Source organism: Coffea eugenioides, chromosome 11 (assembly GCF_003713205.1).
Source record: "Coffea eugenioides isolate CCC68of chromosome 11, Ceug_1.0, whole genome shotgun sequence".
In the NCBI taxonomy this organism is placed as follows: Eukaryota; Viridiplantae; Streptophyta; class Magnoliopsida; order Gentianales; family Rubiaceae; genus Coffea; species Coffea eugenioides.
The window spans coordinates 1,257,735-1,329,823 of record NC_040045.1 but is presented as its reverse complement, the minus strand read 5'-3'; the positions used below and the strand labels follow the sequence as shown (position 1 = coordinate 1,329,823).

Below are 72,089 nucleotides of genomic sequence, written 5' to 3'. Positions count from 1 at the left end.
AAACTGTTGCAATATATAAGAAATATACTTGAATTAAACAACTCTAAATATTATCTCTTTAATAAGAAATAAATATTTAGATATTCATCCGTAATTGCCAAGTCATAAAAACATGTGACGTGGCGTAATTTAATTGGCAGGGATATCCTGGCAATTTTAATTGGCCGCAACACCTCATCTTGACATGTGGAGAGACATAATTGGTTAACGAATAGCCAAACTTTCAAGTGTGCATGACATGTGGCAATATCCGATCAAACCCTTCTTCAAAAAATGTGTAAACTTGAGTATTCGAACGTTCTTCCCCGATGTAGTGAAAACTCAACCTTACTCTGCGAACTATATCAAGTTTTCTTAACTTCAATGCTAATCAAATATGACATTTGGTATCCAAGCACTCTTAATAAATCATAAGGATTGCCATTTGATAAACCTAACGAGATAAATGAAACCATGAAACACATGAAAAATAATTTTATTTATACAAAAATGATAAAAATTCCAGTAACATAAAACAACCATTTACCTTTATTGAAAGAAAATTGATTTTAGAGAAATGAACCTGTAAACTCAACAGTTTATACTTGATTAACTAAAACACTTTGATCTCAAACAAAATGCCACGTTTAACCCTTTGGATATCGTTCCTCCGGAATTCAATGCTAGCAACAAAACCACAACCGTGAAGAGAAATTCAAATGAACTGAGTCACCAGCCATTTCCATGCTAACTTTTCCTCATAAAACCCTACCTTAACGTCCTTTCGGGTTTTCATTAAAACTACCCCCACCTTTTTGTTTTCTTTTTCTTTTGCTTTCATTTTCTGTTGTTTTTCCTTTTTCTTTTCCTTTTCTTCTTTTTTTCTTTTTCTTGTTTTTGAAAAGGCACCCTGTTGGATTTTCACCTAATGAACAAATCTTGCCAACAGCCTTTATCAACTCAGCAATGTGTTTTAAGAAATGATGGCATTAGTGCGACAACCCCTCCCTTACAAAATTAGTGAAGGTGTATTGATATCATTTGCCATGTAATTAGAAAATTTCCTGAAAGAGGTGATGTAAAGAACGGAAGTCAGAACTTCCAATTTTTCGTAATGTGGTCAGGTAATGTGCCAAGAAAAGTTTAAAACTTGAAGGTAGATTTTATAAGTGTTTAAATCACCTGAAATCGCATCTCCATATTAACCCTACTCAGGATTAAATTAAAATTGCCCCAATTTATTTTCAACCGAAGTTATTTTCTTTAATTTTCTTTTCCTTTTGCTCCTCTATCACTTTTCAACTCTTGAGGTTTTTCTTGTCTCGAAGCCCAAAGTCTGCAGTTGGTTTCTTTTGATTTCTGGGGAGTACGATCACTTCCTTGCGGGTTCCTGCTGAGGATTCAAGTCCAGAGGAAGTGAAACAGGTAATATTCAAATTTTTTTTCTCGTCGTTTTAATCTTCAGATGGAACCAAATCCGCTAAGCTGAAATCTGGTCCTTTGATTCATTTGCTGGGTCTCTGCTAAACCAATATGCATCAACCTCGCTTCTGATTGGGTTGAAACTAGATGCTCATGGTTGCTGTTTTCTTGCCGTTTCTCCCTTGTTTGGTAGCTTAGTTGAGTTTTGCCGGCTCATGTTGTCATTTTCTTGCTGTTTTCTTGTCGTTCATTCTGCTGCAACTTTGGTAGCTTAGCTGAGTTTCTTTTGGTCACTCTGTTGATGGTTAGTTCTTGTTAAAATGGCATGCTTAATTTTCTTTCTTGCCCTATGATTGAATGTGCAATAGATCTGAGTAGCTGAAAGTTATGAAAATGGCGGCTGCCAATTTGCAGAAAGAAACCCAGCAAGTGAGGAAGAAAACTATCGAGCCTCATGCATGAAAATTTCAGAAATTACATTTTAACCTCCCAAGTCCAGTTTTGTTCTTCTATGGCCCAGAAAATTGAGAAGCTTAATCAATCTTGCCCCTTGAACATGTTATTTTCTTTGATATGATTTGATACGTGTTTTGGGTAGATCTTTTGTGAATTTTAGTTTAGTTTTTGATGGGTTTCATCTTAGACCTTTAATTTTAATTTATTTCATTTTAGACCCTTAAAACTTCTTTAATCCTTTCGATTGGGTCCCTGTTTGTCTTAATTTGTTGAATATGGGTTGTTTCTTTTATTTAAATGCTTTGATTGATTCATTTCGTGTTTATTTCCATTTCATGAGATTATTTGTTAATTAAAGTGATGCCTTGACTCTTTTATTATTTTGGAGGGTAAGTAAGTAATTTCACTCCATTAGGGCCAACTCAAGGGGAGGTACATTCTATCCCTTATTTTTACTTTATTTGACCCTATGTGTCTATGTGATTCATGTGCTTAATTGCATGCCTTTTGAATTTTTTCATTTTATTTACTTATTTATTTATCCACTTTATTTGTTTTAGTTTTGTATAGTTATTTCTAATTTCAATCATTTGAAAGGCACTTGAATGCCAAAGTTGTAATAGCTAGGTTATTATTTTATTTATTTTATTCTGTTTCCCCTCTTAGATTGTAGTAGGCTTCTCCCGAATGTAATAGTTAGGGTTTTATTAGCTTTATTTGCCTTATGTGTGTTTTGCATGTCTATGTGCTATGTGTTACAGCTTTCTTAGGGTCTTGCATCTAGATATCATACTTATATGTTATGTGCTATATGTGATTTATGTGTTTACATGCTCTTATTAGGTCTTACATGATTTATTTGATTGTAACCGATGTGTGACGTCACCACACTAGTCCAATGCTAGTTGTGGTCAATTTCTCGAATCCACACTAGTCTAACGCTAGTTGTGGCCCTTTGTTCCGACTTTTCTCACTAGTCCAATGCTAGTGGGAAATTGTAGACATGGGTTAGTCCAACGCTAGACCCTTAGGAGCCCCTCGAGCGTTAGATCATGATTGTGTGATAAAATCACCCCATCTCATGCATATTTTCACTTTTTTAGGGTTTTTACCATGTTGCATGACACTTTCTTATATATGTACAACCTTTATCCCATATTCCCTTCTACTTATATCCCTTATTCCGTATTTTCCCTTATATATATTCTTCACTCCTTTGTATGGAAACATGACATTAGACTTGCATTTCATATAAGCATTAGAACTAGGTTAATGCATTTGCTTGATTAGATTAGGGAATAACCCCTTAAGTATGGGATATGGACGAGAGCTATGGTTATCGGATCAAGGTGTACTAGGTAGCGTCTCGAAGTTAAGACAAAGGGTTACAACTTTCATGAAGACAACTCAACCCATTTTTCAGTGGATCTAGGTCAAATTTGCAGATTACAGAACCAGAGCTCTAAAGGCTGGTTTATACCTCTAGTGAAAATTTGGGTGGCATGCCCCTTGTGTTTACCAAATTTTCAGCCATTTATAGCTTCATTATTTTCTTCAAATCAGCACCAATGTCACGCATAGGCAATGTTACCACAATAGCCCTTCAACTAGGTTCAAAATAATCCAATTACAACACAAGTCTTAACAAGGCAACCGGAAATCAAGTTTAAAGGCAAATAGCTAAATGGCAGATTTGACGTCACTTGATGTTTCGGTCACAACTGAAGCTACGTTTCTTGGATAGGTTTACACTTTATATTGTTTCGAAGCTAAGACAGAGAACTACAAATAATATGAAGACATCAATAGCCAATTCGTCCATTTTTAATGTCAAAATGTGACATCTCAGAGGAAAACAGAAACTGTCCGCAACACTGTACATTTGGCAGTCAAAGGTATTTTGGTCTAAAAATACCCTTGAGCTACACACAATCCAAGCCCTCTTGAGCTACACACAATCCAAGCCCTTCCTCAGCTTCATATCAGAAGCCAGATACGCGCAGTACAAAAAAAATGGCAGCTGGCTTTTTCTTCCCATTTCATTCGTTCCTCCAAAGGATTCTCAGTACAAGCGGGATCAAAGGGGCAAGAGTAGGCCACATAAACCCATTTTTGGGGTTTTAGATCTGAGCCTTCCATCGTAGGTTTAGGTTTTGGGTTCCTTTAAATGCTTAAAAACGCAGCTAGCAAAAAAAGAGATTGGGGGTGACGGCGGAGAGGGGAGAAATAGAAAAAAGGCTTTCGGCCAAGAGAGAAAGGGGAGAGGGGGCAACAACCGAGAGTGAAAGGAGAGAATCGGGGTGAAGGGTTTTAGGAGAGAGCTACGGAGAACAAAAATGAAGGGAACAAGCTAGGGGTGTGACGGCGAGGTTGCTAGGAAAAGTAACAAAAAAAAAGGGCTGAGGGAATAAGGTGGAAATGAAAGAGACGGCAAGAAATAGGGAGGCTGGCAACGGCTGGGAGGTTGAAAAGAATAGAAAAACATCGGCTAGGCTTTGATAGAGAAAAAACGAGGAGCGGAGCAAGAAAACCAGGAAAAGCGACGGAGAAGAAGAAAGACTGAGAGGGTGAACGGAAGAGCAGGAGGTGAAGACGAGATCTGATGCTGTTTCCTCGGCAAACCAAGAAGCTATTGAGGCTGCTAACTCTCATAAGAAGCTGTCGTCATTCCACCATGCCATCTTCAGTCACGAATCTTCATCGAAAGGGAGAGCAGGAACTGTAAGGCTTCCATTTTCTTTTTCTGTTAAGTTTTCTCTGATGATTGAGTTTTCATGCTGGGAAGTGTTTTCCGTCTCTTGGTGAAGAAGCTTGCTGTAGTTTCCTTACGCTTTCCTTTGCATTCTACAGTCTAAAGTAGCCTCTTTTGCTAGTTATTTTCTTCCATGCTATCTGATGGTTATTTGTTGATGGGTTTTGATCCTAGAACCTGTTTTCTTTCCCTAAAAGAGAGAAACTTGCTTGATGATGGGTGTTTATGCGTGGATTGGACCTGGGATGGAAGTTTGGTTAGAGCACCCGTTTGGTGGGATAGAAGTTTTGCAGTTTATGTGAGTTTGTTTTGATGGGTTTTATTTGAATTTTGGTATGATAGCTCTCTGTATGGGATGAGCTGCGAGTTTGCAGTAGAATGTGCGAAATTGCAGAAAAACTCTTGCTACATCACTTTTCCTTTTCTTTTGCTGTCGATCAACTCCAATCCTTGGCTTGAATTCTGCAACAAAATCTCATGTTTTAGTTTATGATTGATAGCTAAAGTCCTGGTATTTGGTGAATTCGTTGGCATAATGAAATGGCTGGAAAGTTGGTGCTCGTTCGATAACTATGGGTCATGCTCAGAATCCATACAAAATTTTGCTGGTTTGCATTTCCGTTGGCTGATGCGTTCCCCCATTGTTCCTTTGATTGCCTGCCTTCTACTTGCGGCTTTAAGTTTTTTAGGTTTGTCCCTCGTATCCTGTTATGTTTGAGTCAAGTAAAGCTGTAATGTCTTTGATTTGTGGTTTGGATTCGTTTACCTACCTCATTGGAATGATTTGTTTGTGTATAAATCACCTTACTCATAATAAAATGAATAGCACTAATCTTGTTTGCTTGAGTCAGAAATTGAGAAAGTTGTAGCAGTTTTTGTTCTTCAAATGTTAGCATGTTTCCGAGATCATCTTATTGCATTTTGTGTCCTGAAGCCTGTTAGATTTTTCTCTATCTTTGTTGTAAATTTCTGCACTTTGTGTTTGAATGGGTGAAGATGCATTTGAGTCTTTGGCATGAACGTTTGTCTCGGCCGAATGAGTAAAAGTTGCAGAAGAATAGCTCCAGTTTGCAGAATGTTTCTTCGTAGTATTTGCATGGAACTTGCATTAATTTCTTCTAAGAATTGCTTTGTTAAGGGGTGTTTGTACATGTGTTAATTTAGTTCAAAGTTTTGTTTACCCAAGGGTGTATGGATAAAGCTTGCGGATGAATCTCTTTAGCTACTGAAGGACTTTCGGTTGCAGAAGCTTGTTTCATGGCACTTGCATGGAACTTGCATGCAAAATGATTGTCAAAAATTGCACTTTAATCCCCTAAGCTTACCTTTATCTTACTATGGCTCAAATATGTTCTAATATCTTGCAATTAGGTTCTAAAGTAATTGCAATTTCAATCATTATTTGACCCTTTCGTTGCTCTTGGACCCTTGAAGTTCCTAAAAATGTTTCACTTAGGCTTGAGTGATTGGTTAATATTTGCAATTGGGTCCTTGGTAGTTTTTCTATTTTAGAAATTTGATCAATAATTTACTTTTCTTGGAAATTATGCATTATTTGATTTCATTTAAGTTGCAATTATGAGGGATTTGGTGATTTTGTTTATACTTTACTATTTAATTGGTGCCTTGACCCTTTTATTGTTTTGAAGCTATTTTTCCTTCATCTGATCACCATTGCAAGGGAGGTACACTCTATCCCTTATTTTCATTTTATTTGACTCTATGTGTCTATGTGATTTATGTGCTTAATTGCATGCCTTTTGAATGTTTTCATTTTATTTATTTATTTATTTACCCACTTTATTTGTTTTAGTTTTGTATAGTTATTTTCAATTTCGATCATTTGAAAGGCACTTGAATGCCAAAGTTGTAATAGCTAGGTTATTATTTTATTTATTTTATTCCGTTTCCCCTCTTAGATTGTAGTAGGCTTCCCCCGAATGTAATAGTTAGGGCTTTATTTGCTTTATTTGCCTTATGTATGTTTTGCATGTCTATGTGCTATGTGTTACCGCTTTCTTAGGTCTTGCATCTAGATATCATGCTTATGTGTTATGTGCTATATGTGATTTATGTGTTTACATGCTTTTATTAGGTCTTACATGATTTATTTGATTGTAACAAATGCATGTCGTCACCACACTAGTCCAACGCTAGTTGTGGCCCCCTTTTCCCGAATCCACTCTAGTCCAATGCTAGTTGTGGCTCTTGGTTCCGATTTTCCACTAGTCCAACGCTAGTGAGAATTTGTAGTGACATGGGCTAGTCCAACGCTAGACCCTTAGGAGCCCTTCGAGCGTTAGATCATGATTGTGTGACAAAACCACTTTATTTCATGCATATTTTTCACTTTCTAGGGTCTTCTATCATCTCTTGCATGCTCCCTTATATGTATAGCCCTTATCCCATATTTTCCCTTATATGTATATTCCTTACCCCTATGTATGAAATATGACATTAGACTTGCATTTCATTTAAGAGATAGAAACTAGGTTAAATCATTTGCATGCTAGATTAGGAAAACCCCTTAGATATGGGATATGGATGAGTTTGGCTTCCTAGCCTTAGCACGCTCGTATTCCTTATTTAAAGGGAAAATTGAGTCACGAACATTAGTCCCCCGTACCCGACATGATGCACTCCTTTAAGACATGTATATTTCTATAATTATTTTTTATTTCTTTGAGTCTCATATTTTCTGCATTATTCGTGACCTCTCCAAAGAATCCGCATTGGGCATCACAATTAATGTGATTGGCATCAATTGAGCTTTGAAGAGAAATTTTGACCCCCCATACCCTCCTAGGTCTAGGGTTGCATTCATATAGCACGTCCAAATGTGATAAATCTTTTGGTTAAAATAAGAAAATCCTTGACTAAATCACGCAACTAGCCTTGGCTAGGTCGAAAGGGTGCCTCGGATTTTTATCCTTGCCTTCCCTTTCTTCAAATGTGACTCCCGAACCTTTTCTTTGATTTACGTAGATTTGGAGTCGTTTAAAAAGGATTTTTCCATTTTTTCTTTAAAATTTCATTTTAGGTGACTTGGTACACCTTAACTCTATACCAAGTGGCGACTTCCGATTTTTATTTCAAAACCCTTTTTAAACTCATTTTGGGTCAAAATCGTCGCATTTCAAAGTCCCATTTAGGCCCATTTCATTTTCTTTACTAAGTCAAAAAATTCATTTTTCAAATCAAATTGAAATTCACTTTTTTAAACCATTTATCAATTTATCTATTTATTTTTCTTATAAAAAATGGGGCGCGACAGCTGGCGACTCCACTGGGGATTTAGAGAGTCCGAGCAAATTTGATTTAGTCAATCTTTTTCTTCTTTTAACCTTTCCATATATCGCATTTGGATGTTTAGGGTTGCATTTTTCCTTTTTTTAGGGTTTTTGCATTTCGCACGTATCAACTCACTCCCTCACACATTTGCGTACGATTGATTTGATGGATGGATGGTTTATTTCTGTGATTCCGCGCTTTGCATTGCATTTGGGTGGGGGGTATTACCCTAGAGCCTCACGTTGGTTCTCGATCCCTCCCCTCCAAACGAGCACTAGCATACGTGCATACGCTTTAATTTTTTACCCCTCATTTATTTTTCTTTTAGTGGCTTGTCACGCCACTCCACCCTATTAGGATTTTAGGCGACTCACTTGGACTTGTGATCGCGACACGATGTGTGCGTAGCATGATCCGAGGGGTCACTCAATCTTCCATTTTAAGCTTTGGGTTCATAGCCTTTAGCTTTTAGTTGAAGGTTGAGGATTTTCGATAGATTCACTCATGACATGTAGCCGTGACACGATGTGTGCGTAGCAATGTCTGGGGAATCGCTCGAGCCACCGACAAAGAACCTTGGGATTGATGACCCTTGGTTTCCAAGTCTGAAGGCTCGGGGACCTAAAACCTATCGAGTCTAGATGCATTAGTGAGCCCCAGCCTCATGCATCCATGATAGTTTACCTAGGGTAGAGTCTGCCTTACCCTATTAGGGACACTATTCACGAGGGGAGGGATCCAACCCCTCTATTCCTCTTATTGCTTTATCTCTTTGTATTGCTTTGCTACAATGTGTTATGTGTATTTATTGAACTAACTTTTCTTGGTTTTTGTCTCTATTGCATTCATCAGCTCTAGAAAATAAGAGTCCTGGCGTGGTACTCTCTAGGAGCCTACCTTATTTGATGTGACACGTTTAAATTCCATGCTTCGCGTTTGCAACATGAATACATTTCATTTTAGGCTCACCCCGGCATACAAAAAGGGGTTCCCTTTAGGTCACGTTTCATTTGTGTACTGTATATTTAATTGCCTTAATAAATTGGCATCATGCATAAGCCTTAGAGGGAATGCCGCATAGGGGATCCCATGTTAGGAATAAGCCGCCCTGTGTCTCGGATATTTAATCCAAGGAGACTTGCACGTTTATATTTTTGTACCATCCAAAGGGGTAGTGCACAAGGTAAGGTAGGATCCGATCCTTTCCATGACCCTGGGGCAATCTTTGGTACATTAGAATATGAGCATCTAACAATCATTCTTTGACCATTTTTAACAAAATTGGTAAAAATTCCCTTGCATAAAGGACATTAATTTGAAGAAATTCACAAATGATTCCTCATTGTTGAGACGATAAATATAGAGGCCAAATCTTGATTTTAGGAGGCTCATAGACTAATGCATCTCAATAATTTTGAAATCACCAATGGCCGGACAATTCAATCGATTCATTTTGCCAATTCATTCATTTTAAGACAATATAGTCGATTTTGAATAAATCATCAATTTCATTAAATTCATTTGACCAGTTTACCCCTTTTTAGGGTGACCCAGTCAATTTTGAATAAATTTTCAATTTCATTCGATTCATTTGATCCGTTTACTTTTTTTGGGTAATCCGTTCGATTTTGAATAAATTGTCAATTTCATTCAAATCAATTTGACCAATTAGGGTTTCAATGTCAAATTTCAAATTGGGAAACCTAGTCGATTTTGAGAAAACCATCCATTGTATCCAGCCATTTGATCGGTTGGGGTTTTGACCCATATTTCATGAGAAAATTTGTCAACGAATTTCAATCTCTGATAGGAAGTTCGTCAAGGTCAAATCGGTGCGTTTTTGCAAATTCTAGTCTCGATCGAAGTGATCGATCCATTCGGACGTTGTCCTCATTGTGACAAATGTCTCTCGTCACTTCAATTGACCAAATTTTTCAAATTATTTTTTCACTCAAATAAGTTGATCGGATCCATCAGGTATTGTATGGTGCCTACCCTAGAGGATTGCATTTTCATGTTAGGCCTACCCTTGGCATAAAAGGGTTCCCCCATAGGACATGCATACCGATTTTATAGTCTTACTTACTAACTCAGGGTATTTTTCTTTTGTTTTTCTCCCTCCCCTGCATTCATAAAAATGCTTCAATAAGGTAAAGAATATATTTCTATATCTGATAACAATTCTGATCTAATAAAGTGTGAAAATTACAAGTATTATTTGATTCTTGGGCAGACCTTGCAATGAAAAACATGAAGGATCTATTTGGAAGCGTTAGGCTAAAGCCTTTATGAGATTTCATAATTGTTTTCAAAGAAAAATTCTGTATATTTGATTTGTTAATACATTTTTGTCCCAAAAGAAGGGGAGACAAAAAATGTATATATGTGGAGCTCTTTAGAAGTTTTTCTCTTCTCATTTGTATTATAATTGAAGGAGAAAATTTGTTTTAAATTTTTTCAGCAATAAAGTTTTTTGACAATTATTATTTTGTGTATATTCATTTATGCTCATTGGAGATTTCATGATGAATTTGAAGAAATAAGACTAATTTGAGATTGTCTCAACCTCTAGCCTGAAAATTCACAAGTGTCTGCTTTCTAAAATCCTTATGTACACTAGATTGGTGATCCGAGCTATACAATAAGAGTGCTCAGAATTAAAAGAGGTCACTCAAAAGGCCCCATGAGATACCTTTTCTTCTTCACTTAACCCCAAAATAAAATCAGTCACATTGATTGATAAATTGCAAATTGGGGCGATCTTTGCTTGAGAAATATCCACTGTGTCTAATTATATTCAATTCACATCTAAGTGAAAGCAAAATGTGCGTTATTCTTATTTGTTTTGAAAACTTGGAATGATACTTTAAACATTCGTTTCTCTATCTATACAGATTATTATCATTTGCTCTCCCATTTGAGCCTGAAAAGAATAATTTCGTTTCAAATAAGAGTTTTGATGATCACTACCCTATATTGGAAGATTTTCAAATATCAAAAGGGGAATAGATTCTCAATGAGTATTTTGTTACTTTGGTTGTCATGAGGTGTAAGAATGATGTTTTGGCCATCGTTTCTACAATCTAAATACTATTTATCCCTTGCATCCTCCTTTGAACTAAAATAGGTGGTTCTGTTCAAAAGCACTTATGATCGTACCCCACACCAGGGAAGGAGATTGGAGGATTTTTCAAAAGAAGGAAAAAAGAAGAAAAAGGGGGCAAAAATGCTAAAATTCAAGAAGAAGGAGGGAACCGCAAATTGGGGAAATTTGATTCCACTTGGGTTTCAATTTTGGAAAAAAAAAAGGAAGAAAAGAAAAGAAAAAGGACGGGTTTTGTCCGGAGGATCACTTATGTTTCATAGATATGGATGAACAAGAGTCTTCCTCAGTCAATTAATTCAGATACATGCAAGAAATTTCGCATTAAAGAAAGTTTCCTTTCAGAGTTAATGTAAGGAACCGAATAAAAGTCAGGCCCTCTTCTTTTCCAATCAAACATTTTATCCCTAGTTATCCCTTTTGAACCTTCAGAATAAACTATTTCGTTTGGCAACTCCTGAGAATCGCAAACCCACATTGGGGTAAATTGAGTTTTGAAAAAGAAGGGGAAAGAAAAAACCCCAAATTGGGGCAAATTTAATTTTTGAAGGAAGGCCGAAAGAAAAGAAAACGAATGAAAAAGAAAACCTCAGTGAATGAAACAACCGAAGGCCAGAAACGAGAAGAAAGAAAAGAAAAGAAAATGAGGAAAATGAAAGAGAAAAAGCCTCAATTGAGCATAAACTGAGGCAAATTTTGATTTAACCCTAAAATAGGGTTGGCGCAACAATGCGATCTCAGGTTATTTAAACCACTTTTGAAATCTGCCTTCAATCCTTAACCTTTCTAAACACCCCACTAGACCCCATTACAAAAGGCGAAAGTCCTGACTTCTGTTCTTTGCAAAGGCTCTGTCAAGAAAATTTCTGATGTCAGAAAATTTCAACTGTATTTTCGAATTTCTTGGGTGTGAGGTTGACACGGCTCATAATATGAAAACCCGCAAGGTCGGGAAAAGAGAAAAGGCAAAAGCAAAGCAAGAAAAGAAAAATGCAAAAAGATTCAATGCTGAAGTCCCTGTGGAGTGATTATAAAAGTCAAGCAAAGGTCAAGATCTTCAAGTCCAAAATTGGGGCAATTTTAAAAATGCGATTTTCGGTGCAATGTCCTTGAAAGACTTATTCTTTAACTATCGTTTTCAAGCCACATTACAAGCTCATAAAGTCCATCGCTGACTTATCCTTCATGACAACCCAAAGTGAGGATTATGCTCGTAAGAAATCTATCAATCATTTGTGATCATAAGGGTATAACCAGTTTTCACATGTTTAGCAATAGTTTCTATCCATATTGTTGCAAGCCTATAAAGCTTATATGTTGACTACATTTTCTTAAGAAATAAGGGTGATAAACTCTTTGCTTTCACTAAGATGTGGTATTGAAGGGATTATATACAATTTGGGCACAAGAATAAAACAAGTCTCGACCTCTCATTTTCCTTATCCATCTCAAAATCAGAAATAAGATCACTTGATTGGTCCTGAGATACGAGTTAACAAGAAGTGGTGACCCCTTACTCTAAGCATCGATGCTAAGATGAGGAAGAAATCTTCTGTAATTTGGTATTATTTCGAGAAATTCATCATGAAATTGTCTGTTAGGAAACATAGTTTCTTACATGTTCAAATAAATGGAGAGTCTTCCAAACCAATTTTTGCAATCAAATGGGCTCACACTGGGGAAAAATTTTTATTTGTAAGATTTCGCAAAATAAGCCCACACTTGGGCAAATTTTTTATAGTCCATTTGAGGATTTCGTCAAAAAGTCAAGTAAGACTTTCAAATCAATCACACTGCTCTTTCCATGAGTAATAGTTGCAAAATTTTAAAGTGCATGTTGTACTTTGGTAAGCCCCCTGTGCAGGTATCCGTAGCTGAAATCGATGAAGAAGCGTAAGTCAGAGTCTTACGAATCAATGTCTCAAGGAGGAGCAACCATGCCGTAATGCAAATCAATTGATCGGTTGCACAATAATTGGTGGAAACTGGGGCAAATTATTTTTTGAAAAGATTCTCAAAAATCAAACTTGAATTTAATCTCTTGTTCCTTGACAAATTTCAATTTCTTGTTGATGAAATCTCAGCGCCCGCCGCGCACCCTTCCATTCCCCATTCTTGACAACCACATTTAAATTCACTGATTCTACCACCGTTAGCATCGAGTCTATCTCACTAACGTGTGCGTTTTTGTCGAGTCTATCTCACTAACGTGTGCATTTTTATTCTTAGCATCGAATCTATCTCACTAACGTGTGCGTTTTATTCCACCACCGTTAGTATCGAGTCTATCTCACTAACGTGTCTGTTTTATTCCACCACCGTTAGCATCGAGTCTATCTCACTAACGTGTGCGTTTTTATTCAACCACCGTTAGCGTCGAGACTATCTCACTAACGTGTGCATTTTTGTTCAACCACCGTTAGCATCGAGTTTATCTCACTAACGTGTGTGTTTCATTCTACCACCGTTAGCATTGAGTCTATCTCACTAACGTGTGTGTTTTTCTTCTATCACCGTTAGCATTGAGTTTATCTCACTAACGTGTGTGTTTCATTCTACCACCGTTAGCATTGAGTCTATCTCACTAGCGTGTGTGTTTCTTTTCTTCTACCACCGTTAGCATGGAGTTTATCTCACTAACGTGTGTGTTTTATTCTATCTCCGGCAGGCTTGGGTGCTATCCCACTGACCGACCAATTTGTCAAAGACAGGCTCGGGTGTAATCCTACTGACCGATCATCAAGGCAGGCTCGGGTTCAATCCCACTAACCGATCACCATGGCAGGCTCGGGTTTAATTCCACTGACCCGTTATTACGGCAGGCTCGGGTTTAATCCCACTGACCAATTCATCATTGGGACAAATTTTTGGATGATTTTTCAAGTAAACTTTGTACAGTTTCTGCATACATACTAGCATTTCATTTTGCATCGCCACTAGCCGTGGGTCAGTCCCACTAGTGAGCATTTCATTTTACATTGCCACTAGCTGTGGGTCAGTCCCACTAGTGAGCATTTCATTTACATTGCCACTAGCCGTGGGTCAGTCCCACTAGTGAGCATTTTATTGTACACCGCCACTAGCCGTGGGTCAATCCCACTAGTGAGCATTTCATTTACATCGCCACTAGCCGTTGGATTAGTCCCACTAGCGTGCATTTTATTTGCATTGCCGCTAAACATGGGTCAGTCCCAATAGCGTGCGTTTCATTTTCATTGCCGTTAAACATAAGTCAGTCCCACTAGCGTGCATTTCATGTTTCATTGCCACTAAACCTGGGTCAGTCCCACTAGTGAGCATTTTATTTGCATTATCGCTAAACATGGGTCAGTCCCACTAGCGTGCATTTCCTGTTTCATTGCCACTAAACATGGGTTAGTCCCACTAGTGTGCATTTTGTTTTAATTGCCGCTAAACATGGGTCAGTCCCACTAGCGCGCATTTCATTTTCATTGCCGTTAAACATAGGTCAGTCTCACTAACGTGCATTTCATTTACACCGCCACTAGACATTGGGTTAGTCCCACTAGTGAGTATTTCTTTTGCACGGCCACTAAACATGGGTTAGTCCCACTAGTGAGCACATCAAATTTTGTTCGGGTCAGTCCCATGATTTAAATTTTGTTCGGGTCAGTCCCATGATTTTTAAATTTTGTTCGGGTCAGTCCCATGATTTTAAATTTTGTTCGGGTTAGTCCCATGATTTTAAACTCTGTTTGGGTCAGTCCCATGATTTTGAACTCTGTTCGAGTCAGTCCCATGATTTTAAATTTCTCGTTTGGGTCAGTCCCATTTTAAAGTTTTGATAAAGAGGTCAGTCCTCATTTCAAAAGCGTCAGTCATTCAAATGGTTTGCAGTTGAATAATCACAGGTGAGTATTTGGTGTCTACGTCTTTGTCTCGAGTTTCTTCGAAACTCAGACAAAAAGGGGCAAACTGTAGACACCAAATTTTTAGGGTATTTTTGTTTACTTTTATTTTTATTTATTTTTATGTTTTTATGTTTGTTTTTATTTACTTTTAGTCTTTTATTTTTATTTTTTAAATCATTTTAGCATAGAATTTATCGAAAAAAGAAAAATCATTCATAAAAAAAAATATGTTTTATTTCTTTTAGATTTGAGTTTACTGTTATTTACTCAAAAAAAAAGAAAGGAAAATCATCACTCAAAAAGAGAAAAATCTTAGTTTTTTTTAATCTTTTATTCCTTGTTTTGTTCATTTCATTCGATTTTTACTTAAATTGTTATTTTGGTTATTTTTGTTTATTATTAATTAAATAATTCTTTGAAAAAAAAAGGGAGAAAACAAGCTCACGCAGGTGTGAGCTACACACGATCCAAGCCCTTCCTCAGTTTCATATCAGAAACCAGATACGTGCAGTACAAAAAATTTGCAGCTGGCTTTTTCTTCCCATTTGATTCGTTACTCCAAAGGGTTCCCAGTACAAGCGGGATCAAAGGGGCAAGAGCAGGCCACATAAACCCATTTTCTGGGATTTGACATCTCAGCTTTCCATCGTAGGCTTAGGTTTTGGGGTTCCCTTTAAATGCTGGAGCCGCAGCCAAGAAGCGGGGATGGGGGAGAGCGGAGTTAAGGGTAAGGTACAGCGGCTGGGGTTTGCAAATAGGCGGTGACGGCTAGGGTTGAAAAGAAGAGAGAGTTTGAGAGAAAGGGAGAATTTGATAGAAAGGAGGAGCAGCGGACAGCCAGAGGAGATTTCTGGAGACTGGAGAGAAAGAGCGAAAGAGATAGAAAGAGCTGGGGTTTGACGGAGAAAAGGGGAGATAACTGAAAGAAAAGAGGGGAGATTCGGGTCAAGAAAGGAAAAGAAAAGGCGAGGTCGAGGATCCATGGCTGAACAACGGTAGTATTAAGGTTTTCGGGAAAGACGGCTGCAATACCTTTGATTCGGAATCCAAATCTGCTGCTGTCATTCTACTTGAGGGTCAGCCAAGGAGAGTTCTTACTTCATCTTCCAACAATTTCAGACAACGTTTCACGCCTTCTCATGTTGAGTCAACCTTCCAGAGGGTAAATAAGTAAGATCATTTCATTAGGACACCAACTCAAGGGAGGTACACTCTATCCTTTATTTTTACTTTATTTGACCCTATGTGTATTTATGTGATTTATGTGTTTAATTGCATGCCTTTGGAATGTTTTCATTTTATTTATTTATTTATTCGCTTTAGTCGTCTTAATTTCGTATATTTATTTTAGTTCATTTGGATCATTTGAAAGGCACTTGAATGCCAAATTTGTAATAGTTAGGTATTTATTTTAATTATTTTATTTCATTTCCCCCTTTAGATTGTAGTAGGCCCCCCCAAATGTAATAGTTAGGGTTTTTATTTGCTTTATATTTGTCTTGTGTGATTTGCATGCTTACGTACTATGTGTTACCGCTTTCTTAGGATTTGGGCATCTAGATATGCATGCTTATGTGTTATTTGAATTACGTGCTCACATGCCTACTTGCTTTAACTATGTCTATTTGCTTATGTATATTTGGTGGATGCAAATGCACACAACTGTGGCTAGTCCAGTGCTAGTCATGGTCTTCCTTTCGAGCTCTTGCAAGTCCAATGCTTGTGAGAGAGCGTTAGTAAAGGGGTAGTCCAACGCTAAACCCTTAGGAGCCCTTCGAGTGTTAGATCATGATTGTGTGATAAAATCACTTCATCTCATGCATATCTTTATTTTTAGGGTCTCTCTCACCATATTGCATGACACTTTTCTTATATATGTGTACCCCTTCCCCCATATTTTCTCTTATATGTATATTCCTCACCCCTATGTGTGATACATAACATTAAATTTGTATTTCATTTAAGAATTTGAATTAGGATTGTACATTTGCTTGATTAGATTAGGGATAAACCCCTTGGATATGGGATATGGACGAGTTTGGCTTTCTAAACTTAGCACGCTCGTATTCCCTCTATTAAAAGGGGAAATTGAGTCACGAATATTAGTCCCCCGTACCTAACATGATGCATTCCTTTAAGACATGTATATTTCTATAATTATTTTTATCCTTTTCTTTTTCTTAGAATCTCATATTTTTGCATAATTCGTGACCTCTCCAAAGAGTCATTATTGGGCGTCACAATTAATGTGATTGGTACCATTCGAGTTTTGAAGAGAAATTTTGCCCCCCGATGTCCCCCTAGGTCTAGGGTTTGCATTCATATAGCACATCCAAATGTGATAAATTCTTTGGTTAAAAAAAGAAAATCTTTGACTAAATCACGCAACTAGCCGTGGCTAGGTCGAAGGGGTGCCTTGGATTTTTATCCTTGCCTTCCCCTTCGTCAAATGTGACTCCCGAACCTTTTTCGTTGATTTACGTAGACTAGGAGTCGTTTAAAAGGGGTTTCTTTCTACCTTTTCCTTTTAAAAATTCATTTTAGGTGACTTGGTACACTTTAACTCTATACCAAGTGGCGACTCCGATTTTCGTTCAAAAATTCTTTTTAAACTATATTTTGGGTCAAATCGTCGCATTTTCAAGTCCCATTTAGACCCATATTTTTCCATTTTTCTTTTTTCATCAAAATTCACTTTTTAAACCATTTATTTTTCTTATAAAAAATGGGGCGCGACAGCCAATCCAAGGCTTCGCAGCTTGTTCTTGGATCCACCACCGATTCCTTCAAATCTTGATATGGAAGATTTGAAGAACTTTAGAAGATATTTGAAGATTCAAGTCTTGATATATAGGAGACTTGGAGAGCTTGAAGATCCGGACCTTTGTAGTTTAGAGCTTCAATACTTGAGTTTATGAGATGTCTTTTCGTGTCTTTTTCGATTTGGTTGAGAGACCCCTATTTATAGTTGTAGCAAGAGGTAGAGGTTGAAAACATGTATACCACTCTACTTGCCTTGTAAGACATGTAGTCATATTAGGATTGTGCCAACTTAAATATTATCTCTTTATTTTGTATTTATTAATAAAGAGATAATACCAATAAATAGTCCCTTGATTGGCCAAACTTGTGGGGACCTATGACGTGGCGCCGTTTGATTGGACAAACTATTGCAATATATAAGAAATATACTTGAATTAAACAACTCTAAATATTATCTCTTTAATAAGAAATAAATATTTAGATATTCATCCGTAATTGCCAAGTCATAAAAACATGTGACGTGGCGTAATTTAATTGGCAGGGATATCCTGGCAATTTTAATTGGCCGCAACACCTCATCTTGACATGTGGAGAGACATAATTGGTTAACGAATAGCCAAACTTTCAAGTGTGCATGACATGTGGCAATATCCGATTGGTTAAATATAAGCCATAGGAATATTTTATAGACCAATGGTAATTTTAGAATTAATTAAAATTTCATTGTCTACAGATATGCTTCCATGTTGTGGTGAAATGACAGAGACATTGGAACACATGCTGTTCTTTTGCTAGCATGCTGAGTTAATATGGACGGCTGCTCCCATTTGTTGGGATGGTCTTAATAGGTACATGAACAATTTCTAGCATTGGTGGAATAGTTTGGTGAAGGCTAAGGAGAGGAAGGAAGGCAAAAGTCATATTGAACTGACCATTAACATACTATGGCAAATTTGGAAGTCAAGAAATCTGATTCAGTTGAGTAATGATAGGATATGCCTAGGCTTAACTATTGGTAAAAGTTGTACAAGAATGGAAGGAGTACTCTAAGATAAGTAATGAAATGGGAGAGCTTAAAAAGGAGGGAAGGGAAGTAGATATAGAGAGGGGAAATGGTTGCCACCACAACAAGATTTTATTTGCTTAAACACTGATGTAGCCTTGAGGTAAAAGGATGGAAAGATTGATTGGGGAGTGGTGGCTAGATGTAGTAGAGGTAATGTGATTGGAGCCTGGGTAGGAAATGAACAGAGATGTGGTGAGCTTGCAATAGAAGAAGCTAGGGCGATCAGGAAACCTTTGATCATTGCTAAGCAAAACAAGTGAGAGAACATAGTTATACAATCGGATTGCAAGATATTGATTGAGAAGATCAAACTAGAAAGTATGGAGAGTCCATTGGCCAGTGCTGTATTATTTGACATACCAAGGATTAGCAAAGGCTTTTGTAACTGTTTCTTCTCCTTCATCAAAAGGAAGGAAATGTTACAGCGCATTGTTTGGAAAATTTGCCTTAAATTTAGTTGCTGAAATAGCTTGGAGAGTTTCTTTTCCTAGCTGGCTGATTGGTTTAGCCAAAAATGATGTAGAAGTAGTTGCTTCGATGATGTAAGCATTTTCTAGTTTTTAATGAAAGTTCTGTTATCATTTGGAAAAAAAAAGAAACACGAGTAATCAACAAAAAGTGTGGTGAAACATTCTAAATTTCATCAATGAGAGGGAATTCAGAGTTGACTATCAAATGCTAAATAAAGTAGCTTAACTTCGTATTTTAGGGGAGTGGAGGGTTAATTGGTTATAAAGGGTTTTGGCAAATAAAAGGGAATAGGTTAATTATTTATTGATCATCAATAGTGTATTGAAATTTACAACTAATGAGTGAGGGCAAACTAACACTGTTACATTTTTATCCCCACCTATTTTTCCTTTATCCAACTGATACTATTAAATTTCTATTTTAGTCAAGTTACTTTAATGAAAATGTTATAGAACTTGCAGGTGACGAGAGTATGATACTCTATTAGATTTAGAAGACAGAAAGAGAATGTGTAATGGGAGTTGATAAAGAATATAAATGGGTGGTGTTTCTAAGTTCCTTTTTGAGAGTTTTTTGGGAGTTCATGAATAAGACAACCCAATTATTGATGATTTTGTTTTTGCAAGAACTTTCTACCTTTCTCCCTAATATATATATATATATGAAAGTAGCTATTTTAATCAGAGTTGTTTCTCATTTCTGCGTGGCATGCCTAATTGAAGAGAGTTAATGTGTTGTGGGTCACTTAGATTTTACTAATATTTAATCCTATGTGGATTACATTATATGCATAAAAATTCTCTCTAATTTTAAAAGTAGTTTAAAATTAACTAATCTTGTATTAATGATTTCTATTTTCTATCCAATTATTATATAAAACTATAGTAAAACTTTTTCAAATCACAATTATTAAAATTTTATATGTCCCATAAATTACTTCCCTTAACCACCATATTATTGATTAGTATTCAAATTGTTTATCATCTCTTTCCTTAATTTTGAATTAACTTAGTGTAAAAAAGAGAATTAATTGTTACATTGACAAATTTACCAATATTATTGGAAACTGAATAGTTATTGATAAAAAAATGGATTGCTGGATCTTTTCTACTTAATTAAATATGAATATATAGTTCTAGATTTATGGCCATTACAAAAATTTAAATTATCTAAAATAATGCTTATAAAAAAGAATATCTACTGAGTTTTTAATATAGGGTATATTATTTTATGTATATTATCATATTATAGTGAGAGTATGCAAACAAATTTTTAGAAATTAGTAAATAATTGAACATTTAGAATACATTAATTTTTTAAAGTTAATATGCATCAACATATAGGATTGTTATTGATTTTTGTATTTAAATTACTCATTTTTGTATAAATTCACAATAAATAAAAAAAGACCGTGCTAAGGTACGGGGAAAATTCTAGTTTAATAAGAAATTTACTTTTTTCCAAAAGTTATTGAAAAACTATTTTTCTTCATTTTAATATTGGGCCTCACTTTTACTTCCTACATTACCCTTGACATTTTGATTGGAAATATTTTAATTGGCAGTGCTGTCATAAAAGGATTTAAGTTGTAGGACTAAATTTTACTAAAACAAAGTTATGGAATGAAATCGACATAAGTAAAAGAGTTGAAGGGCTAAAATGGCCATTTTCCTATAGAAAAATGATCAAATGTGATGTTGGTATTGCTGTGCTTGAACGTTATCTTGCCCCAATCAACTTGTGAACAAGTGCACTATCTTCCAAACAATTGGTAACATCCAACCATTTGCTAACAGTGAAACCACGAAGTAGACTTCGACTTTCTTTTCTATAGATTTAATTTGTACCGAATATCGTCATTAATTCTGTGGACAGCCATGTTATGTTTAGAACAGTTTGTTTTTCCTCATCAATGAAACAAAAATAAAGGTAAATCCTGAACATATTGAGTCATCATTCTATCTCAAAATACCTACCTCAAAAACCTTTTTGTTTCCTAGAAGGGACGGTGACAAGGTGACATTAGTACTACGAAACCATGTGAGAAACATCATCAAGGGCAGAAGGGCTAGTTCAAGTTACTCCTATAAATTGTGATTCTGAAATGTCTTTGTTGGTTTTTTTTCAATGGCCACAATTGTAGACTTTTGGCAAAATTTATTATCCCACATCGGTAGGATTATGAGATAGGAAGGTTTGTGAGAATTATAAATAAGCTCTCTACCTTCCCAATCCAGATGTACCAACACCAAAGAATTATTTGTAATTTTTTCTTCTCCCAAAAATTATTAAGAGCGGGCTGCTTGAGCGGTGTTCGGAGATTAGGCAAAATTGGCCGAACTTCGTTATCAATTTTTCGGGTGCATTCTTTCCTTATCTCTTTTATTTATTCCGCATTTATTTAGTAGTTTCTTTTCTATTGTTGTATAGTATTCAATATATTTGTCGGGTATATTTGTAGTGTTTTATACGGTTCATTTGGGTGTATTTTCTTATTCGTGTGTACGTATTATTTATGTATACACGGGTCTAGTTGTGATAATACACCGTGCACGTAAATTTTGTCTAGGAGATTGGATTTTAAGTGGGACCGCTTGTGACCCCTCCAGCCTTTCCTGAAAATTTACTTGGAATGGTAATTCTGTCTAAAGAGATTGTTTTGACGATCTTTCCTGGGACCTACTGAATCAGTTTAATCACTAGTTGAACATTTGAGTGAGAAATTACCCGATTTCCCCAACAAGTGGTATCAGAGCCGAATGTTCGTCCTTTAGCTTGTTTGTAATTTGTATATTGAATACTATCATTTGAGTCTGTAATGACATCAAACGATTCCACGTCAAGAATTACATCTAGGGCGTCGGCTTCCTCGTCCACATGGTCGAGGACTCCAATGTCAAGTTCGAAGCTAGTGGTGGAGATATTTGACGATACTGGCCATTTCGGCATGTGGCAAGGTGAGGTCATAAACTCCCTTTTCGAACAGGGTCTTGACCTTGCCATTGAAGAAAAGAAACCAGATGACATAGAAGAGAAGGAGTGGAGTACCATAAATCGGTTGGCATGCGGAACTATTCGATCGTGTTTGTCCAGAGAGCAAAAATATGCTTTCAAGAACGAAACTTCTGCATGGAAGTTGTGGAGGGCATTGGAGGAGAAATTTCTGAAGAAGAGTGGTCAGAATAAACTCCTAATGAAGAAAAGATTATTCCAATTCTGTGACGTCCCCACTTCTCCCAAGGGCGAATCCAAGGATATCGGCGGGACGCCTGCCCAACTCTCGCCAGGATTCAGTACAATCCATAATTCAAAACTAGGAATACTTCAAATAATTTCAATATATATATATTTAAAGTACTCCAAAACACTTCATACTTACACTAGTCAGCTCTCAAGTTTAATACAAGCCAAAAGAATATTTACTACAGTCATCTGTTGTAATACAACTTAAAGTTTTCAAAAGAGAACAATCTAGTACTATTCACGAGCACTCTTGATCTCGAACCCTGTTAAGGAAAACAAAAACATGGAATGAGCTACATAGCCCAGTGAGGTTCCAAGACACTCCAGTAGTTCTAATAAATCAAGGAATTTGAGCATACCACATGTATAGTTCCAGGTTACATATTAGCACATTAGCATGATACAGTTATCATTGTACGAGTACTTTGAGCATAATATAAGCATGTTTCAAGGTTGCACCTTGACACATTAGCATGATACAGTTATCATTATGTAAAATAAACACACATTGAAGGTAACGGTGTTCCAGTGGAACCATTTCGGTCAACTGCACCTTATAACTTCAGAATCCCCTCGGTTTGTCTGATCATCACCTTATCCCTCCAGTGGTAATACTCGAGTATATCGAAACGGTGTCCCAGGGTTCCAACCTACCCGACCGAGCTCAGTCCTGACTCGAGTAGGTTAGTAACCAAGGGCAGGACCCAATTCAGCTTAGAGCTTACAACATGCACAAGTAATCAAGTAAATTGGTGAACGGTAAAAATTTATCCTTTTTGTAGGTCGAGTGAGATAAAGTACACACTCGCCTTAAAACGGTGGCCAATTTCATATGAACATGTAATTTACGATAATCAAGTAATTAAATAGTCAAGTAATCAAGTAAGCAGATAATCAAGTAAATCAGTAAATGGTGAACAGTGAACGGTAAATGGTAAATCATCTTGGTTAACGGTAAGAATTCATCATTTTCGTAGGTCGCCCATTGGTCGTTCCCTACTTTTACCATTTAAGAGTTGAGGAGATATACTCCAATCCACTTATGCAGCCATAGCATAATCGATCATTGAAACGCTTCATGTAAATGTGCATTTCAAGTATTTAATCGAGTAATTCAAGTACATTTTACTTAAGTGAGAACGAGTACGGTAATACACAAACTCGACTCAAAATGATGGAAAAGTCCATAGGAGCAATTATCGATAGTACTTAACAATTAAACACATAATGACCATGGAGTAAACATGTCATAAAACTATTCAAATCACGTACTCCTATATGGAACACTCACTTATTCAAAACAAGTGAGTAAGTGTTCAAACAAGTATTTAGGCGTCCGTTTCGAGTCCCTCTTGAAGGCCCCCTTGAGCGCCTGAGCAAGTAATAATTAACTTTACTTAAAATCATGCATTTACCAAGAAGGATGCAAATTCAATTAGACTAAATCAAAGTCTTAAAAGAAAACTTCAATTCTTTCTACTCTAGGTTCAAGAGTGGAGTTTTAAAGTTCGAAGAGAGCCTAACATCGTTCATGAAATCGGGTTCAAAACGTTCAATCTATATCGAGAAAAGAAGTCAAGGTTCCGAAATTGCATTTTCTAAGAAATTGGCAAAATTCAGCTTTGTGTGTCAAATTTAGAAAAATCATATCTTACACTCAGTAGGTTCAAAAATGGAAAACGTAGTATCGTTGGAAACTAATTCCGAAGTACTAAAAGTTCCTAGAAGACACTTTTCTAAGATTCAAAATGAAAGACACTCAAATTTTGGCTTAAAGTGGCTGACTTGGACTCCCAAGACAGATTCGGGTTGATTTTTGGCAAACTTTGGAAATTAGGAAAAATTCACACAATGCGAACTAGCCTCTAAAATTTGGAACTCAATTAGAGTTACAATCAAAGTTTAAAATAAAACAAACAGAACAAGAATCGAAGTTTTGAGCGCCAAGATATAGCAGCTCAAAGTTGACCAAAAATTCCTCATTGATCAAGAATTTTCAGATTTGAAACAAGAATTTTGGGACTTCAGTTGGATATTGAAATAGACTCGGAATGGCATAAAATTTGGTAGTTTTACTCTACGATATAAGAGATATTCCTCTGTCAAATTTCATATAAAAATTCGTTCGGGAAGTCAGTTAACAAAGCTACTAAAGTTCCAAGAATTTCCAAGGCAATTCTGCCTTGTACTTCAATTTTCCTTTTTAAAAGCTTTGTTCCACACAATCAACTTCAATTAATTCAAGTATTGAAACCAATGTTCCATAAACATCCAATAAGAAATTTAGAAGTATTTGACTTCAAGGTTTTCGAAATATAACTTCCCAAATCAGATTTGACCATTTGACCAAGAGAAAAGGAAAAGTTTTCCAGATTCGAAGAGCAATTTTGGGACATCATTTGTATATCGAAATGGGTTTAGATTGACACCAAAATTGGTACAATTCAACTTCCATATGAGGACTACTCCTCTACAAAATTTCATTTGAAAAATTCACACGGGAAGATAGTGAACTAAACTACCAAAATTCAAGAAAATCCCAAGACCAATCTGTCTTTTGCTTCCTTCTTCATTTTCAAATATTTTGCCCAATGAAAATGATTCAAATCTGGTCTATTTATGAAACAAAAGTCTGAGAAACATCTAATATACATTTGGTAAGTGATTGACACCAAAATTTTCAAAATAACAAGTCCCAAACAAGATAGGCCATTGATCAGTCCAAAATGAGGATTTTCAAGCAATGATGCAGGTCTGTAATTTGGCCATAATTCACTCAATTCAACTCGGAATTGAGCGTGGTCAGTGGCATTGACAACTAGATTCATAAATATACAATTTCTTAGAAGAAATTATTATTAAAATCTGTTCACAACTAACTCATATTTGAGCATTAATTTGCAGCTCATGTCCTGCCCTCCAGTGAACCGGTGAAACAGACAGTAAACTTTACAAGGCTGGTACGGATTGCTCAGGTGGAATCAGGACTTACATTTTATACCGTTGGAAAGATGGGAATGTCTAGTTTCCAGTGCCATAAACAGCACTCAATTTTGACGTCGGAGCAAAAAGGTATAGCTGTTTGAAAAACACTGCCAGAGCAGTTACAGGAAAAATTCCAGTTTTGCTAGACTTCCGAAATCACAACATTTGGCCAACCAAATCACGAAATTTTTTTATGAAACTTCGTACACAACCTATATTACACATATACATCAGAAACAAGTTATTAGAACTACCAAAAAAAATACACTAAAGGTCACGGGAATGATAGGAGCAGAAATGGAAAAATTTCCCTCTTCACATCCTTTGAGTTTCCACCAACAACACAACATTATTCCACTAGATTAAGCACTAAACCAACATTAATAACATCATATCTCATCAAATCAGTCCATCCAATCATAGTGGGAGTTCATAGAGCCCACACATCAACTTTTCAATATAAATAAAGCTACCCACATGCATGCATGAGCTTATATGTGCAATAGAACTTCCATAAATCAAGATTTTCAAGGTTGATCATCACTTACTTTTGTTGGTGACTTCAAGCAGAAATTTTGGTCCAAAGATGCTCAAGAAAATCCATGGAAATGAAGCTCTTTTGGTAGTTTAAGATGATAACCAAGTACTTAGCAAAGTGTGGTTAAATTTGGGTGTGATTTGGTGGAGATTTAATGAAGAAATGAAGAAGAAATTGGAAGAGCTTTGGGGTTGTTTTTCTTCTCCTTTGGACAGCTGGAATGGAGTGAAAAGAGAGAGAGTTTTGATCAAAATGAAGCTTCCAAGAGAAACTTTAATATGTGGTCCAAAATTGAGCAAAAGTCAACTCTCCCTCGCGCGCGCATGCGCGTGTTTTGTACTTGATTCCTCTCGAGTTTGTTTCACTAGTGCACTAAACCTCTAATGCACTTGTATTCATACTATTATTATTCACTCTTAATGGTCTAGAAATAATGGTCTTAAGTCCCTCAATTAAATCACGCATGTGAAAACGCGTACTTCCGATTTGTGCGCGGTAAAGTGAAATCTCCAAAAAATTCTTAGAACGATAGTATTACTAACTAATATTTGAACACTTAAACATAAAAATACCTATTTTAAGACTAATGTATAAGTCTCCAATTTTCCAAACTCATTGTCCCCTTGAATCGATTATTGTCTCAAACGCGCATTCACTATTCTCACTAAATGAGCTTCCAAAAATTAATTTTCGTAACAAGTCATTTTAAAATACATGTAAGGCATAGTTTCATGTAATTGGGTCTAAAAAGATTAGAATAAAATATTTAGAGAAAACGGGTGAGTAAATAATTAATTAAACCAGTAAAATAAAATAAAATAAGAAAAATTCGGGTCCTCACAGATTCGATTACCAATTAGGTACTACTATGAATGAACACATCACTATGTTTAATCAGTTAATAGCAGATCTATTAAATTTAGATGTGAAATTTGAAAATGAAGATTTGGTTTTGATGTTGTTATCATCCCTTCCTGATGAATTTGAACATTTGGATATTACGTTACTTCATGGGAAAGAGAATGTGTCTTTAGATGCTGTATGTTCTGCTTTGTATAGTCATGAATTGAGAAAGTAGGATAAAATGAAAAATAAAGGAGCTACAGCAGATGAAACGTTAGTGGTAAGATGTCGTCAACAAAACCAATCAAATGGGAGAAAAGGAAGGTCCAAATCGAAAAGTAGATTTGCCAAAGATGAGTGTGCTTTCTGTAGTGAGAAAGGGCACTGGAAGAAAGACTGTCCAAAGTTGAAGAAGAAAGGGAAAGCTCCACAAGACGTAAATGTTGCAGAGTGGAAAAGAGATGCGGAATCAGATTTCTCTTTGGCTGTATCACCTTCAATATCCCATCCAGATGAGTGGATTTTGGATTCAAGTTGTACCTACCATATGTCTCCCATGCGGGAGTGGTTCTTTGAATTTGAAGAACTTGATGGTGGAGTTATTTACATGGGAAATGATAATTCATGTAAAACAACTGGGATAGGTTCAATCAAGCTGCGTAATCGTGATAGATCTACCAAAATCTTGAAGGATGTTCGGTACGTGCTGAATTTGAAGAGGAATCTCATCTCCTTTGGGCTCTTGGAGTCAAAAGGCCTGGAAGTGAAGATGCGAAATGGAATTCTTAAAGCAACTTCAGGAGTACTTGTGATGTTGAAAGGTGTGAAGAAAAATAATCTGTATTACTACCAAGGTAGTACAGTTGTTGGGACAGCAGCAGCAATAACATCTTCTAGTAGCAAGAAGGATGCGGAGGCAACAAAGTTGTGGCACATGCGATTGGGACATGCTGGTGAAAAATCCTTGCAAAATCTTGCTAAGCAAGGATTGTTGAAAGGTACGAAAGCTTGAAAATTAGAATTTTGTGAGCGTTGTATTCTGGAAAAACAAAGAAGAGTGAAATTTGGCACTGGCATCCATAATACTAAGGTTATTTTAGATTATGTGCACTCAGATGTGTGGGGACCTGCCAAGACTCCATCCCTTGGTGGCAGGTACTATTTTGTCACTTTCGTTGATAATTTTTTCAGAAGAGTTTGGGTGTTTACTATGAATAACAAAGATGAAGTGCTAGGGATTTTTCTTAAATGAAAAACTCAGGCTGAAAACCAGACGGGATGAAAGATTAAGATTCTCCGAACAGACAACGGTGGATAATACAAGAATGATCCCTTCCAGAAGATATGCCAAGAGTGTGGCATAGTTCAACATTTCACAATTAGAAGAATACCACAGCAGAATGGGGTGTCAAAGCGTATGAACAAGACACTAGTGGAGAAAGTACGTTGCATGCTGTCTAATGCTGGGTTAGACAGAAAATTTTGGGCTAAGGCTATGACATACACTTAACATCTCGTCAATCACTTGTCATCATCTGCAATAGGTGGTAAAACTCCATTAGAAGTATGGTCTGGAAAATTTGCAACAAATTATGATTCTTTGCGTATTTTTTATTCTACTGCATATTATCATGTAAATGAATCAAAGTTGGATCCACATGTAAAAAAGGCTCTCTTTATGGGATTTAATGTTGGAGTTAAGGGATACCGTTTGTGGTGTTTAGAAGCAAAGAAGACCATTATCAGTAGGGATGTTACCTTTGATGAATCTGCCATGTTGAATAAGTTAACACAAGATGGGACCAGTGGTACTCCGCAACAGGTGGAATGTACGCCGAAACAGGTGGAGTTTGAGCAAATAGTGAGCCCAACAAATAGCACCATCAGTGACTCTCCCATGGTAGAAAAGGAGCCAGATGAGGAAGAGGTTTCAACCCAAGAACCTCAACAGCAACAAGAATCAATTGCCGTCAATAGGTCAAGACGAGAAATTCAAAAACCTGCTCGTTTTGCTGATATGGTGGCCTATGCACTTTCAGTTATTGATGATGTTCCATCCACCTTTTCTGAAGCAGTTTGAAGTACAGAAAATGGTAGATGGAAAGATGCTATGGAAGAATAGATGCAATCTCTTTAAAAGAACAAGACGTGGAAGTTGACACAACTACCGAAGGACAAGAAGGCAATTGGATGCAAGTGGATATTTGTAAAGAAAGAAGGATTTTCTAACAAGAATGATGTTCGCTACAAGGCAAAATTCATGGCTAAAGGCTACGCTCAGAAAAAGGGAATTATTTATAATGAGATTTTTTCTCCAGTTGTTAAACATTCCTCTATTAGAATTTTGTTGGCCTTGGTAGCATAGTTAAATTTGGAGCTAGCTCAACTTGATGTAAAGACCGCGTTCCTTCATGGTGACTTGAAGGAGGAAATCTATATGTCTCAGCCAGATGGATTTAAAGTTGCTGGTAAGAAGATTGGGTTTGTAAGTTGAGCAAATCATTGTACGGATTGAAACAATCACCGAGGCAATGGTACAAACGATTTGACCAGTTCATGGGCCAGAAGTACACAAGAAGCAAATACGATCACTGTGTGTATTTGCGCAAGCTACGAGATGATTCTTACATCTACTTACTCTTGTACGTTGATGATATACTGATAGCGTCAAAGAGCCAAGTTGAAATTGACAAAATGAAGGTTCAGTTGAGTAAAGAGTTCAAGGATTTGGGAGAAGTTAAAAAGATTCTCGGCATGGAGATAAGCAGGGATAGAACGAGAGGCAAGTTTTGTCTGACACAGAAGCAGTATTTGAACAAGGTACTACAACGTTTTGGTATGAATGGAGATTCAAAACCTGTAAGTACTCTGTTTGCTCCTCATTTGAAACTTAGTTGCCTACTATCTCCAAAGACGGATGAAGAACGGGTATACATGGCAAAAGTCCCGTATGCTAATGCAGTTGGTAACTCGATGTATACAATGGTGTGTACTAGACCCGACATTTCACAAGCAGTTGGTGTGGTAAGCAGGTTTATGCATTATCCGAGTAAGGGTCATTGACAAGCTGTGAAATGGATTCTACGGTATATCCAAGATACTGTAAATGTTGGATTAGTTTTTGAGCAGAATGAATCACTTGGTCAATGTATAGTTGGATATTGTGATTCTGACTATGCAGGTGACTTGGATAAGCGACGTTCTACGACTGGCTACTTGTTCACGTTTGCTAAGGCACCGGTTAGTTGGAAATTTACTTTGCAGTCAATGGTGGTTTTGTCTACAACGAAGGCAGAATATATGGTAATTACAGAAGCTGTGAAGGAGGCAATTTGGCTTCAAGGATTGTTTGAAGACTTGGGAGTTGGTCAAAAATACAGTGACGTGTTTTGTGACAGTCAGAGTGGTATTCACTTAGTAAAGAATCAGGTCTTGCACGTAAGAACGAAGCAGATTGATGTTCGCTATCACTTCGTGCGAAAAATTCTCGAAGAAGAGGAGATTTTTCTCCAGAAGATTCAAACTACGGAGAATCCTGCAGATATGCTGACCAGGTGGTTACAAGATCCAAATTTGAACATTATTTAGACTTGGCCAATATTCTACACATTTGAGTTGGCGCTTGACGGCGCAAATTTGGAAGCACTTCAAGCCCCATTTGTTATTTGTTTAAGGGAGAAGGTTTGTATTTTTTGGTGGGATTAGAAATTATGCCAAGGTGGAGATTTGTTGATTTTTTTTTCAACGGCCACAATTGTAGACTTTTGGTAAAATTTATTATCCCAAATCGATAGGATTATGAGATAGGAAGGTTTGTGAGAGTTATAAATAAGCTCTCTACCTTCCCCATCCAGATGTACCAACACCAAAGAATTATTTGTAATTCTTTCTTCTCCCAAAAATTATTAAGAGCGGACTGCTTGAGCGGTGTTCGGAGATTAGGTAAAATTGACCGAATTCCGTTATCAATTTTTCGGGTGCGTTCTTTCTTTATCTCTTTTATTTATTCCGCATTTATTTAGTAGTTTCTTTTCTATTGTAGTATAGTATTCAATATATTTGTCGGGTATATTTGTAGTGTTTTATACGGTTCATTTAGATGTATTTTCTTATTCGTTTGTACGTATTATTTATGTATACACGGGTCTAGTTGTGATAATACACCGTGCACGTAAATTCTGTCTAGGAGATTGGGTTTTAAGTGGGACCGCTTGTAACCCCTCCAGCCTTTCCTGGAAATTTACTTGGAATGGTAATTCTGTCTAAGGAGATTGTTTTGACGATCTTTCTTAGAAATTACTGAATCGATTTAATCACTAGTTGAACATTTGAGTGAGAAATTATCCAGTTTCCCCAACGGCCTTATCCTCCCTTCTTGTTCAAGGCGCTAAAACTCATTGTTTAGGTGGTACAAATTTGGGTGAATGTTGCAATTAACCTTACTAGCTACTGTTTATTTCAGTTAATATGCAACTCAAAGTATTAAATTAACATTTGTCTGTTGAAAATGGTAGTATTTCAACCTGTTATTTTGATTAGAGATAATGGTGGAGAAGGGGATATGAGACAATAGAATAATACCATTTGACATATGTTCGTTTAAAATATACTTTCATTAATATCATTCAAATCATTCCAAAATCCATGATACCCTTAGAAATAAACTCAAACACCTAACACCTTCAACATCACGAGCAGCATTTTGACTCTTCTTGTAGCTTTGCTCTCATCCTAATTTAAAATGACATTCTCACGTTCAACATTTTTCCATTTTTTTTGGCTTTTGTCTTTTGTTCCCTTATCTAAGACATCAGTAGCTGCAACAGGAGACAGCAGCATTGGACAATTACATACATGCACAATTTTGTCTAAAATCGCATGGCTATAGACACGTTTGACTTCTCATCATCCTCAGAGGAAAACGCCGTCAAATGAAATTTCTTAAACCTTTCTTCAGTAACCTGATCCAAATGATCCATCATTTCTCTTTCAAGATAGTTTTGGGAATCATCAACCTGACCTTCCCTGAAAAAGATCTTGTTTTCTATGACTAGAAACCCGAACCCTGAGTGTGATCCTGTTTTATTCACATCCAGGTTGCTCAGATTCTTAAAACTACAGAGCTCTACCAATTTACTTACCAGGCTTTCACCTTCTTTGTCTGTTGAGAAAGGCAGCCCCAAGAATTCTGCTAATCTCTTTGTATGGAAACAATGCTCTTTCTTCAAGTCCTCATATCTAATAAAGAATACTCTTTTCAGGCGATTCTATATTTGCTTTCCAATACTCCAACACATGATTCCAGTATGGTCCATATGGTGAAACACCCTTAGAGAAGTTTTCAAATGCCTCTACTAATGAAATTCGTGGCACTGCTTCAAGTTTCAGCTTGATTACAAAGTGCCAACATGACACTAGCACATCCTTTGGGTCTCGAAAATCATAAACACTATGGCAGCCTGAAGATTTTGTAGATTCTGGTAAAGTGGAGTAAGGAATGTGAGTGTGCACGAGTGTTAGCACAAAAAATCCCCGCGCACAGAGCGAAAGCAATTTCGACACATATAAAAATATGTGGGAAGACGAGAAGAACAAATACTCAATAATTTATTTAACTCAAAACTTAATAGTAACAAATATTAAGTCGTAGCCTTTTGCTCATGACAATTCACATATCTCAATTATGAGATTTTCTCTCAAGTCTAATCTTTGAATTCAACTCAACTCTCCACTTTTTAGTATTTATAGACTCTAAATCTTCCTAAAACAAATACAGTTGTAAACCAAAATTTATTTGGAAACTGACTCGAGATTTCCTAATCTAATATGGAAACTAAACAAATAAAACGTACTAGGAAACTAATACTAAAATAGTTTGGTTTAATTTCCTTCATTGCCTCTCTTAAACCAAGGTCTTAATGTTGTCATCTCCAATGCCATCACGGGCTTGAATCTCCATGAAAAATTCAGTCACGATATAAGTGACATGGAGTTCTAACTTGCAATTGACCTTCAATTTCATCTTCACACGTGGTAATGGACGAAACTTGTACTTCTCAAACAACTTCTTGACTTGATCACTTGTGTCAAAAAATTTAAACATATTCACCCATACTCCATTTGATACTCCATAATTTAATTCATTCATATCACGAATAAAGTCTCCCAAAACCAGAAAATCATAGTTGATGCTACCAATGTTTTTAACATCACCATGTTTTTCCTTTGCTTTTTTCACACTAACAATTGCATCAACTTTAGCAGTATCACAATTTTCAATTAATTTGTCCACTTCACAATTGATCTCAACCAAATCAATCACTTAATTTTTCTCTTCAAAAAATTCATCAACCTCGATAAAGTCAACAATTTCTCTATCATCATGATCTTCAATCACATCATTACACTACAAGAAAATTGTTCATCAGTGACAACACAAAGTCATCACAGAACATACAAATATCGTCACAAATACCTTTTATTGACGACTTTTTGATCGTCACAAAGTCGTCACTAAATCCCCGTCGGTAAAAGTAAACAGTGACGACCTAAAATGTCGTCACTAAATAGTTCTCATTAGTGACGACTTTAAGTAGAGCATTTTTGACAAAAGATCAAGTCGTCAATAAAACACTTCCAGATTGTCGTCACTAATGACAACTATTTAGTGACGACCTGAAATGTCGTCACTAAATAGTTGTCATTAGTGACAACAATCCGGAAGTGTTTTATTGACGAATTGACCTTTTGTCAAAAATGCTCTACTTAAGATCGTCACTAAAAAGCACCGAAAGCCATTGTATATAACTATTTTACTGACAACAATTGTCGTCACAAATGTAGCTTAGATTTCGTGATAGTCTCTGTTGTGACAAGGAGTTTTTATTTTCTATTTTGTGACAACTTTTTTTTGTCATTAGATAATTTCTCATTAGTGATAGCCTCCGAAGGTTGTCACTGAGCTTTGTTTTGAAGAGTTGAAATTAACCATTATGAATATAGCATTGTCATAGCAATTTCAACAAATTATAGTAGAACATTCAATTTGACAAAAGGCAAAATTCGGGTAGAATGAAGCTACAAATTCATATATATAGCCATAAACATTTGTGAATTCATCAAAATAGAAGTTAACCAGAAATGTTGTGTCCCAAAACCCACATAATCAATTCAAGCACTAATGGCCAATATGCATCCTTCCCAAAAAATAGAGTACTAGATTTCTAAACTAAAGCAAAGATTGCACCACCAATGTCAGACTTCAACCATCTCTATCATCATATCCAACAATCTCCTCGTGATCAATATCAAACTGGACTGCATTGAGAATAAAATATTATATGCATTAGAATAGACTTTAGTAAAAAAATATGCTATTACAACCTTACACAAGTTATCTAAGTACAAGAAACAGTTAAAAAGTTGTGTATTATCTAAGTACAAGAAGTTAACAAGAAGTTTAGATTATAAGGACTAGAAACTGACAATGAATTGAGTTTCATACCATCTACATGCCATTTTAAATGATTCACAAGCATTATATTGCGATATTGGATATCTTCTTTATTAAAAAACTTGTTCAAATCACATTATGAGAACATCTAACTTTTTGATTATCAAAGTAATTGACTTCGAGGCCTGGAACAGCAAGTACTTTTGTTAGTGGACAAGGTTAGATCATATTGGGTGAGTTTGCGTTGCTCCATAGTTGAAGTGATTTTACTTGAGTTCTGTCCACAAACTCTTTGGTTGTCACAATGAAGTAATCTCAATTAGCCAATACGGCATAAATATCCACTTGTGAAAATACATAAGGAGTTCCTCAAAAAATAGGTAATTTTGGAAATTTACTGATTGTTGCTAAGTGTGGTTCCTAGCACAGATCCACAGATGTACTCTTAGTGCTAGCTATGGTCCATCCCAAATTCGATAATCAGAAGCAACTCCAATCTATTACTTACTCACACAACCATCTAACAATCACAAGACTTCTGATAGTGATCAAATAACTGATGTTCTACTTCATGTACTGGTCATATCACTTATACCAATATCACCAAATCCTTTAAGCAAACAAGAAAACAAAAACAGATAACCAGCATGATAGCTGTTCTAAAGACAAATTTATAGTAACAAGGTCGGAATTTGTTTACCTGCTTGGATGAAACATCGTATTCATCTTCCCAACCAGTACAGGCCTTCTCTGATGAAGAAATCTTCCGAGACTTATCCTTTAACTCTCTCTACGTGGCATCTCCTTGGAAGATGAAAGAACCAATGAGGGAGCAAGAAGAGAGAAGAGATTTGCAGCAGATAATGAGAAATGTATATTGATCTGGAAGGTTGCCAAAGAGAAAATCATTATTGTCAAATGACCAGGATAAATGTTTCTTGGTATACCACTAGGAACATGATAAAAAAGATACAAAGATAAATGTTCACAAGTAAATCTTGGAAGCCCTTGGTAAGTGTCTTGGCAAGTCACATAATCATACCTGACCTAAAAAATATCATTTCATTTTACTGGTCACAAACCCATAGCAAGTTGAGAGGCCAAAATGCCACACCTCAATATCGTAGCTCAGTGAATCACACTTGCTTACGATATATATACTGCCCAATATGTAATAGAAAGAGACCTCCCCAACAAGTGAAAAAAAGTAATCAGACATCAAGAAAATTGATTGCGAGTAAGTATTTGGGGTCTGGAGATTACAAAAAGGAGCTTACACAGTCATTCAAACGTTACTTACACTCATGATAGCAACAGACTGGTTGTATATTTCATGGCTAGAAACAGTAGCTAGTTTCAAGTACGAATTGGTACAAATGACCGTGATATCATGGACCAAAAGGTTTAAATTAAAAAAATCTTAAAGGTAGTTATGAGAATTAGAACAAGTCGTGTAGGTGCAACTAAAGACAAAGGACTTGATAAATAGACAAATAAAAAGAGATGGCCAAAAAGGTTCTTTCTGGAAAGATTACTGTAACTTTTTACAATTAGCTGCAATTTCAAATTGGAATGGTGAACTCCCTGCTACATCTGCCTACTCTGCCTATAAGCTGACTTTGACATGAATACTGAGCAAGTGAAAGAGAAACTGGACTTGGTTATGAAAATAACAGGACCTAACGATAAAGAGATCATAGCGATGGCAATTACTGCTAAAGCCAACCTAAATCCCAACTTTACAAAATAAAGAAAACCAAAGAATTCAATTCGCCAAGGATTCGAGCAAGGATATTGAGACTGAAGTACATATCCTTTCAGAATGCCCAAAAGCCTAATGGTCGGACAAATTTGTTAGCTCAGGAAGCTGCAAATGAACAAGATATGCTCAATTTACAAGAATGGGTAAGTGTGAATATGAAGGAAAAGCTAGAGATTAGGTCGGTGCTATCTGTTTCCTTTCTTTTAATTCTGGTAGCAATTAACTGGGAATGCTTTTGAATACTCATTTGCTTGGATAGTTGGACCATCAAACGTCAAAGCAGTAATCCATTCATTATATTTCTCCTAACCATTAACTAGCAGGGGAAACTAGACTGCTAAAGCGTACACACAAATATGATGAACTAGTAAAATTCGTATCAACAAACTAGATTGCTCAACTAATACCGGTAACTAGTGTTCAAATTCATATGTCTAAATAATTCTAGCAAAAGGAATTACCCTTGCTCGCACTGATGAGGAAGAACCCATCTGGAGTAATTGGGCTGTAAAACAAATCCACAACTGGACGAGAATGACCATGGCAAACAAGGGGAACATCACCCTTTTCTTATCCATTACTTAACCGATCCAGCGAAAAAGAAAAAAAAATGAAAGAAAATTATAACTTTTGGGAGCAGCAATCATAAAAGTACATTTGGAAGTAGCAGACACATGGGATGAGAAAAAGTAAACTGCAAGTTTTCATTTAAAACAACCGTTTATATCCAACTCCACAAAAGGATGAAAAGCAACAATCTTTCTTACTTTTACCAAAAAACCAAATCAAGACTGAAGCGTTCACCTCTTAAAAATAACTCAGATTTCAGATCTTATGAAAAGTCAAAATGGATCAGCTCGTTCATTATTCTTAGCTATAAGAAAGAGCACTTCCAAAGAGACCTGACGAATTTGACCAAAATTTGCTAGAACCCAAATCAAGATTCACAGCATTCTAGCCAAAAATCACTAACAGAGAATCAATTCATGAAAATCCAACAAATTTATAAGAACAGAACAGAAGGGATTCAAAACTTGTTGATGCTTAAATCAGAGACTAACAAGATTGAACCTAAAAACTAAATCTGACGAAACAGAGAAGGTGCAACTAGCCGTACCCACAAAAAATATATACCATGCATTGCAAAATTAGACACATAATATTGAAATTACCTCAAACTATACCTTCAATCCCTAACTTCTCATTTTTCCCAAGCTTCAAGCTCTAAACTCCAGCTTTCACCCAAATTTTCAAGCCGTAATTTTTTATTTCTTGCCACCAAGCCAGTGTAACAGCTGAATTAGGTATGTTGGTGGTGCGAACTTGATAAAGTTGCCTAAATTGATGACAATGGCAAACTTCAGTTCATGATGGATTTGGTAGTGCGAGCTTGAAAGAGAGGAGTTCATCTTCGGGGAAGTGAGAAGGACAGAGAGAAAGAGAAAAAGTGTCTGAAATTTTGGCTAAGTGTTTTGGACATAGAGTGCATACTAGTGAAGCAAACGATGTCGTTTCCTCAAAATTCCTTTGTCCGCCATGCCTCTTGAATTTTTTAGTTTGCCGCTCTTTGTTTTGTACGTATAAATAACACACATTCTTCCTATATAGATGCAAGAAAATCACACTTTGTTTGTCCTTACTCCTACCTCTCTCTTTTTTCTTTTTCTCATCTTTATGTAATTAATTTTTTTTATTATTTTGAATTTTATTTTTTTTACTCTCAAGTTGTATTAAAATAATAGAATATGACAATTTAGTGTGTTTGGGCAAAATTTTTTTAACATTTTTAACTAATATAGGACTTTTCTAATTTATTATACAATAAAATAATTTACAAACTAAAAATGTTGTTAGAAATATGTTTATGATTTGAAAAAAATAAACATTCTTTTATCAAAATCTTTTTGGTACTCATTTTATGGTGTTATCAATTATGTATGACTTGCAGCCTAACAAACCAGAGAACCAAATTAGTTGATCGAACAATCAAAATAGTTTATATTCAGTTTTATTGTTAAATTCTACCATTGACTACCTCTATTTTTAGATTATCATAATTATTTATTTTCCACCATGTTGCCATCAAGATAAATAGGAAATGTATGATTTTTTTTTATATTTATAACAAATTATTATTAAATTGTTACATTACTGCAAGTGATAAATGTACTTTTGCTCTTTTTCAAACATTTATTTTAATGTTTAATTTTGTTTAAAACTATTGTACTAGTATAGATTTGCAAGACAAAACTTAAGTTCTCAATAGTTAAAAAATTCATTACAGAGAAAACACAAAGTAGTAGTTGCAAAATGTGTATAAATTACAGATATTTTAATGTGTATAAATTACAGTTTATTTTAATGTTTAATTTTGTTTGAAACTATTTTACTAGTATAGATTTGCAAGACATAGATTTATGGGTAATTTCTTTTTTTTTTGCTTTCACATATTTAATTTATGTTAAATACAAAACCTACCAGTTTCCCTTTCATAAAAATATTAGTGCAACACTTTTTGAATTTTACTTACAAACATTTATGTATTTAACATAAATTAAATGATTCAGAGTGAAATGCCCATAAAGAGCAGAATATTTGTTCATGTAATGGAGAAAACTCACAAAGAGTTGGTACTTTATGGGCCATTTCTTTTTTAAAAAAAATTTAATTTATGTTGAAAAGATAACCTGCCAGTTTTCGTTCTGTAAGAAATCAGTGTAACACTTTTTGAATTTTACTTACAAACATTTATAAATTTATCATAAATTATATGTTTGAGAGTAAAATGCCCATAAAAAGTTGGTACTTTGAATAGATAATGCTCATTTGCCCATAAACTACACTCCCTGAAGGCTATTTTGTTAATTACTTTGTAGTACTTTGTTATTCCTTTGCTAATACTACTTGGCATGTAGTACAAAGGACAAATCTGGCATAAATTTCTTATTCCATTGATAAAAAGACCTGCCTGCCTTATAACTATTGTAATGAAAGATATATCTTTAGAGTTTATAACAAATTATTACTTAAGTTTGATAAAATTATAAAATATTTATGCATAGTTTATCAAGATACCATTCGCAATTTTTTAATAAAAAAATAGGGGCTAAATTGTAAAAGCTAGGGTGCCATAATAGAAATAATAAAATTGGTGTATTACATATGGGGGTTAAATTGCAAATGTTAGAGTGCCATAGTAGAATTAATGAAATTGGTGAATTACATATGGGGCTAAATTACAAAAGTTAGGGAGTAATAATAGAATTAAAGAAATCGGTGTACTACATATGGGGCTAAATTGTAAAAGTTAAGGTATCATAATGGAATTAATGGAATTTTTTACAACATTTGGGGCTAAATCGCAAAAGTTAGGGTGACACAGTAGAATTAATGAAAGTGACTTAGAAATAAGTACTTTAAACAGTGACGATTAATTCTTGTCACTAAATCTGACTCGGTAGAGTGACAGTGACGATATTAGAAGTTGTCACTATATAGATCATTTTATTGACAACGTTTTTCAAGGTCTCCTTGTCGTCACTAAACAACCACGTTTTGTGACGACTTTTGTCGTCACTAGAAAATGTTGTCACTAATGACCATATTTCTTGCAGTGTAGTTTGTGACGAAAATAACGGGTCATCATTAAACATTTAGTTGCTTTGATGCAATTGTGACAACTTTAGGTGTCGCGACTAAAGAAGCTCCTTTTGTGACGACTTATTGTCATCACTACAAAATATTGTCACTAATAACTTTTTTTTTAGTGATCAATGACGACAACAAAAAGTCGTCCGTAAATAGGCCAAGCAATAGTGATGATGTTCTTAATGTCGTCACTATTGTGTGTTTTAAACACTCCCGCGCTCTTGCTAAATCTTGGCGGGAATTTACTAGTGACGACTTTTCTAAGTCGTCACAAATGAGTTGGCTCCCATTAGAGGTTTGTGACGAGTTAGAAAGTCGTCAATAAAGGATCCACTTTTGTGACAACTTTTTTTCGTCGCAGAGAAAAGTTGTCACTGATGACCAATTTTCTTGTAGTGTTAATTTGATCAATGATTTCACTTTCTTTCTCAACCATTTGCAAAAATTCTTCTTCAATCACAATTTCTTCATCTTCATGTGTATCCACAATTGCTACAATTTGTTCTTTCTTTACCTCATCAAAAATTTCTTTTTCTTCTTCCTCGTCATAAATTTCTTCTCCACCATGACCATAGGAATTTATTAAAAATTTCCAAGCCTCCTTTGCTATCTTTACATGTATGAATTTTTTCGCTACATGTAACTGGACTTGGATACTGAGATGGTAGAGTGCCTTGTAATTCAACTGTCTATTCCTCTTTAATTGTTGAACTGCATCATTTGATAATTCTATACCTGCTATAGGTTTCGTGAATCCCTTTTGGATAATATTCCAAACTCCAATGTCCTTGAAAAAATCCTTCATCATCGATCTCCAAGTTTCAAAATTATTTTTACCATCAAAGATAAAAAAAAAAAGACATTGTTGTAAATAATGCAGATCCATACTTTAATTTCAAGAAGAAGCCCCAGGATCAAAGCCTAGAGCTCTACCACTTGTTCGCATGAAAAATCCCTGCGCACACAATGGAAGCAATTCTAACACATATAAAAATATGTGGGAAGAGAAGGAGAACAAATACTCAATAATTTATTTTACTCAAAACTTAATAGTAACAAATACTAAGTCGTAGCCTTTCGCTCACGACAATTCACAAATCTCAATTATGAGATTTTCTCTCAAGTCTAATCTCTAGACTCAACTCAACTCTCTGCTTCAATTAATAACCTACTAGAATGGTAGTATTTATAGACTCTAAATCTTCCTAAAACAAAAACAGTTATAAACAAAAACTTATTTGGAAACTGACTCAAGATTTCTTAATCTAATATGGAAACCAGTGGCGGAACCAGAAAAAATTCTTAGTAGGGGCAAAAGTAACACTAAAATTGTTTACCTACTCTTTTTCTAGTTTTCTAAGCAAAAAAAAAAAAATTCATCAACAAGTACAAATAATGCATATATTACATGAAAAACATAAAAAGACATTCAAAATTATTAATGTAATAATAATTTTATTTTAAAAACAAACAAAACTATTAACAATTGCTCACTGCGAATTTTTATATTTTGATAACTAACTTGGTTGTGGAAGTAAGAATGGCTCTCGGTTGTGGAGGGAAAATGAGGGACCAGTGGAGGAAAGGAAAATTGGGAAGTGAGGACAAAGGAAGTGAATGATATGATCGGATGAATTGATTAAGAGAAAGAGTAGCTGACTGCTTGGTTGTGGTAGGTAGTGGCTCTCGGTTGTGGGGGAAAAATGGGGGACCAAAGGAGGGAAGGGAAATTGGGGAGTGGGGCCCAAAGAAAGTGAATGATGTGATTGGTACTTGTTAATTGAAATGAAAAAACTTTTTTTTAGTTTATTTCAAATGAAATTTGTGCTCCACGTATCTTTTTAGAATTTTAGTTTATGAACTAAATTAAAAAATTAAGTAATTCTTTCACATCCTTTTTAAGAAAACTCTAGGGGCACACTTAAAATTATATCAAAAATATATAAGTATTATAGGAATTTAAGGGGGACAGTGGGGGCCCGTGCCCCCACCTTAAATCCGCCCTTGATGGAAACTAAACAAATAAAACGTATTAGGAAACTGATACTAAAATAGTTTGGTTTAATTTTCTTCAATGAGAGAATTGGGTGGCTTTGGGTTGACAGGATTCGCTGCGGCATATGATTCCAGCATGGGAACCAATTCATGAGGGTTTGCCGTTAGCAAAGGATTTTGATCGGGATGACTGATACATGTACGATTTGTTATGGTGAAGAGAAGTGCCTTTAACCAGGTTGTTCCCGATTTTGGATATGTGGCCAGGAGAATGTCACTTGGTTGTGCCCGAAAATGTTTCTGGAGAATTAGGAGTCCCTTGAGAACTCCTGTGGAATACCAAAAACCTTGGTACCAGTGAATGTGCTCACTTAACCAACCTCTTTCCCTAGGAAGCACAGAGACCATATGCAAATACCTTTGGAGGATTTGGTCACTGTCATCTTCTTTTTCTTCATTAAACAATTTTGGTGCATCACCACCTGCAATGCAGGAAGATGAGTTTAATGAAGGGATTGCCATGAGAATTGGAACCTGAAAGCTGGAGGCTGGTAGACTCTATTCTCATAACACCAGATTATTGTAGTGCATGTTAGTAAAATAGTTGCATTAGTACGCCTGCAAGCTGGCGTGCTCAAAATTTGATCACTCCTTTGAATTTGGTCAGGACCACAGTAAAAGAGAAAGTGCAACAGAGAATTTAAGCAGGCAGAAATGAACCTCAGAAGAGAAGAAAATACTAGTATCTCTCTCCCACATAAAACGTGTGATGGAAATGGTTATTCAAGTCTCATCTGTTTTCCTTTCCTCAATATTTGCATATGGACAGGATCCATAAGAGTTTTTCTCAGGATTTTTCTCCAGCGGTTAGTTATGTGATATGAAAACTTAACAATTTCAGCGCTCAAATGATGCGAAAGTACCAGGGGGCATAAGACCACCTTGATCATATTGTCTAAAGATTCATATTCTCAACCCAGTAAAATTCCTTATTGCTACTAGAGTAAACCATGATTGGATCTTCCAAAGTAGCAAAACACCTACTTGGGAGCCCTTTTCTCAGAACCTGTTTGAATGATGGGAACTGGAAATAGCGCTAAAACTATTAATATCATTTCATTTGTGCCTCTTATAAGTAGCTCACTCCAATGCCACTTTAACCAGCGCTCACAAAGGTTCAGATGCCAAACCGTGGATCCAGAGCTCAAAAGTCAAAGTTCGGGATTGTTTGGGAGGAAAGAAGTGGGAATATTTAGCTCAAAGTTTTCATTCACAGATATGTAGCGCACATGTTAAATATGACGGTCCATAGTCATAAATTTTGTCCATCCAAAATCAAAATGTAGTATTGCAGTAAAGCAGGACCATCACATCTCCCCATCACTGCTCAGTAAAAATCATTAGGATTCTCCTTTCAACCTTGACCTCAAACAGTGTTACGGAGTCCAAAAACTTTTACATGGTTGCCTAATTATTATCTATCTAATCTAACTATAATATAAGAACTAGTTGATTGTTACTGTAGCTACTTCAGCTGCTGCCACATGGCACTATGAAAGGTGAAAGCTTTTTGATCTGGGAGCTCGGGCTACAAACTTTGACATATGGGTCGGTCTGCCTGCTTTCAAAGAAAATGGGAAAAGGGCCCATCAACTTCATGTCATCGTTTTGGCAACTTTTTTTTGGTAGAATTGAATGTGTAGCCGTGCAGCCTATGCCAAGTCAGGAGACTAGCCATCTCATCCCTGTTTTTCCGCGTTTTGCTTCTTTGGCTGGATGTCTTCGAAGACTTCGATCTTTGATGGGCATACTTTCATCTCGTCTTGACCTTTTAATCGCATCTAATGTCTCGTGATTTCTAGGAAAATTTTTTCCCTTGCCTTTTATCTGTATTTGCACGTCTCTTTCTCTTATCACATTCTCGCTCTAACCTTCGTTCATTCTGTTTTGGCTTTTTTTTGTGCAATTTCATATGGAAGTACAATTTTTTGTTATTTCCTTTTTGGTTTGAACATTTGTTTTTTCTTCTTTTTATTTCCTTACTAGGGTTTAATGAATCTAAATTTTGTTGGACTATAGTGTTGATTTTTTTGTTGGATTTTCACAACAGATGAAGATCAGAAATAGGTGAATTTATTTTATTCTCATTTTCGGTTGTGATGATACAATATTGTTGCCATGAGTTGTGTTTCAGGCTTGATACTAACTGGATTTAAGCTGCATCTTGGCGAGGCAACTCAGATGGCATTTTGGAGTATATATTATTCCAAAACTACAACTGAGTTTGCAGCCATGGTTGTGCTCTTCTTCTTCGGCTGGCATTGACAAACAAATTCAAGCTTTACTTTTAATTGTCAAAGTTCATTGTTTGTTTGGATTTGAGCTTTACTTTTAATTGTCAATGGGTTTGTTTGAATTGAGATAATTTCAAGTAAAATAATTTACTTCACAAATTTCAATTACCTTTTTATCTTCTCAATCGCCTTTTCATCTCACATACATCACATCACAAAAAATGTTACAGTAATTATCTTAAATAAATCATCCAAATAAACTCCTATCCAAACAAACTCTCGTTTTTTTTTCATTTATTAGTCCAACTGTAGCTTAGTTTGTTCTTCTGAAATTCTCGTACAAATTCAGTTCCACTTCAAGTATTACTACTCCATGTTTTGATGCTTTCTTATCACTTATCTCAAGTATTTTTTGATCCCTTACAATGATTGCTTATTTTATATTTGCTTCATTATCTCAAAACATGGTTTTATATGACACTGCCTTCAGTTTATAAGACCAATAAGAAGAGGGTTGAGTATCTGAAATCTCATAGGCATGGCTATCAAGCGTTTGATGAAATGTCTGTCTGAAACTTAGGATAATTAGTTCTTAGGTTCATTGCAAATGTAGCAATAAATCTAGATGGTGTTTTTTTGGATCTTTTGAGAAGGTTTTTAAACAAAAGAATCGCTTCATTCATGTTTCTATTGATATCTAAAACTAATAAATTAGATTTATTTTGAATCAAATGTTGGCCATTTGATGGATTTTAGAGCAATCTAAGCAGTTCAACATTGCCAGTCAACTTGTTGTTCAGATTCTTCTTCTTCTCTGCATTGAATTCACTAGTAAGTTTCAAAACTTATGTTAACTTAAGGGTCTTTTCCATTTTTTCCTATTTTATGAAAACTGGGTGTAGCGTAACCTAATTGCTTTTTGCTTCTCTTTTGGTAGCTTGACAATCCCAAACTCTTAAGACTTTTTCCTATATTTCTAAAAACTAGAATTCTAGGAAAGTATTTTTCTTCACTGCTGAGAGATAGTCTCTGTGTCTAAAAATTTTTAACTTCTACGTCTTTGACCCTTGCTGCAAAGAGGAATAGTTAACCTAAAAACTGATTTCTTTTAATTTTTCTTCTCTTCATCAAAAAGAATATTTGATTTATGCTTTTTCATTTATTTTGTAAGTATCTGAATGAATTTTTGTTGTTATTGTAGGAGGCAACAAATTCAAACAAATTTTTCTACCATCAATTGAATAATAGGTATTTCTTGGACCTTTTGAGCTGTTAAGTTATTCAAAAATATTTTGTTTTATTTTTGCTGCTAATTGGAGAAATAAGTGAGTCACAGAAGAGTAACTTGATATTGGTCCTTTACACTTCTTATTGGGAATCTATAGGGCTATTTGTTGAGTTCAAATGCTTGTGCTCTTCTTTTAGCAAAGCTTTTATTAACTAATAATCTGACCCTTAATTTTGATTGTCAAATTTGATTGTTGAATTATATTTAATAATTTGTATGTCTTGTGCTTGTGATTCAATTTTAGCTTTACTTCTGTAGCTTTGACTATTTTACTATTTTTCTTGCTATTTAATTGCCTACTCTACAATACTGACAAAAAATTCTTCGTGCTTCTAATAATTTTTTGTCCCTGCTCTTTTCTTCCTTGTACTCTTGTAGATGTTAAAACTCTATTTTGAAGCTAGAGTTTTGAAATTAGCATGCTTAAGTTGCCAATAATTTTTAAATGATGACAATGCTAAATATGAGTGAATTTAATCTATTGAAAAACTGAGCATTTTCTTGTGAAAATAAAGTTGGGAAATGATTATTCTAAGTCATTAGATTCTCGACCTAGACGCTTTGTACTTACCTGAGCATTCAAATGCAAAGTTAATATATTTTGTCCTTACCTGAGCGTTAAAATGCAAGGTTAATATTTAGAATGCAACATTATTTATTCTTTTTATAGATTTTTAAAATTATTTATACTTTAAGGGAAAATAAATACCAAAATTGATATTTTTTTTTCTAATGAGAGTATAAACATCATGAGAAGGGTTTAAAATGCTAGGTTAATTATTTACAAAGCATATATAAGTGCATCGCCTTTATTTAATTTTATAGACACTCTCCTTATTCCTTGGATTAGTGACAGGAAGAGATATGAAAAATTGATAAATTTTTCATAATACATAGAGATTGCATAAGAGATGATTTAATTGATGGCACAAAAATAAAAACAAATATGCCAGTTATGAGCCTTATGTGTTTAGAAAGTAATTTCTTAGGTTTTTATTTGTCTAGGATTTATTGGAAAAAATATGTTAAAACTTATATTTTTATAGTGTGGGAAAAATATTAAGATGTATAAATCATATCTCTAATTGATATTTAAAAAGGAATATGAAAAAAATGATTTTTTGCAATAAGACTACAAGTGTGTGCTAGGGAAGATGTATATAATCTATTTTATAAAATTAAAATGAAACAGTCAAAGAATTATCATTTGTAGCTAAGCCGTATTTAATCACAAAGCAACTTTTAAGGTTTTAATTTATTTGAGATTTTTCACTTTTTTAAAACAATTTTGATATCTGGCTTAACTTTGGGCTACTGGATTTGCAGTGGTTAATTACTTTCCTTTTGTAACCATTAGATCGCTCAAACAATCTATACAAGTCATAGGCTATGTTTTCAGACTCGGCCCGTGAATCGACTCGGCCGAACTCAGGGGTCAGGGGTCAATGGGTTCGACCGGGGTCAATAGGGGTCGAACCGGATGACGTCATATATAGATATATATATATATATATATATATTCCTACAAATCAAATTTACAAAATATAACCAAAGAACCCAATCATCTAAATTTATATCCAATTCACCAAATTCATCCAAACTCACAAAATTTATAAAATAGAAATCTCATACATGTTTAATCCCTGACAAATAGCAATCCAAATAAGGTAACAAGCTCATGTTCAAATGCTTGATAAATATCAATCTAAATAAAACAATACGTTCAATTTCTAAACCAAAGAACTATCTAAGCCATTCTTTATCTTCATCTTCATCTTCATCACCCTTTTCTCCAATTTCATAACTTTCGATATCGATGTCATCAAGATCATCCTCATCATCAAGCTGCACATTAAAAACTACATAAGACTGAAGAGACATTGAGGTAGGAAATTACACTAAAGACTGCTGCTTTATTGGACCACAGGACATTAAAAACTGCATTAAATGGTTGTAGCATATTATTCTACCATTTATGTCCATGGTACTAGTACGGCTGATAATTGTATCCATCGGCCTTTGAGGTAGGAAACACATAAGTTGGTCAACAAAACTACAGAAGAGACTCATTCATGTAACAGACATTATTAACTTTTGATCCAGTGTATTCTCAAAACGAAAAGATAACTATTCGCTTGAACTGTGTGATCATTATCAACTTAAAAATTCTTGATCCAGTGTATCCAACCAGTTTGCACCGGTACTGATGCTATAACAGAGAAACGTGAAAGGACATATAAGCATGGTTGTGCGAATTATTACCAGTAAATGGTTAACCCAGATGGAACAGACAAAGAAAAGTAACCAATCATCAATGGAAGAAACTTGAAAACAAGAAGAGACAATCAAATTCAAATTTCCAGATTCTCTAATAAGGACGTGATATTCTCACCCATAATATCCAAATCCCAAATGCCCAGCATAATAAATCAAAAAAATACTGAAATTTTAGTCACAGATCAACTTCAACATAATGAATTAGCTATCTTCACGACTGCTTTAGATTATAAAAATTACCAGATTTAGCTTCGGTTCACCAGCGTGTTAATTACTTGATTGAACCTTGAAATCTGAAGAAACTGGTGGTGTTGCGGCGGTGGAGGCTAGAGATTGAAGGAAAAGTGACTAACGGCAACCTTGATTAAGCGACGATCGGTGAATCTCAAATGCCAGCGGTGGAGGCTTTTAGATTTTAGGGTTATTGGAGCTGAAGAAGAAAGGAAGAAAAGTACGGAAAGAGAAGCAGAGGAGCTGACCCGAAGTTTTGATAATTTCGTCTCTTTTTTAGTTGGTCAGTCCAACTTTTGACTGAAAAAAAAAGCAAAAAAAGGGCAAAAAAAAAAAAACCGGGTTTGATCAAATTATCCGGTTCACCGGTCAAACCCGATTTATGACCGGGTTTGACCGAGTTTTTAATACCCGAGTTTTTTAACTAGCTCGGACCGGATGCCTGGCCGGTTCCCGGTTCGACCGGCCGGTCCGGTCCGAGTCTGAAAACACAGGTCATAGGTCACCCACTTGAGAGTTAAGTTGTTCTTTGTATAAATTATTTCAACCACTTGATCAATTATTTTTTGTACTTTCATCATATATTCACCATTGGATTGGACCATGAATCAATGGAGTGGTTTACTTACCACCATTGACTACTTTTTTAGATGAAATTTTTTTATAACAGTAAACAAGAGGGCTACATTTGACGAAGCAGATTAAAGCTCAAAAGCTTTTATTCATTTTGTCTATTCTCATAGCTTCCTTGTTGGTCATTTCTATAAAACAAGGAACACAAAGTGTGCAGAATCTCCTTTTCCTATTGCTTGGTGAACTCTTGTCTGCATTGCTCTTTTATTTAGTTATTCAATTATTTGTTAGCTTTGTAATATGCTTCATTGGATGAACGTTTAATGCTTTATTTTTGTACCTTCCAGCTCATGATTCTGCATCTCGGATTTCCAAATTGTTTACGACCAATGAGTACATCCCAATGAAAACTAGCTGTGCGTGGCACAACCCACCCCTACTAGCATATCAAAAGAAAGATTGCGCTAAATTTCGGAGAGTTGTACACTTGTACTGCAATGTTTAAGACCAAAAGCAAAGAAAATGGACTCGGGACCACGGTCCATATTATTTTCATTGGAGCACTGAGGCAAGAGATGAAGGTGAAAAGACAAGGAAAAAGTTTGCGTCTCTGAAACATTAATTATTACCTATACCAGCTAAGAACAAAATGGCTTGATGGCAAATAAAGGGATTAGAGTTCAGTGTACACAACTACGAGAGTGTGCAAAATCGAAAAGTTTGGATTTATCGATCGAATTTAAATTGAAATCAAAATTTTTGAAATCGATAAATCAAAAAATGGAATAGAAATCGAGTTTTTTGTTTTCGAACTGTATGAATTGGGTTCGAATTTAGTAATGAATTTTCTCAAATCGAAAATTGAATACCTATTTCGATTTCAAATTCGTATGTTCTATATATGTGTTTAATATAAAATTTATATTATATAATAATAAATCTAACTACTAATTATATTATATAACAATACAATAATAAATTTTATTAAGTTAGTTGTATATTATGTTATAATTATAAACATATATTATACAAAAGTTAGCATTTAGTTTAGCAAAACTTATATACAATTATAATACAAATATTAGAAATACAAAACAATGTTATAATTCGACTTTCTTTTCTGTAGCTGTCCTAGAAGCCAAAAAGTTAATTTGCTCCCAATGTTCTCTTTAATTCTGTAGACAGCCATGCCATTTTCAAAACATTTTATTTTTCCTCATCAATGAAATAACAAAAGGTATATCTTGAACCTCTTTGAATCATAATCCCATCTCAAAATATCTGCCTCAACCAAAAAAGGAATACAACCTTGTTTCCTGGAAGGAACAATGACAAGGTGATATTGTAATTAGTACACCGAAACCATGCTAGAAAAATCATCGGGGGGTAGAAGGGACTGGTTCAAGTTTCTCCGATAACTTTGGATTCTGAAATGCCTTATCCACCCTTCTTGTTTAGGGTGCTAAAAATCATAGTTTAGGTGGTAAAAATTAGGGTGCATGTTGCAATTAACCCTACTAGATACTGTTTGTTTCAGTTAATATGCTGCTACTCATCAAAGTATTAAATTAACATTTCCATGTTGAAAATGATAGCATTTGAGTCTGTTGTTTTGATTAAGGACAACGATGGAGAAAGGAAGATGAGATGACAGGATAATACAAATTGACACATGTTCGTTTAGAATACTCTTTCATTAAAATCGTTCAGATCATTGACCAATACCCTTGATACTCTTGGAAATAAACTCAAACACCTAACACCTTGAACAACATGAGCAAGTTTTTGACACTTCAAATCTCTTTATAGTTTGCTAATAGCTTTTGTAGAACCTAAATTTAGGGTTCTAATAATAATTAGTACGTTCAGGATTTTAGAATTGAAGGGATAAAATAATCACTCAAAATATTTAGGTGGAAGAAAAGAAAATAAACAGTACACACTATTATTAAAATCTCAAACAATGCGAGAAAAACACACGACAATAAAACCTTATCAACCCTTTTGGATTCTCTTAAGAAAATGCCTCAACTAATGTCCTATTTATAACTTATTGAGACTTGTAAAATAAAAAATCACTTGCATAAGAAATTACCAAATAAAACACAAACTCCTAAATAACATAACTACTAAAAACCTTACTCCAATAAATCTAGTAAATAAATAAATGGGTTCTTCTAGGCTTGGTTTATTTTATCAACTTTGTATTTCGTAAATAATTTCTCAGCAATTTTTTCTTGATCAAAGTTTTCAATCATCTTCAAAGTCACCATATTTACCATCAATATAAGTGCCAAAACATAGAAAATCATAGATTGCTTTCTTGCCAAAATTATCACCTCCAAATAATTCAAAAATTCCACTACCATAATTAGTAAAATAAACTTCACATTATCAATTGACTCCAGATATTTTTTTCACATTTAAAATTTAACTAAAATATGTATGCATATTTGTGCTTATAGGAGCCGATATAGAAAACTTTTCATCATCAACCAAATTTTTAAAAACTTCAGCTGTTATTTAACAATTCATATGCCTAAATAATTTTTTTTGCTCTTCTGTCTAGTTTTCTTGGTTTTTCTAGATGATTAACCAATCAAATACTTCAATCTAACAACCAATTCTTCTCTAATTTCTGTCATGACATCTATAGCAATTTGATAATTCCTATATCAATCTTATGGTCGAATTCCTTACTAACTACATATTTCAGGACCAACCTCATGCCTAACTCAATCAACTCAATATTTTTTTTGCAAACCATGTGCCTTAATTTTCTAACAATGGAAACGCTTAGAACTAAACTCGTAGTTTGGCTCTGATACTAATTGTATAATCAAAATTTCAGGTTTTAGTAATAATTAATGCATACTGAAGAGATAAAATAATCACTCAAAATATTTATGAAAAATGGAAGAAAATAAATAATACGCACTATTATTGAAATCTCAAATAATGGAACAAAATCACACCAATCTTACTGTTTTTGGACTTTCTTAAGAAAATTTCCCATCTATAACTTAGTGAGACTTGTAAAATAAAAAATCACTTGCATAAGAAATTATTAAATACAACACAAACTCCTAAATAGCACAACTGCTAAAAACCTGCATCAATAAAACTAGTAAATAAATAAATAGGTTCTTCTCACTTGATTTATTTTGTTAACAGCTCTGCTCTTATCCTAATTGGAAATGACATTCTCACGTTCCACAACCACCTTCTCGTGTTCCAGTAGCTGCAACAGGAGATAGTGGCACTGGACAATCACGTGCATGCACAATTTTCCCTTTCTAAAATTACATGGCAATGGATACCTCTGACTTCTCATCATCCTCCAGAGAAAATGTCTTCAAATGAAATTTCTTAAATTTTTCTTCAGTAACTTGATCCAAATGATCCATCATTTCTCTTTCAAGATAGTTTTGGGAATCACCAACCTGACCTTCCCTGAAAAAGATCTTGTTTTCTATGACCGGAAACCCGAACCCTGAGTGTGATCCTGTTTTATTCACATCCAGATTGCTCAGATTCTTAAAACTACAGAAATCTACCACTTTACTTACCAGGCTTTCACCTTCTTTGTCCGTTGTGAAAGGCATCCCCAAGAATTCTGCTAATCTCTTTGTTTGGAAACAAGGCTCTTTCTTCAAGTCTTCATATCTAATAAAGAATACTCTTTCAGGCCATTCTATACTTGCTTTCCAATACCCCAACACATGATTCCAGTATGGTCCATATGGTGAAACACCCTTAGAGAACTTTTCAAATGTCTCTGCTAATGAAATTCGTGGCACTGCTTCAGGTTTCAGCTTGTTTACAAAGTGCCAACATGACACTAACACATCCTTCGGGTCTCGATAAACATAGACAATATGGCAGCCTGAAGATTTTGTCGATTCTGGTAAAGAGGTGTAAGGAATGTGAGTGTGCATGAGAGAATTGGGTGGCTTTGGGTTTACAGGATTCGCGGCGGCATATGATTCCAGCATGGGAACCAGTTCATGAGGGTTTGCCGTTAGCAAAGGATTTTGATCGGGATGACTGATACATGTACGATTTGTTATGGTGAAAAGAAGTGCCTTTAGCCAGGTTGTTCCCGATTTTGGATATGTGGCCAAGAGGATGTCACTTGGTTTTGCCCAAAAATGTTTCTGGAGAATTAGGAGTCCCTTGAGAACTCCCGTGGAATACCAAAAACCTTGGTACAAGTGAATGTGCTCACTTAACCACCCTCTTTCCCTAGGGAGCACAGAGAGAATTTGATCACTGCCATCTTCTTTTTCTTTGTTAAACAATGTTTGTTCATCACCGCCTTCAATGTAGGAAGAAGAGTTTTGGGTCAAGGAAGGGATTGCCATGAGGAATTGGGACTTGAAATCTGGAGGCTGGTAGACACTATATTTATGATACGAGATTATTGTAAATAAGATAGTTGGATTAGTACACGTGCAAGCTGGCATGCTCAAAATTCAATCATTCTTGCGAATTTGACTTGGAGGACCGCAATAAAAGAGAGGGCAACAGAGAAATGGACCTCACAAGAGAAGAAAATACTAGCATCCCTCTCCTGCATAAGAACGTGTGATGGAATCTCAGTAAAGATAACAACAAAATTTGATGGAAGCAAATAGATCGCTAGAACAGCAAATCTACATTATCAATATGCACTAGCCAGCAAGGCAATCAAGTGGCCAGCAGGAACATTTCTGCTTGAGAGCTGAAATGGCAGGAAACAATATAGACATGGCTAATGTAAGTCATCCATGGGCAATTATTTCAATGGCATCGTAAACAGCGCAATTCACTGTAGAACTTGACAACTGGATCCCAAGCTAAAAGTCATAGGTAGGGATTGTTTAGGAGAAAAGAACAAGCGGGAATATTTAGCTCAAATTTTTCATAGACAGATATCTAGGGCACATGTTAAATATGACGGCCAATATTCATAAATTTTGTCCATCCAAAATCAAAATGTGGTATTGCAGTAAAGCAGGACCATCACATCTCCCCAACACTGCTCAAAAACAATCATTAGTGTTTTCCTTTCAACCTTGACCTCAAACAGTGCTACGGAGTCCAAAAACTTTCACATGTTGCCTAATTATTGTATGTCAAAAGAAAGATTGCACTAAAGTTCAGAAAGTTTTGCTGGAATATGTAAGGCTAAAAAGTAAAGAAAATGGACGCAGGACCACGGTTCATATTATTTTGAGGCAAGAAATAAAGGTGGTGAAAAGACAAGGACAAAGTTTGAGTTTCTGACATTAATTATTACCTATACCAGCTAAGAACAAGATGGCTTGATGGCACATAAGGGATTAGAGTTCAGTGTATACAACATACTTCCATTGCGCTTATTGATGCTTTCCGATAGGGTTTTTTGTGTTTTGGGAGCATTTAAGTTGAGGTTGTGCCTGAAATCCCTCGTGGCTCTCCTCTCCAACTTTATAAATGCACTCTGCCCTCTTCTTAAACCAGTACCATATAGAGTGTTTTCATGGCCAGTTTTGGTGCTTCCTTACAGCTATTGATATTGACTTATTGCCTTCTAATCCCCTTACCCACCCCCACACCCCCTCTCTTGTGTGTACTTATGAAATCTATTAGTCTTGCTAAAAAGAAATATACCATAGTGACGACTGGCCTTCTAGCATGTTTTGTTAACATTCTAGAAAAATATTTAGTGCTCCTAGTTGATAGGTAAGAAGAAAGGTGATGTCAACATGACGTGCGCAAAAAAGTTGAGACAAATTAGACTAATGAAAAAGAGATGGTCAAATCACGAAGTTGAGAACAGTGAAATGCCTAAAACAAGTGTTGCGTATGAAAGGGCGTTTGGCCAAAGGGATAATATAATCAGTAGGAGACAATTTTAATAGTTTTGGAACTTTGAAGAAACAGAGAATATAAATTGCACATGCTTGCTTCTGTCACATGACAAATGTCTTCTGGCTTTAGAGATAAACTGCTGGCTCGTCCAGCTGCTAAATGTTACTGCATTCTCAGTGGTTGTTTTCAATATTCAGGAAATTTTAAGACGACTGGAAGACTGTCCTCTTCTCCTGACAGTGAATTTAATAGGTGCTTTATTTGGACTTTTCTTTTCTTAATTTTTTGGAAAATTATTATGCTAATTCACTGATCCTTCTCATACTTTGTCTTTTGTGTTGAATTTAGGGTTCTTAATTTTGGCAAGATGCTAATTCACTGATTCTTCTCATAATTTGTTTTTTTTTTTTTGTGTTGAATTCAGGATTCATGATTAAACTATGTTTAAAAGAGAAAATTTCAGAAGATTTGTTGAAAAAGAACGTGGCACGTTTGTTAAGGAAATTTCAAGGGTTATGAGAGGTTTATCTCTTGAAGAATCATGGAGGCCACGATTGATTCTGTTTATGTGAAGTATAATGTTTAGGAGTTTTAAACATGCTCTTATGTTTTTGATAAAACTTCTTCAACAACTATCTTATCTACTTTCTCTCTCTTCTCGAGAACAAAAACTCTAGCTCTATTTTTATTTTTCTTGACTGGTTTCTAGTTGAAGGATAATTAATGCTTTGGTTCAGAAAAAATTGTGAGAAAGAATTTATTCTTACTATTTTGTATATTCATGAATATTTTTATATTTCCTAAATTAACTGCTCATGGTTATGTTGTTTAATATCAATGGTTCGATATTTAATTAACTAGATGATCTAATGCCAATTAAAATGTCAATTTCATAATTGTTTGATAATTTTAATATTTGTGACAATTGGCATAGTTGGTTTTGTGTCGGAAAAATGTACAATCCAATCTAAATGAACAAAATCATGAGTTTGTTGGTTAGAATCGATGACTTTTCTAACATTAATGTTGTCGGTAGATTAAATCCTAAGAGCTTGTTTACAATTGTCTGTTGGCAAGAGAAGTAATTAAAGAGTTTGTTTTAATTATCGAGAAAGTAAAGAAAGACAAAGAATCAGACCTTATTGACTATCATAACCAATTTATTTGTGAATATATAAATTGATTTTTGCATCGACAATCAATTGATTAAATCAAAAGGTGAAATTACTCCTTTGGCTAGAAGGATTGTTTCCATTGATTTAGTTTTACTTCATTTTTCATTATTAATTTCTTTTATATTATTGTGTGGTGTAGTTTCTCGAAACTTCCCTCTTAATTCCTGATTTTGTGAAGAAAATAAATTCACTAGTCCCTGTAAATACGACCTTACTCACTGCTATTTATAAATTTGTATTTTTGTTGAGTAAGAAATTTTATTTTATTGGATTCGCCACCCACCATCTCGTGTGAAATAATTTTCTTTCATGTACCTTTTAAATTGCTGGCTAATTGGGAATTGCTCAACTCGCAAGGAGTAAAGTAAAAAAATAATGCACATACTTGGAACTAGAATCGACTTTTTTGTCGAATATGAGTGAAAGTAACGACAAGAATATTTCTAGTCAAATATCTTTTGGCAATCCCTAGAAATGATTCACAAAAAAGACCTGGGATGAATAATTCGAATCATTCACATTCAGGTCATGAATGATTGCAATGCATATTATGCAAAGATAAGTTCCTTTTGCTAATCTTAATTGAAGCATGTTATATAATTGATCATACCAATATGGCAAGGCTTGATGAATTAATCTGAGGTGTATATGAACAGCCCTAAACATCACTGACTACTGATTATTTGGAAAAAAAGAAAAAAAAAATTTGGGGCTAATGTGGCGGAATCATGTGGCTGGCAGAAACCATCAAGGGGTAGAAATAGCAATACGCCTATCAATTAATAGCGGTTGATGATTTATATAATGTCTATGGCATTGGCCAAGTTGGTGGAATCAAATGAGGGTGACAAACAACGACATCCAGACAAGCTCTAATTATAGGAAGGACAACTTTATTTTATAGTTGGAATATTGGTGGACAAAGTCACATTGTTTTGATTTGTAATCTACATCAAAAGAATTGAATCTACTTTAAGGTTTTTTTTTATAAAATATCATAATTTCATTAAAATCTACACTAATGACAGAAATTACATCATCAAACATATACAGATATCAAAAAACATATCTGAAGAAAGGATATTCCAAATCTGAAGAACAATAAAAATTATATTGTAAAGCTCCAAATTTAAAAAATAAGATAAAAAAAATTGTAACTCCACGAACATCTGTGCATGCTTCCACTCACGCAGATTTGTTGATTAAGTGCTTCAAGCCCAGATATTATGGTGAAATCTGCTGAATAGATTCAAAAAATTCCAAATCTGATAATCAAAATCTTAAAAAACTCAAATCTAATAAAAGATAAACGAAAAGATTATCAAAAACTCTTACTAAGAATCCCTAAGAGAGAATAAAACTCTCACTAAAAAATTTAGGAGAGAAGAAAACTCGCATAGACAATCCTAAGGAAGGAAGCACTAGAAAATCTTAAGAGAGATTTTATTCACACAAATAAAGAAAAAAACTATAGAGAGGGCTCCTCCCATGAGAAAAGATCAGAAAAATCTAATCTTTTCTATGGGAGAGTTGAAGGAAGTTTTAGTTAAAGAGCTTTTTTCAAAGAGAAAGAAGAGAGAATGAGAAGAAAAGGAACAGTATTTCTAAAACCTGAATTTTGTTACGTGAAGATTGGTATGGTGGTTGTTTGTAGATAAAGCCGTCCAAAAGAGGGTCTTCTTAATAGTTATTGTTTCCTATTTCTAAATTAGATGTTCGAGTCTAGTGATATTTTAGTAGTTTACTTGGTTAACGTAAGAGTAACTGTTTGGTAGTTTGGTGTTTTAGTAGTTTTTTAATTTCCAAAGTCTTATGTACTACATACAAGGTGTTTTAGTATTGTAATCGGTTGATAAAAATGAGAGGACAGGTGTTTGTAAAGGCAATTTTGCCTAGATTTATGCCAGCCTTAATATGAAAGTCGGGTGTACTTGTTGTTTCTGTGATTAATAATAAACTCCACTTCTCCCATATATTTTTATATGTATCAAAATTGTTTCCGTTGTGTGCTTTTTTTTTGTCCCAATAAGTGGTTTCAAAGCTCTGCGCTTTGATCATGGAGCTTGTTCACGAAATTAGGGAACAAAGTTAGAAGATTTGTTATTGACAATTAGGATGGAAAATTGGTAGTTTGGTAGAGATTTAAAAGGATACCCTACCAAGGTTGTTAATTTTGGTGATTGGAATTGACAACAACAATCAAACAAACTTAAGTTCCTCGTTGAAGTTGAACTGGTTGCAATTTGTGGAGTCCAAAAAATTAACCGAGATATATTACTGATGAATACTTTCGTCAAACAGGTTAGTTGGCATTTGATCCTATTTATCCATTGTGTATAGATTGGTTACTGACGAAAAATTTGGTGTGATGACAACTTATATTAGATATTGTTCTGGTCACATATGTCGGAGATAACCAATGTAAAGATATCTTTACTAATGCGATTTAGGACAGAGTATTTATGATATCGTGCAAATTAGATGACAAAAAAAGAAAGAAAAAGAAGATAGAATTTTTTTTTTCAAATTGTGAGAAAATCAATTTTTGAGATGCTTTTCAAAAAGCTTATTTGTTATTCTCATGTGCCTCATATCTTTTAGCAAGATATTTTGGACTTTGTGATAGATATGGATCCTTATTATGGTTATGTTTCAAAATTTGGTAATACATGGAAAGTAGATTTTGATTAAGACTGGTATACAGATAATGGAGAAATTTGGAAGTAAATAGAGGGATGGGTTGGGTGGTTCGGGGGAGGGATTGTAAGTGAGAGATTCCAAATTCGAACCCTGTAATTTACACTATAAAAAAGAAGATAGAGAAATTTATGAAAATTTTGAATTAGTTAATGATTCTAGGTTGCATGCATTGTTTGGTGCAATTATTAACAAGAATTTTTGAATGAGGCAGATAAAAAAAATTGCATAAATTATGGATGCGCACAAAGATGAAATGAAGTCATTGGTGGAATTGAAGAGGTCATTGAAGACATTGGTGAGACAGAAATTGTTGATTTTTGCTATTGATAAATTATTTAAGGAGAAAAATTAATTAATGAAGTTGGTTAATACCAATTATGAAGTTGTGAGATTAAGTGAAAGTTGTATCTCTACTTTAATTAGTTGGATTGATGGCATGAACCAATCAAAACGAAAGTATAGTTATGCTAGAAATTTTGGTGCTAATAATTATGATTTTGTGCTTTTAGAAAATTTTTTTGGTGATGGAAAAATTAAATTATGGAATATTTGATGAAGAGTGCGTGAACATATTTGAGTTTTTCAACAAAGGAGATGATGCCAAGAAATTATTTGACAAGTACGAGTTCCATACAATACCTTGTGTGAAGATGAAACTTAGAGTCATTTGCAAGTTAGTGTTTGCATCATTTATACATCAATCGAATTATTCATGGAGATTCATCATTGATACATCATTTATACATCATTGATAGTATTGGAAGTAATGACAATAGAGAGGCCATGATGAAAATCAAACTAAGCTATTTTATATCCTAATTATTTTAGTTTCTTGTTTTGGCGTTACTAGATTAAAGCTTTGTTTGATAATTCAATTCAACACTTAAAATTAATAGGTTTAGATCTTAACATGTTCAAATGTATTTAATAATAAAAAATAGAACATTCAAATTAATTAAGTGGCACTAAATTTTTTTAAAAAAACTTGCTTTGAAAAATAAGTGAAAAACTATTCACCTATCATTTAATATGATAAACACTCAAATACATCAAATTTAGTACTTAACAATTTAATAATTTAACAAATTCATATTTCAGATTTCAATTTTCAAACATCATCAAATGCACCCTAAATCTTCAAGGAGTTTACTTTTTTTTTTGGTCGATTAGAGTCCTTACACTTATTGGTTTCTTTTATATGTCCTAGTGGGTTGAACAGTCAAGTCTTGGTAAGTCTAGTCCTAGTGATAATTGGTTTAGCGAGTTTCCTTTTCTTTATAATTTGAGTCTGCAGGATGCCTTTATACATTGCATGCATCATTGTTTGATTGAAGGGGAAGCTCCAAGAAATTTGAGAGCCTAGTGAGATTTGTTAGTTGCCGGGCGTTAGAGAAAAAACTATGGCTTGGTCTTATTGTTGAGATTTGATTAATAAAATTTTTAAGTATTTGTTGAATTTAATTATTTTTCTCTTTTCACATATTTCTTTATGTGTTAAAAATCGCTTCTGCTGTGTGAAATTTTTTTATACCAATAAGTAGTATCAGATTCATAGGTTTTTATGTTAGGTGTTCGTCAAGTTAGAATAACAAGGAGATGCTAACAAGATTTTGAAGTGTGATTTTTTTTTTGAAGAGTTAGAGTACTCAAACATCGGATACAATTTGAGATTGCTTTTCAGACGCGAGCTTCCAACTCACATTATGAAACATACTAGTCTAGTTTTCCTTTTTCTAGAATTTCTTTTCCTATCAGAATTTGGCTATTATTTTTTATTGCTATAAAAGTAGGGAACAAATTAGAAGTAGGGTTTGGCTAATTCTCTTTTTTCTCTAGCTATCCTTCGACTCTCTGTTTCTCTCTCGGAACGTGACTTTTGCAATTTTCATCTTTTTGCTGGGGTCATCTGCATCAGGAGCAATTAGAGCCCTTTTCCAGTCAAAGGATAACTTGAGAATTTGGTTTTACATATAACTATGAGATCGAATTTATTTTAATTGTTTCTTCCAATTCATTGGTATTTGTATGCTTCCTAACTTCACTGCTTATCATTATTGTATTGTTTGAATATCAAGGGCTCGATATTTAAATTAACCTAATAATCTACTACCAATTAAAATAGTTGAATCCATAATTTTTTGACTATTTTAAACCTTGTGATGACTGGCATGATTCGGTCTGTGTTCGGAAGACATACGATCAAATCTAAATAAACCCTCATAACATTTTTGTTGGTTAAAACTGGGCTTTTTTTAATCTTTAATGCAATTGAGAGATTGAATCCTATGGTCATACCTAGGGTTATCTTTTGATTAGGGAAGTAGTTCACAATTGTACCTTGACTACTAATATAGTAAGGAAAATTTGGCTGTCAGGGCCTATTTTATCAATGAATGATTGAATTTAGTCGTGCATCAATTGTTTCTCCTTTGACTAGAACTTTTATTTTAATTGTGTGTTTCAATTCATTTGTACTTGTATGTTTCTGATTTCACTCCTTATGATTATTGTATTGTTTTGAATATCAAGGGTCTGATATTTAAATTAACCTAATAATCTACTACCAATTAAAATAGTTGAATCCATAATCGTTTGACTATTTTAATCCTTGTGATGACTGGCATTATTAGATTTGTATCAAGGAGACATACAATATAATCTAAATAAACTCTCGTAATATTTTTGTTGGTTAGAACTAGACTTTTCTAATTTTTAATGCAATTGGAAGATTGAATCCTATGATCATACCTAGGGTTATCTTTTGATTAGGAAATTAGTTAACAATCATACCTTGATTACTGATACAGTAAGGAAAGGTCACTGTCAAAGCTTGTTGATAGCTATAACTAGTTTATCAATGAATGTTTGAATTTATTCATGCATCAAGGATCAGTTGAGTGAAGCATTTCTAAAAGTTACTCCTTTGACTAGAGCTATGCTTATTATAGATTTAATTTTAGTTTAATTCCATTTAATTACTTATATGTGAATTAATTGTTTATTTTAACTTTTCAAAAACCCTCCATTAACTCTTGATCTAAAAGAAATAGATTTTCTGAATCCTTATGGAGACGACCCTGCTCACCGCTACATACAATTAATATTTTCTCGAGTAGGTTTTTTTATCATTGACCAAATTCGACACATGTCATTACAAATCAAATTTTTTTCTCATTTATAATTTGTCTGTACATTAGAAAACCACAGTTAACATTCATATATGCATCTATCATCTAATAATTGCTAAAGTAACCAGAAACTCCTGTGTGACTAATACATTAAATTTTTTTCCAATAATATACAAGTATTGTACGAGTGAACTTTAAATGGATTGTATGCACAGTTCATGAGAAGGTATTGTGAAATTGTATCCTATATCTTATTTCATTGCTTATAAAAAAAAAAAAAAAAAAGCCAGACTTGTATTTCGTGAACGTTGCATCTTATGTTTCATGTTTCACGAGGAACAAAGAATGGATGTGTCAGGGACTTGAATCAATGGTGGTGAATTGTTAGTGAATCAGTAAGGAAGAAAAGGAAATCTGGGAAAGAGGGAGAGAGAGAGAGAGAGAGAGAGAGAGAGAGAGAGAGAGTAGCGAGAGAGAAAAGAGATTAGAGAGAGAAAGGAGACAAATTCAATTCTGATAACTAAATCTGTTACAAGCTGTGGGTCCCATTTATTGTCAGAAACTAACTAATCGTAACTAACTGATCAATTGGCCAAACGATGCCGTTTGGCTAAGTAATTGCCCTAAGCCCTTAAACGGTGCCGTTCCACCAAGTAATTTCCCCAATTCCTTAAACGGTGCCGTTCCAATAATGTGTCTTCATATCTGCTGGGCTGACAATCCCTTCCCCTTGCGAACAGGCTTGTCCGCAAGCCTGCAAGAAAATTCTGGAAATTGGTGCTCGATGAAGGTTTTATCTTCCCAGGATGCTTCATCAAAACTAAGGTGATTCCACTTAACCAGGAGTTGTACCACAGGCTGTCCATCACGTAATATTGCTCTACTCTTCAGGATCATCTCTGGTTGGAGGGAGCACAGATCATGCTCATCCCACTCTGGTAATGTAGTTGATAGATGTTGGAGAGGACCTACCTTCTTCTTTAGTAAGGATACATGGAAGACCGGGTGCACCCTGGCCCCTGCAGGAAGTTTCAGTCTATAAGCTACCTGCCCAATCCTTTCTTCAACCTGGAAAGGACCATAGTACTTAGCAGAAAGCTTCAAGCACTTGCGCACAGATATAGACTGTTGCCTATAAGGTTGTAATTTTAAGAATACCCAGTCCCCTACCACAAATTCCCGCTCAGTCCTGTGTTTATCAGCAAAGTGTTTCATCCTATTTTGAGCCTTGGATAAGTGTTCCTTGATGCTAGCAGTGATTCTGGCCCTGTCCTGTAATGTCTGAGTTGCAGCAGGTATCACTGAGTCCTGGTATGGTCCTAGAGGAAGAGGTGTTGGTTTATAGCCAAACAAGGCTTCGAATGGGGAAAGTTTCAAGCTGGTGTGGTAAGCAGAATTGTACCACCATTCTGCAGTAGGTATCCACTTGCTCCACTGGGATGGAAATTCACAAGTCATGCACCGCAGATAGGATTCCAGACATTGATTGAGCCTCTCACTTTGGCCATCTGTCTGCAGGTGGTAAGAAGAAGAGTATTTGAGCTGAATTCCCATGAGCTTGAACAGTTCCTTCCAAAAACAACTGGTGAACACTCTATCCCTGTCAGTGATGATCGATTCTGGCAACCCATGCAATCTGAAAACATTATCCAAGAACACTTGTGCGACCTGCCTAGCTGAGAAGGGATGTGTCAATAGCAAAAAATGTCCAAATTTGGTGAACCTGTCCACTACAACCAGTATAGTGTCATATCCCTGAGACTTGGGAAGCTTCTCAATAAAGTCCATAGAAATGTGGGACCAAGCCCTTTGAGGGATGGGTATGGGCTGAAGTAGGCCAGGATATGGGAGATGTTCAGACTTGTTTCTTTGGCACACATCACACTCTTGTACATAGGCAATAACATCCTTCTTGAGCTCAGGCCAGTAAAACAAGGATTTGATCCTATGCCAGCAACTCTTCTGTCCTGAGTACCCCCCTATTGCAGAATTATGCAGAGCTGAGACCAATTTGCTTCTGATGTCATTTCCTGTCCCTACATACAGTTTCCCTTGGTATCTGAGTACTCCTTCTGCTAGTGTATAGGATGGTTGAGATGTAGAGTCTAGCAGTAGCTGGGACATAATCTCTTGGCAGTGAGGGTCACCTTCATAACTTTGAATCAGTTCCTCCATCCAACCTGGCTTAACAGCAGATAGGGCCAAACAGAAACTGGTATTGCTGTCCCTTGAGGCATCCGTCCCCTGTCTCCTTGAGAGTGCATCAGCAACCAGATTTTCAGCACCCTTTTTGTATTGGATTTCGTAGTCCAATCCCAGTAACTTAGTCAGCCACTTGTGTTGTAGAGCAGTATTGAGTTTCTGGTCCAGTAGGTACTTCAGAGACTGGTGATCCGTCCTGATGATGAAGTGATGTCCTACCAAATAATGCTTCCATTTAGTGACAGCCATTACTAGAGCAAGGAGTTCCTTTTCATACACAGATAACCCAAGATTTTTGGGAGATAGTGCCTTGCTCAGAAATGCAATAGGATGGCCATCCTGCATTAATACAGCCCCTAGACCTCCACCACTGGCATCAGTCTCAATGATGAAAGGCCTACTGAATTCTGGCAGTTTAAGAACTGGTGCAGTGACCATTAATTCCTTTAATTTCTCAAAAGAATTCTGAGCACCTGCATTCCATATGAAACTATCCTTCCTCAAGAGTTCAGTCAAAGGCTTGCATATTTGTCCGTAACCTTGTATGAACCTCCTATAGTACCCAGTCAAACCCAAAAAACTCCTCAATTCCTTCACAGTCTGAGGTATAGGCCACTTCAAAATACAGTCAATCTTAGTTTGATCCATACTAACACCCTTTTCAGAAATAGTATGCCCCAAATAGTCTACTGTTTTCTGAGCAAAAGAGCACTTAGATTTCTTTGCATATAGTTGGTTCTGTCTCAGAGTATCAAGTACTATTTTCAGATGCTGCACATGTGACTCCAATGTAGGACTGTAAACCAATATATCATCAAAGAATACCAAAACAAATTTCCTCAAATATGGTTGGAATACCTGGTTCATCAAAGATTGAAAGGTGGCTGGCGCATTGGTAAGGCCAAAAGGCATCACCAAGAACTCATAGTGGCCACAATGAGTCTGAAATGCTGTCTTGTGAGTATCCTGAGTTTTGACACGAATCTGATGATATCCTGCTGTTAGATCCAGCTTTGATTTGAACACAGCTCCTGCCAGTTCATCTAATAATTCTTCTACATTTGGTATTGGATATTTATCCTTAACAGTCATTTCATTCAATTTTCTATAGTCTACACAGAACCTCCAAGTGCCTTCTTTCTTTTTAACTAGCAGCACTGGAGATGCAAAGGGACTGGTGCTGTGTATAACTATTCCATGCTCCAACATTTCCGTAACCTGTTTTTCTATTTCTCCCTTTTGAGAGTGAGGGTAACGGTATGGTTTGAGCTTGACTGGTTGAGAGCCTGGCTTCAGAGTAATTTCATGGTCAATGCTCCTTTTAGGAGGTAAGGAATCAGGGGTCTTGAAGACATCAGCATATTCACTGAGGATATTTTCCACTGCTCTGGGTATGGTATGGTCGTCTCCATCTTTATTTTGCTTCCATTCCATGGCTGCACACATCTGCTTCTTATACTCAATGAAATATCTCAAATCCTTCCCTCTGATCAGGTCCATGTCACAGTTCTCTGCTTGTCCTTGTAGGTGTACTGTCTGTCCTTGGCTGAACAGAGAAATGCTTAGCTGATGAAAATCAAATGTGATTGGACTGAAGTGTACCATCCAATCCACTCCCAATATAATATCCCATCCTCCCAACTCCATTACTTTAAGATCAAACCTAAACTTGTACTGATTGACTTCCCACATTACTCTTGGACAGATTGCATTACTGTTAACACAGGTGCCATTTCCCATGATCACAGAAAAGGGATTTGAAACCATTTGGTACTTGATATCCATGCCAATGACTAACTCACTGTTGATGTAGCTATCAGAGCTACCAGTATCTACTAAAATCAACACCTCCTCTCCATCCAGCTTCCCTGTCAGTGTGATAGTCTTTCTTTTTAAGGCCTCCGACAATGCATGCAGGGACATGTCCATCACTTGACCAGGGTGTCCAGTTTGGTCGTCTTGTTCTCCCAGTGCATCTTCGAACAGTGATTCCTCCTCTTCTTCGCTGATCAGAAGGTTTAAGTGTCCTGGCTTACATTGGTGTCCAGGTCCATACCTGTCCCCACACTTAAAGCACAGTCCCAGGCTCCTTCTGTGCTGAATTTCTTGAGGTGAAATTCTCTTAGAATCCTGACGGTCAGTTTGTACATTCTTAAATCTGGTGTTCCTGAAATTCCCAGTTGATGGTATCTGGTAAGTGTTGGTGCTGCCTACTACAGGAGTAGTGCCTTTGGTCATGCCAAACTTACTTTCTGCAACATTTCTGTGGCCTTCTCTAACTCCTCTGATCTGGATTTTGATGTTGCGTTCTTGCCACAGCGAGATCTCAAAGGCCTCTGATAGTGTAGTCGGTCTCAGCATCTTCACCATAGGCTTAATTTCTTCTTTCAAGCCACTGATGAAACTGGAGGTAAAGTAGCTCTCATCCAAATTACTGTTCCTGGCCAACATTAGTGGCTTTAGTTCCTCAAACCTCTCCTGGTACTCTTCCACACTCCCTTCCTGTTGTAGTTTGTTGAATTCCTCAATTATGTCCTTATAACCATTCTCATTGAATCGTTTACACAGGATCTCCCCAAATTCTTCCCAGGATAGTCTAGGTTTCTCAATCCTAACCCCTTGGAACCACCTATCTGCCTTACCCTCCAGATACATCTCTACAATGGCTAATTTCTGCTCATTCGAAATTTGGTAGTTAATGAAATACTTGTTACATTTTCGCAGCCAATCTCTCGGATTTTCTCCTGAGAATAATTGTAAATCAAGTTTTGGGAGATTTGGCGCTAGAATTCTACCTTCATGCCTGAAAGCACGCGTAACTTCTGCGTCTGGATGCAATCTGAATTGCGGAGGGGGAGTCGGCAGCAGTGGCGGTGCCTGTTCTGTTCCTCCCCTGGCTTCTTCATCTGGCAGCTTGTCCCTCACAGCAGCCACATTCAGCATGATTGAGCTGAATTTTTGTTCCAAGAAAGCGCCAAATTTCTGCTCCATTCCAGTTATCAAGCTTTCCATGCGCCTATTGTTCTCTTCCAGTTCTTGACGAACCTCTCCTCTGAGCTGCTGCTGCGACGATTGCGAAGATTGAAGATTCTCCATGATTTCTTGTAGCTTAACCTCCTGTTTCCTCACTTGTTCTTCCAAGGTCTTGAATCTGGTGCTTTCCGCCATGATTGTATCCAAGGATTCCGCTAGCTCTGGTACCAATTTGTCAGGGACTTGAATCAATGGTGGTGAATTGTTAGTGAATCAGTAAGGAAGAAAAGGAAATCTGGGAAAGAGGGAGAGAGAGAGAGAGAGAGAGAGAGAGAGAGTAGCGAGAGAGAAAAGAGATTAGAGAGAGAAAGGAGACATTCAATTCTGATAACTAAATCTGTTACAAGCTGTGGGTCCCATTTATTGTCAGAAACTAACTAATCGTAACTAACTGATCAATTGGCCAAACGATGCCGTTTGGCTAAGTAATTGCCCTAAGCCCTTAAACGGTGCCGTTCCACCAAGTAATTTCCCCAATTCCTTAAACGGTGCCGTTCCAATAATGTGTCTTCATATCTGCTGGGCTGACAGGATGTGACTTGGAGCGGTCACCTCAAGCCCATTGCTTCCAGCTAAAGCAAAGAATGAAAAGAAAGGAAAATATGGGGAACAAAGTGCAAGAAGGACGACGACATTTGAACCAATCACAAAGTGGCAAAATTTTGGGACCACTCACCAGCCAATCACAATTGGCCACATCACCCAAATAACCGCCCTTGCATTCCCAAAGGGAAAATTGGGGAGAAAAAGTCACGAGCCGTTTGGTAAGAGAATTTCGGAACGAAGAATTGAAATAAATTACATAATTTTTGTTTGAATTACTGCTATCCTAATTGAAATTTTGGAACTATATCTAAAAATTTGGAATTCTCCAATTCCCTAGTAACCTCGAAGGTTTTGAACGAAACCCAAGTCTGATTCCCCTTTAGAAACGGAGCTCGTCCCGTCACCTGTTAAAAAAATTAATATATAATTATATATGTATATAATTATATATAATATATATATTACAATTATATATTTTATTATAATATTAGCATAATTATATAATATATTTATAACTATTATAATATATTCATAATAATAATAATCATTATTATTATCATTATTATATACACATATATAATATATTATATAAATACATATATTATAATTATTTAATTAAATATAATTATAATTATATAATATATATTATAAATTTATTAATATTATATAATAATATATTTGTAGTATTTATAAATACATTTATAAATTTATATTATATGTATATATAGTTATTATATATATGTCTATATAATAATAATAATAAATAATATATTTATATTTATATTTATTATTATAAATATAAATATTATTATTATTATATTTAATATATAATATACAGTATAATTATAATATAGTAGTGTAATTAATATATATATAATATAATATTTGTATAATTATATTTAATTATATATGATACATAATTATCCATAATATTTAATTTAATTAGTTACAAACTTATAATAATAATATTATTAGCTATATGTATTATATAATGTATATTAGTATATATAGTATAATTGATAATTATACTAAATTTGCTAATACATTTAATTAGTGAAAATTTCTTATATCTCATTTTGAAAGAGCCAACGAACCAAACATCAACTATAGTAATGATATATATTTTTGGTACTGAATCAAACAGATGTATTGGAATGACTGACTCAATTCCAAATCCAAGATATGTGATCCCAATTCCGAATTCGATTTCAAAGTACGAACCAAACGCCGCCTTAGTTCACGTGCGGAGGAGGACGGCATTTGAACCAATCACAAAGTGACAAAATTTTGGACGACCACCCACCAGCCAATCACAATTGGCCACATCACCAAGACAACCACTAATTTGAGCCCTTGGATTCCCTATATACACATATACTATGAGGTGAAAACCGTGCATGCCTAGGGGTGGCAATGGGGCGGGGGTGGAGCGAGGGTTACCTCCCTCAACCCCCGCCCCGTTGCATTTTAATTCCCCCCGCCCCACTTCCCCTGCAGGGTTAAAAAAATTTTATTATATAATTTCATTATAATTAAATTTGAGCAAATAATCAAGTACTAAAATATCAACACATTACCAAATTATTATTCATTGTAACTTTACAATTGAAACTCATAAAAATAATTAAACAAAGATTATTTGAATACAATTTAATATGATAAAACAAATATAACTAAAATAATCAAATTTTCATTTTTGATACAAATACAATCACTAAATTATTATTGTGTTTTTTTTAGAAAAAATGTTATTGTATTAAGTGTAGTTAGGAATTTAACATAAATGTATTAATAAATTTAGTATAAATAATTAATAATTTTTATTAATAGACATATATAATTAATAATATAATTAATAATATCATTATATATATATATATAATTATGTACATATATATATTTTTTTTTCAAACGGGTGGTGCACCCCCGCCCCCCGCCCCATTTCTAAACGGGGGGGAAAAAATTCCCCCGCTGGCACCCACCCCGTTGCCATCCCTAGCATGCCTAGCACAGTTTGAGGATTATAAAGTGCCCACCAAAGAAAAATCACGTGCTGTTAAATTGAAAAGGGTGGGAAAAAAATCGAAAAATGATGATTGGAGTGATAATGCACTTAGACAAACAAGAAGTGATGAAGAAAAATCAGATGCTCAACTCCAAAATCCTATATGAGTCCTCCATTTCAGCAAAGAATTACCATTAAGATGAAGCAATGGTGCAGAAAACAGCCAACTTTAGCAGAGAAATTTATCTTGTCAACGATATTATCATAAAAGAAATTATTCATTGCATTCTATATATCAGTTCAAGAACCAAATAAGCCAAGGCATGTTTTTTAAACATTCGGAGATTCATTGTGATGCTAATCAGAGAATGTCTATTATTTGTCTGTGAAGAGGATATGTACCTGCAATCAAAAAAAAAAAAAAAAAAAAGGAGGCTTTTGCAAGTCAAAAGACTCAATACTATTTTTAACACAAAAACATGAAGGACATTGATCCATTTATACAAAAAAATAAAATAAATTTTTTTTTCAACAAAAACTGAGAGTGATAATGCATTTAGTTCCACACAAACGACCATCAAGCATTCATCATGTTTACTTCAAATTTCTGCTACTCGTAAATCATTAGCTATCTATTACTTGTAAACTCTTCCTGTTGGATGGTAAAGGATGGCTCACAAAAGAACATTCATTTGCATGGCAGACGATGTCCCAACGTAGTATAAATGCACATCCTCGTACAACAGCATCATGGATATCACATAAAGAGTATTCAGAAACCATGAATATCCTACAAGTTCAGTGCACAGCGATCACAGGAGGACTTCCAATGGTAGTAGCTAGTTGGTGAAATAGGAGACAAAACTTCTGCACCAACAACTTGAGAATGAGGACTTTCAAACACGGTTTTCTCAATGAACTAATGAGCAAAACTTACATTACCAAACATTAAGATGAAATAGTTTTATAGTCAATTCAAGAGTGATTTTTATAAGCTGAGCCAATCTAGAGAAACACAATATATATATATATATATATATATATATATATATATATATATCTCAATACATCTAACGTCAACTGGATTGGTAAAAGCTACAACAAATTCACCCACGAACTTAAAATATGAACCAAGACCATGCAATAATGTCTATTTTCTCAAATTCACAGTAATATCCAATTCCACATACTTCGACAAAAATAATACAGCAGCAGACTAAAATGCAAATTGTGAAAAGCACATAACCCCCTGACCATTCTCCTCACTCAATTGATTAATCATCACTTCCACTATGCAGCATAATCTAAAAAACTTAAAGAGTTCATCAAACTGCAAACATTTTAGTCCAAGACTAAAATAAATACATAGATACATATGCATGGATGCATGCATACATACATATACAATATAAATATATATATATATTTCTTTCCCTAAGCAAAGATTATTACACACTGTAAGAAACGTCAACATGCTATACCTCAATCAATCCTTCAACAACAATCAAATTTTAACTTTGAGTAAAATTTGTAAAACGGAAACGAAGACAAAATACAAAATGAAAAACCAGAACTTTATTGACTCACCTGATGATCAGGATTCTAAAACATAAAATTCCTAGGCTTTTTCACATGCAAGAACCCCTAATTCGGAGTGAACAAAACCAGCCACAACCCTCAACTTTAACAACTGAAAATACAAATAACAAAAATAAAAGACCACAAATTTTTTGTACGCATTATTGGCCTCAGATGCATGTGGAGCAGTGATAATGAAAGTTTAAAGTAAGGCTCAGGTCTGTTATCAAAAGTCAGGCAGACATGACGTTACTGCCATGGCTGCAGATGCAGTTGCATTTGAAGGGGAAAAATGAATGAACCTCAAATGCCATCAGGGTTGCCTCACCAAAATATGGCAATCAACTTAAAGCCTGAAATACAACTAAATAAACTAAAATTGTAATGTCATATTACAAAAAACCTATGATGTTCCTTATTCCTCCCTGTTTTGATTCTAAAATCTTCTAATAAATGTCTTGAATTTTTGTGGCACTATACTTCTATTATTATCAAAAACTAGTGTTCTTAAATTGTCCAGTAATTCTGAAAGTCATCATTAAAATCAATCAGTAGCTAAAAGACAACGAAATGAACTCCATTTAGCATACGATTCCTTTTCAAAAAAGAACAATCTTTTTTTTTGTTTCCAACAAATTTTAGACGCGAAAAAAGAATGTGAGAAGAAGTCCACTATTGAATACACATAGATACAACTAAGAAGTCAAAAAATGGAGTAGCACAGCAGTCATTTTGCAATATTTAGCAGGCTGACTAACTCAAGTAGAGTTTATTAAAACCTGACCAGAGAAGTACAAAAGATGGAGAATTAAGACCAGTGACGATATAAATGATGGAAAAGGAGCCTGAAAATATGCTTTCTCATTATCTCTGAAGCATGTTTTGATCAATTTCAAGTGGATTCACAGCTTTCGACATCACACCTAATGCCTGCTGCAGAAAACTTGCATACATACACACATACCATTTCCATTTGACAATAGATTGTCAGCAGATAGAAGAAAAGTATGGCAATAGAAAGAACATTTTCATTGCAGGCCCAACATTTTCAACTGCCCAAATACCAACAGAACAGATCAGATATCAGACCACAAGAGAATATTACCTATAAATGGAAAAAGGAACAGAAACAGAAAAAATGCTCACCCATGATACAATTTTCTGGTCTCTTCAAATGTTCAGATTTATAGCAATTTGCAGCATACAAATTGACAACATGTGACCAGAATAGGTTTTCATTTGTGTTCTTATTAATCCAGTCTGATAATTATGGTCTAAACTTCAAGAAAGAAATGAGTAGGACATTTGCTAGCTATCAAATCAGGCACAATAAGCATAACAGCTATGAAGAGATAATCTAAAGATGGGAAAGAAGTTTCATTTTGTATTTCTTTTTGTTGACAATGGGAGCAGATATGTGAAGAAGAATAAGAAGAAGAAAACAGAATCCATTACCCATGCTAAAACTTGTAACAATGCATATAAAACATTACCTATGGTAAAAAAAGGACCCAACTGCAGGGGAAAAAAATCTGCGTTAGGCAAACTGTCCTTGAGCAAATTAAAGAGCCCAAGACTTGAA

The 72,089-nt window shown here is 35.1% G+C and overlaps 3 protein-coding genes across 5 annotated transcripts in view; all 3 read right to left on the bottom strand.

Annotated features, from left to right (window-relative positions):
- Window positions 1–41,708: 41,708 nt before the first annotated feature.
- LOC113751402 (cytosolic sulfotransferase 12-like) lies at window positions 41,709–42,164 on the bottom strand. The gene has a single exon (XM_027295412.1). The coding sequence runs from the start codon at window positions 42,162–42,164 to the stop codon at window positions 41,709–41,711; it is 456 nt and encodes a 151-aa protein (XP_027151213.1).
- A 9,080-nt stretch (window positions 42,165–51,244) lies between these two features.
- On the bottom strand, window positions 51,245–52,836 carry LOC113753694 (flavonol sulfotransferase-like). The gene has a single exon (XM_027297916.1). It carries the CDS (start codon window positions 52,769–52,771, stop codon window positions 51,608–51,610), a length of 1,164 nt encoding a protein of 387 aa, XP_027153717.1. The 5' UTR covers window positions 52,772–52,836; the 3' UTR covers window positions 51,245–51,607.
- A 16,582-nt stretch (window positions 52,837–69,418) lies between these two features.
- Window positions 69,419–72,089, bottom strand: part of LOC113751222 (pentatricopeptide repeat-containing protein At3g22150, chloroplastic-like) — a 6,124-nt gene continuing 3,453 nt past the window's right edge. For 2 of the 3 annotated variants that reach the window (XM_027295151.1, XM_027295153.1), the window contains 2 exons: window positions 72,001–72,089; window positions 69,419–69,796 (listed from right to left, as the gene is read on the bottom strand). The exon at window positions 72,001–72,089 is cut by the window's right edge and continues 12 nt beyond it. The gene's annotated coding sequence lies outside the window, so the exon portion shown is untranslated. The remainder of the gene's footprint in view (window positions 69,797–72,000) is intronic. The other variant, XM_027295152.1, reaches the window with a different exon arrangement.

Coding starts and splice junctions, on each gene's coding strand:
- LOC113751402 (XM_027295412.1), bottom strand. CDS start 42,164: ATGGCAATCCCTTCATTAAACTCATCTTCCTGCATTGCAGGTGGTGAT.
- LOC113753694 (XM_027297916.1), bottom strand. CDS start 52,771: ATGCCAGCTTGCACGTGTACTAATCCAACTATCTTATTTACAATAATC.